Source organism: Amia ocellicauda, chromosome 2, assembly GCF_036373705.1.
Source record: "Amia ocellicauda isolate fAmiCal2 chromosome 2, fAmiCal2.hap1, whole genome shotgun sequence".
Taxonomy (NCBI): Eukaryota; Metazoa; Chordata; class Actinopteri; order Amiiformes; family Amiidae; genus Amia; species Amia ocellicauda.
In genome coordinates, this window is record NC_089851.1 from 9,658,865 (window position 1) to 9,729,588 (window position 70,724).

General features: G+C 37.3%; 1 protein-coding gene across 3 annotated transcripts; it reads right to left on the minus strand.

Annotated features, from left to right (window-relative positions):
• Positions 1-11,379: 11,379 nt before the first annotated feature.
• jcada (junctional cadherin 5 associated a) lies at positions 11,380-58,637 on the minus strand. 3 transcript variants are annotated; one of them, XM_066717798.1, is made up of 4 exons: positions 58,485-58,637; positions 26,801-27,186; positions 16,580-20,568; positions 11,380-14,384 (listed from the first exon to the last, which is right to left on the minus strand). In XM_066717798.1, the coding sequence occupies exons 2-4, from the start codon at positions 27,097-27,099 to the stop codon at positions 14,350-14,352; spliced, it is 4,323 nt and encodes a 1,440-aa protein (XP_066573895.1). In that variant the 5' UTR covers positions 27,100-27,186; positions 58,485-58,637; the 3' UTR covers positions 11,380-14,349. The 3 variants fall into 3 exon arrangements, with proteins under 3 accessions (XP_066573895.1, XP_066573894.1, XP_066573896.1); XM_066717797.1 differs by lacking the exon at positions 58,485-58,637 and adding an exon at positions 45,821-45,938; XM_066717799.1 differs by lacking the exons at positions 26,801-27,186; positions 58,485-58,637 and adding an exon at positions 45,821-45,940.
• Positions 58,638-70,724: the final 12,087 nt, after the last annotated feature.

Genomic DNA, 70,724 nt, shown 5'->3' on the forward strand with positions numbered 1-70,724 from the left:
GAGGCCTGGGGTGTTAAAAAACTAAATGAGATTACTGTCATGTTTTCCATTGACTTTTGAATTATTAATTATTCATAATAAACATAATTGTAATGCAGCTCTGTTTCTATGGAACCCATTCAGTGCCATCTCCAGTGACGGCAATAATTAAAAACACTACATTTCCAAAAAGATTGGTGGGCAAGTCAGACAAAGTCAGGCCACAAAGTACTCTCAAAGTCCAATTTATAATTGATTCACAGTTTTATTATGCTTCTCGCATTCTTGATTGTTTTCCTTCTGGCTCCCTTTCCCGTAGCCCTTGACTGTGACCCTACATCTTGACAGCACTTAGCTTTCACCATCCAGGATGTAGGAAGTCTCTTACTGTACTTGTGTAAATTGTAAATTGGAATTTGTAAAATGTATTATTCTGAATTGCTGTTTTAGCTAAATTGATTTTGTAATAATTGATGCCTTGTACTTCACTGTATTTTTACACTTATGTTGTAAGTCGCCCAGGATAAGGGAATCTGCCAAGAAATAATAATAATAATAATAATAATAATAATAATAATAATAATAATAATAATAATAATATATCCCTAACCCTGAGCCTTTTCTTTAACTCTTATCCAAAACTGACCTCAGTTAAGGGTAATGGTTAGATTACATTGAAAACTTCCATTGCATTTTGACTGGTTAAAAGATAAGAAGAGCGGATGATTAGACAGGTGCATATTTTAGTGTAGGTTTGGTTAGGGATTTGGCTGTTTTTAATGGTTAATAATCCACTAATAGCAAGATACTCCACCCTGGCCAAATTTGCACCCTACATTACAACAATAAGGTGGTCAGGGAGGACAAGTGCAAGTCCACCTTATATTTCAAACACCTATGTATGAAAGTACAGAGAACCTATTAAGAAAACACCTGGATTACAATTTAATATGCTTTGAGATTCCTAATCAGAACGATGTTTTCTCAGTGTGCTGGGGATAGTTACTCTGACTATCCTGTAGGGTTGCCCCCTCTAGTGGCTAGGGGGCAAAAGCCTTTCTTGGTAAAGCTGGCCACATCAGTCCTATGTCATACATTTTATTCTGTAATTATATTTGGAAGGTTACATTGGTGATGATCAGCTGATAACAGTTATATGCTAAACCCATTGATTGCTGAAGGTCTCTTGTGCATATAAAATCATACCAGCATCATCCATGTAAGTGTGGGGAGGGTGAGTCTAAGTCTTAAGCAGCAACAGTCACTGACACATTTCCTTGAAGACCTGAAACATGAGGTGATTTGCAGCTCCTGGGAAAGCCTTTTAATTGGCCATGAAGTGGTTTTACATTTAAACAACATGATTATGATAGTAGTAATTGCAGAATGGGGCCCATGGACTCGTTTCATCCAACAAACACAGTCTTGATTAAGTACAGAATAAATTACAAAGCAGAACAATAGCCAGTATTTTGTGCTACATAAGTGGTGATACATTAATGAAGCTACTTTTTAAACAAAAAAGGCTACATTAAATCAAGTCTTATTCTCTATTCTTTAATCATAACCAGATGGTGCTTTTTCACCAGCTAGTAAAACTTAAGTTTGTTTGTTGTTTCTTATTATGTTTCTGTGGACCAGAATTGTATTTGATTAAAATGTTTTTTTTTCTGATGAATTTTGTTCATAACAAAGAAATCCATTCTGTAGGTCAGGGTTCAGGAATTACTCTGAGAATAACATCATTAATATCTATCAAATGACCACTTGTATTGACTCTTGACCTCCTCTTTTATGCTGTGAAATGAAGTCTCCCTGCCAGATGAAAGAAGGAGGTTGAAAACTCAAGAAAAACAACAGCTGCTCTTGTGGTTGTCTCACCACTGAATGGAAACAGAGTATTGTACAGGGTGTACTGTAGTACTGTACCCACTTAGAGATATTAGTTTCCTGACTGATATGACACTAGAAGCAAACAACCTACACTGTCTGCTGCTATGTACTAATACAGTAATGTTTTATCTTGAAACTTTATTATGTAGGTCACAAAGTAATAGGATTGAGGAATCATGAAACTTGCTCTAAATTGTTTGCATTTTCATATTATTCTTCACCTAATTTTGACTTATTTTTAAATATGTGGGTGGAAAATCAGGTGCGGATTTTAATATTTGAGAGAGAGAGGAATTCAGGTAGAATAAACACAACATTCACAAAGACAAGAACTGCTACACTAGGTTACGGATAACTATTAACAAACAAATTCTTAACTAAAAAAACATATTAGCAGTTATTTATCCAATACTTTATTTTATTTTGTTCATCAGATTTGCAGGTATAACTGCAGGGGAACGACACAAGGAAGAGAACAATGGCATCTTAAGAGATAAACAAAATTAATCTTAAAGATACAATGCCCTAATATTTAAAAGGTTACCGCTCTCATAATACTATTCCTAACGTACTTACTGACAGCATATCTGATTGTATTTAGTCTCAAAATGTAGAAAGATATGCATCTCAAAGCCTTCTAGCAAAGAGATACATTTCCTAAATGAGACTACAACATCTGGTGCAGCAGAGCCATGACAAACCTATTTCCTCTGGACTCATCAATACACTGTTCTGATATTATGCTGTACTAGGTTTAATTGCCTGCTTATTATATATATATATATATATATATATATATATATATATATATATATATATATATATATATATATAATAAAAATGTAATGTCAATAGTTTATTCAATTAATTACAAGACAAGTATAATTACTCCCAAAATGACTAGTAAATAATGTCTATATTTTATTTAGCAAAACTGACATTCAGATACAAGGAGGTAAAAGCTTGTGAAAGCATATGGTAAAATTGCACTTATTTAGTAAGTGTTTCAAATGTTGCCTTCTTTGATCCAAGAGCTTCACACGGCTCATTGAGGCCATCAGCTGAGAAAATTATGTCTGTCATAGCAACCTTGCAATCTGTTTTTAAATGTTACCATATTACTTGTGGTTTCCAAACAAAGTGATTTCAATATATTGATATTTCTTTCCAGAACATTTTCTCAGTTATATAAATGGAAACTGGGGTTACAGTGAGTTTAAGAGCAGAGTGTTAAGCCCATTTGGTTGAAGTCGATGACTACACTTTTATTTTCTGTTCTAGGTTAGGGGTAGATGAAGAATAAAACCTTATTGTGTTTTGTAATATAATTTACAGTCATTTGGATCAACAGGATTCCAGTCTTGTACTGTTTTTTCCACTTAATCTACAAAGTATGTGTTTAATATTTCGGTTTATGATGGACAATTCACTGCTGATGTCATGTTTGATGATTTATAGATCCTTGGGGCTGTGAATGATTTTTCAATATAAAAAGTGGGTTATTACTGGTGTTTATGTTTGGATAGATATTGTAGTAATGCTTTTGGCCACTGATGGTAGTGACACTGGTAGTGGGTTAAAGGTTGTTGTAAAACTGGGTTGAGGGATGGAATTCCCAGTATTATTATCAGAGTAATGAATGAAGCAAGAATGACACTGATGACACATTAACGCAGTGCTATAATTAGCTCAATGCATATGAAAGGTTTTAGGGTAAGGATTATGGCTGGTTAGGTTTAATATAAGGATTTTGGTGATAATGTAATTAAGGTATGGAGGTCAACCAACTGTTAGGATTACATTAAGCATAAGGATTAATCATAGTTTTAACTGTTACATAATCCTCATTTTAATTCTAGGTTAATTTTACAGCTAGAATGACAATACAGGGAATCACTGTTCACTGGCACATTTACAGAAACTGGGTAACATAAAACACAAAACAATATATAGGCAGCAGGTCATTGCTCAGCAATATTTTATTGTAATAACTTTGTAATCCTTGCCATATTTTACTGCCCATGTAACATTTACAGAGAGCAAAACAAAACACGAAAAGCACTCCTATTATTTTTGACGACTTGGAATAGTTCTGAGGCAAATGTATTACAGTTTTATTGCTCAGCTGGAGGTCAATTAGAAAACCACATTGGTATGAACTATTAAAGTCACCATAATTCTCTAGATTTCCCCTTTCACATGACAGTGATGTGCACATTTAACCTTCCAGGGAGAAAACAGCTATCTAGATTGAGCTGGGTTTACAGTTTATGGCATTGACCTATATTCCCCCTTTGTGAGACACTGGGACCGGACTGTGTCTCTATGTGCCAGATAAGTTGAGCATGAAAATCAGGTCTGAGCTAGATGGAGCTCTCAGTTGTGAATGATTAGGATTTTACATCTAGCGTGATTGGGCATCCTTTCGTTTCACTGGCCTGATATAAATGCACTTTCTGGCCTTTCTGAGTTCTCATCACAGGCAGTAAACATTTACACAACTGTGAGAGGCAAAAGGTCTCAATGTAAATCAAATCAAATTAATTGTTTACCCAGAATAAACAGTTCATTTTTTCCATTACTTGTGTAGTGCCCTTCCAATGTGTTTCTGATTTACATACCAATTCAAAATGACTTGAGTTTGTGCGATTGTGTTTCCAATTCATAATTAGTTTGCCCATAATGGATTTTAAAGAAAAATACTGGTATTTGTTTTTTAAGTAAAATTCAGTACCGCCAACAAATACAATACAAAAAAACAATGGTTTCAGTTTTAGTTTTTTCAGTTATATAAAATATATATCATTTGTATGTGGGTTTGGGTTTTGTTAATCTTTCATTTGACTTGTATTTTTTCTGCTGCTCATTTAAAGTAAATGGCTGACTGACTGCCACATTAACTTCACATGAAAAAAATATGAATTTGGGAGATTAGATTTTGGTAATACTTTAGAATAATGGGTATTAATTCTCATGAATTCTGATAGTGTGTGAAGACATGATGTATATATATGATCTACTTCATTTATTAAAAATGAATTCCATATGAATAAGAGCTTTTAATTCATTACGAATTCACATACTTTTAATTTCATCTGAGTTCACAAGAATTAGATAATGTATTCATGTGTTTTTCCTGTGTTGTACTATCGGAATTCATGAGGAATTAATGCACATTATAGTAAAGTCTTACCAAAATGTATATATCTTTAGATCTTGTTCTGAGACATACTGAGATTATAAAACATATTTGAATACAGGATACCAGTGAGATTGAAGATCTATCTACTGTATATATCTATCTATCTATACTGTATATATCAAGGTATTAACAAGCAGACATTCCAAGTCAAACCTCTTGCATTGACTTTGTGAAATTTCATGGAAAGGAAGATTGCTTGTATCCAAAACTGAGTTAATCTTATTAATCTTTTTAATGCTATGTGTTGGCAGTCCTGAATCATCAAAAACAGATGAACAGGATTTATTGTTTTTAATTCAATTTGTTTAAAGATAAGGGGTTTTGTAATTACATGTTAATATAATAGATTTTTGTAGTACATTCTATCTTAGAGAGGAAGGCTAATATGGACCATTTTGTTTGCAAGGATTAATACAATATTATGAGCTTGAAAGTGTGAACACCTCTTAAGGAAGGATCATGAAATGAAACAGAAACATGATCATAGTCACCTTACTTAATGTGTGGATATTTATTGGCTTTGGGACCTTTGAGATGAAAAATGTTTGGCCAATACATTTGATAAAACAACAACATCCTGTTCAACACATGGAGAAAAACTGAAAAGAAAAGAAAATGGGAAATATTGAACCCACACTTCATTATGACAGAAAATCTTTTTAGTTCACTTGAATGAATCTGATAATACTGATGTCAGAATCACAGTGCGATATTAAAGCACTGTCTCACTGTAACACTCTCCGGCTAAGTAAACTGGGTTTCCTCCGGAGGCTGTTAACAATCTTCCCATTGGCTGGAGTTCAAAGCCATGTTTACACTGTCAGGCCAGAACAAAGACGCTTTTTGTATTTTTCCCTGAAACATCTGTAAGTGCAGCAGAAAGGGACAGAAAACCCATCTCCCAGGTCTCGAATGGTGAATGAGCATTTTGCATTCTAGAAATGTTTTTGCCAGATAAGATGTCCTTGTAGTGTAATGAAATTAGATATTTTACTGTCACATGAAATAAAAGTAACATATTTTTTTGATTTTATTTTGACCTATCCTCTACTTATCCTTGCTGTGCGGCCATCATAAAAGAAGACGTTAGTCTGATCCAAGACATACGCCATGTTCTTTACTGTGTGAGTCCTGCCAATTGAGAGTAAAAATCTCCCTCTTCATTGTAGCTGCAGCTATCATTTTGGGTATAAAATAATATTTTAAACTTTTAAAGAAAAGTGTATTTTAGCTTCTATTTTGCTTTCTAGTGGGAACACTTTCAATAGAAAGGGTTTTCTTTTTGTAAGTAGGTTCGACAAAAGCGGCATAATACAAAAGTCTGGCTAATGGATGACAAGCTGCTGACACTGAATGGAACAACTTTAGGCACAGATGTGAGTGAGAACAAGAGGAAAGCGAATTCAGCCAATCATTAATCAAATGTCAATGCGCAATGTGTACTGTGGTACCCTGGCATGAGTGAACCCCACAAGAATAGCGTAACCACCTGGCATCACAATATATTCAATAATGGGTGAACAAAAACATCCAGATAAAAATGTATCTACTATTACAGTGAATACAATTAAGATAAGAGAAAATATTAACATTGTCTACAGGTGTAATCAGAACAGAGGTGTCTTCAGGAGGTGTCAAAGGTGGCAAAGATAAGGTCAGGGCACTTCGAACGCTCAAGGGCAATGGTGCAGTGGAGGAGAAAGAGCCGGCCCAGGCGACTGATCCCAATGAAGGTGTGACTAATGGAACTGGAGAAGAGGAATGCAGAAGGAGGGAAGGGATATAAGGAGAGACAAGAGACCGGAGGTAGGAAGGAGCAGCATGGTGAAGAGACATGTAAGGACTAGAGACTTGTATTTAATACAGGCACTTATGGGTAGTTATTCTAGAATATGAACTCAAGGAGAAGCACATGAGCAGAAGGGATATAGAAGAGGTTTAGATTTGGAGAGGCATTTGAGAAAGCAAAGTGTGTTGGATATGGAATTGAGAATATGGAGAAAAAGGATTCCCGTGTGAATTCGATCATGCCAAAAAATATTTACACAAGCAGGTAGATGAGAGACATATATCAGAATAAAAATAAGCAGACAGTGGTGAACTACTCTGATATAGCCACCTCATAAGTGTACAGTTTTTAACAGCTGTGTCATAAACAGTTTTCAGGCCTGGACAAAATCTTACATGAGTCCAATTGAGCAAAAATCTTCAGTAATTAATTTAGGGAAGGAAAAAGTATAGAAACAGAAACCTTCGAGTCCCCAGGCACCCCGGACCCTTGACCCACGGTCACAGATGTTCTGGAGTCATTAAAGCCATTTCCCAAGTGCAGTGCACAATCAAATCCAATTCCTATGACATAAATGCATGGTTGGCTGTAATAATGTTTGTGTTCACTGCACGAACACTTGGAATAATACATTTAGCCATAAACCTTTCCCATTTTTTTGGAAATGCAAAGGAAAGCTTCAGTTGCATCACGTCATTTATTTTGACATGTACATAAAGCTGACACATAATTTCATTATTTAATTTTCTTGAATTACATTTCATTTGGCATGGAAAGTTTAGAAAAATTAATCCTGACAGCTCAATATATACGTAATTAGATACATTGCTCAGCTCTCAGTTTACACTGTGTTTCTGGATAATACCTTCATTATTCATAAAGTGACTCATTTTGCGATTACCATTTTTATCCATTGCAAAGTCGATTCAACAAACACAGCCCCCAATGAACAGAAGAAAATCGTCGATCTTGAGCACATTGACAAACTTTCATTGAGCTTTCGAAATATGTGGTAATGTATACACTGATCAGCCATAACATTATGACCTCCTGCCTAATATTGTGTAGGTCCCCCTTTTGGTGGCAAAACAGCCCTGACCCGTCGAGACATGGACTCCACTAGACCTCTGAAGGTGTGCTGTGGTATCTGGCACCAAGACGTTAGCAGCAGATCCTTTAAGTCCTGTAAGTTGCGAGGTGGGGCCTCCATGGATCGGACTTGTTTGTCCAGCACATCCCACAGATGCTCGATTGGATTGAGATCTGGGGAATTTGGAGGCCAAGTCAACACCTTGAACTCGTGATTCATCAGACCAGGCCACCTTCTTCCATTGCTCCGTGGTCCAGTTCTGATGCTCACGTGCCCATTGTAGGCACTTTCGACAGTGGACAGGGGTCAGTATGGGCACCCTGACTGGTCTGCGGCTACGCAGCCCCATACGCAACAAACTGCGATGCGCTGTGTGTTCTGACACCTTTCTATCAGAACCAGCATTCACTTTTTCAGCAATTTGAGCTACAGTAGCTCAACTGTTGGATCAGACCACACGGGCCAGCCTTCGCTCCCCACGTGCATCAATGAACCTTGGCCGCCCATGACCCTGTCGCCGGTTCACCGCTTTTCCTTCCTTAGACCACTTTTGATCGGTACTGACCACTGCAGACCGGGAACACCCCACAAGAGCTGCAGTTTTGGAGATGCTCTGACCCAGTAGTCTAGCCATCACAATTTGGCCCTTGTCAAAGTCACTCAGATCCTTACGCTGCCCATTTTTCCTGCTTCTAACACATCAACTTTGAGGACAAAATGTTCACTTGCTGCCTAATATATCCCACCCACTGACAGGTGCCATGATAACGAGATTATCAGTGTTATTCACTTCACCTGTCAGTGCTCATAATGTTATGGCTGATCGGTGTATGCCAGTTCATGCATCACAGCTAGTTTAAGTAGATCAATAAGATTGATAATATCCATAAACATGAATCTTTTACAATTTTTACATAACCTTTAGCAGTTTCAGTTATCAGTTGCAGTACTACTTAAAATCCCTGCAATACTAAAATAATCTTTACAATATGTATTATTCGCTGCTCTGAACAACTGTTTATTTCTCGCTAATGACAGAATGAAATATGATTTGTTACTAATTACACATCATAGACAATACATTGCACCAGTTTAGATGAATACATGACACCAATACAAACTACTCATTAGAATTTTTGGGGGGATTAATCATTGTATTCAGAGTGAAACTGAACTTGTTCATTTCCCCGTAGAACTGTGAATTTATTCATCAGCAAGAAGAGTAGTCCATCATCCTTGAAACAGACACGTTATAATGCCAGTGAAATGTTTTGTTTCTGTGTAGACCCTAACTCTGTTAAAATATGATCTCTAATCACAAAGCATTAATTACCTTTATACTCTTCATTTAAATGCATTGATGTATTTATTTATTCATTTTGCTCGATAGCACATTTTATCATTTTAAATGTCCTTAGTTGCATAGCATGAGGCCTATCTGGTAACCTAGCTAACAAACTACATATGTTAAAGAAAAAAGGCAAGAGGTATTCTTTTAACTGCCTGCATTGTATTTTTCCACCCAAGGACAATCTTTTTGATTAATTGTTTATTTGTTTATGTATTCATTTGAAAACTAGCACAATTCTGTAGATCTTTTTGCATGTCTGTTTCATGTCCTGCAGGCCATTTTTTTATTTAGCTGACAAAATCAGGCACCCAGCGGGGGTAATCAAACTTCTGCTGCCTTTTATTGTTTCTTGAAATCTGACAGTTTTGTAAAGTAACAATTAAGAAGAACATAAGAAAGTTTACAAACGAGATGAGGCCATTCGCCCCATCATGCTCTTTTGTTGTCCATTAATAACTAAGTGATCCAAGGATCCTATCCAGTCTATTTTTAAGTAGAACAGCGTACTGTAAGTTGTAACACTAAACAACTGGGGTAATCATTGCACAAGACTGAGGAATTTTAATTGGGGCTTTTAATTCCTGAAAGTATAGTATAAAGTATATTTCTAGTAGTAATCTCATTTGAATTTTGTTACTTGCAATCAGATTTATATTTGAAGCAATCTACCATGAGATGAGAAGAGAATGGCTTGTAATCTAGAAAGGTTGAATGCATGGGTTATAAACTGTGTATTTTTAATATTGGTTTTCTTTTGTGTGGATGAAGAATATGCATACATATTTTTTGTAATTCAAAGACAAGAGCATTGTGGGTACCTTAATTCATAGGATTTTAAATGTCCTTAATATAAAATCACCTTGTAATGAAATTAATGTAGTAACAAGTAATCCTTTTCAAGCCATGTCCGTTCTTATGAGAAAAATGTTGTCTATTAGACTTCCTTCAGCCAAGGTCTGCACTTCGTCAGATTTGTATACAGAACGCTAGGACAAAAGGTCTTATATAGGAGTCAAAAGGGCCCTTTGATATTTTTTTTTGTTTTTTTGCTTGATTAAATGTATTAGGGGCGTAGATTTCATTTCAGAATTGGGGGGACAGGTCCCCTACGCCTATGGAGCCAGGCATACATTATTGGGGGGGACAAGTTAACGTTCTCTCAACATTTGTCCCTCCCTAAACCTACGCCTATGATTACAGAATCATTAAGTTACATACTTCATTCTAGAGCAGGGGTTTTCAAACCGGTCCCCTGCCCTGCTGGTTTTTGTTCCAACCTAGGTCTTAATTACTTAATTGAATGGTATATTGCTTTGTTAGGTCAATTAAGGATTCAATTAAGCAATTAAGACCTTGGTTGGAACAAAAACCAGCAGGGCAGGGGGTACTCCAGGACCGGTTTGAAAACCACTGTTCTAGAAAATTGCTTTAAAAATCTTTGGTGCTATTGTAAGGACTACAAACTAATCTTACCTAAGGTATGGAATCATTAACCTTAATTAAAGTAGATGTGCAGATTTTCTTGAAAAAAAATAATAATTACAATTACCCTGGGAAAATGTTCTTGATCTCACCGATATGAGCCCGTCCACTGAAAAGACATATTAATGAGACTCAATCTTTGGGAAAGCTGCAGTATTTAAAATGTTTTGGGCGAAACTGAGAATTTTTAGAAATCCTCTTATTATTTAACACAAATAAATGATTTGTTATGACCAGCATTAGTGTAATTTAATAATAATAAAATGTGCTACATTCAGAGCCTTGCCATATTAATATTAGCACTATAACAAAAGACCAAGCATAAAATGGAGCAGAGAAAGTCTTGTGCATGTTTGGCAGGACTTGATGCAGATGGCAATGTGAAAGACTCATATAAATATCACGGTCACTGAGTACTGTGAAGAAGTGGATTACTGTGAAGAAGAAATGATCTCAGTTGTTTGGGTGCTCATTTTAACACATCGTATTTGTATTAATATAAATAAATCTGCCATGTGCAAAGTCATCTTTTTCTTCTGATATATTCAAATCGTTTCCTTTTTCATTGGAAATAAAAAGAACACAGTCAAGACTTTCATGCAAATAGTTTATTTATGAATAGTTTGCCTTATTATACAACAGTAGCACACTCATATGGCGATATATTATGTACATTTTATGTTCATAAATACAAAGGTATCGATGTGCCACAAAGAAAAATAAATGAGTTCCCTTTGAAAATACTCTAAAAATAGCCTGGTTGCTTCTCAATTTAAATACTTGGCATAGTTTTTGTAAATAAAAAATATGCTATATGAAAGATAATGGTTGCTTATTGGGTAGACTTGAGTACCAAATGCAAATTTTAATTTCCATTTTCATGCAAGCAAGAAAAACCAATAGCTGTGTGTACAAAAAAGCACTTCAATTTCGTATGAAAATAGAAAATATTACAACAGAATGTGCACAATTATGTTGCACATAACTGGCAATATAAAATATTAATGACACCTAAATACAACAGTCTGCTTGACATGCCAAGGTACAAAAAGAATACAATAGACAACTCTGAGAGGTCAAGTTCCCTCCAATCTTATAAGGATGATCGAGGAGGTTGTACTATTTGAATGGATCCATGACTTACAGTTTGAGATGCACCAGTCATAACCAGTGTCCTCCAAGCCAGTACAGTTCTGGAGTTAGAAACGAACTGGATACAAAAGATGCAAACATTCCTTCGCCGTCAAGTAATGTAAGTGTTCCGGTATCAACATAACTTGAATGAAAAAGTACTGTAAGATTCCCCATTTGTTACTTCTATAATGTATTTCAAGGTGGCAAAAGTCTACATAATGACTTCAATTTTTCATTTTTGCTGCACCATAAAATGTCTTATCTCTGTAATAGTTTACAATGCGATTATAAGAAGTTTACGAAATAGTTATATGTGGCAAACAAATGCATGTTAGTGACGTGCACGGGACTTGGATGTAATATCCATTACTATTTTACTATAATATTAGTAATACTAGTAATAATATTAAGGGTTATGTATTCAGAAATTGTTGGAACCCATAATCAGCATTTTGAACAAATGGTTTTGCAAACAGTTGAGTAAAATATCTGACAGATTATGATAGACAGACAGCTGCAATAGAATACTGTTTAAAGTGATTGCAAAGATTATAAACAAAGAACAACCTAATAAAAACTGTATTATCTTCAATACAAGGAACTGTAATGCTGTTCTTAATTATCATCGTATTTTCTGCACACTGTATATTACCAGAAAGCTTATATCAGAAAACTTTAGATTTGAAAAGCAACATATGCATCTTAAACAGAAATAAGGATTAATAAATCTCTAAAACAAAATACTATTTCTGCCATTGTAATATATATTGTAGTATTATTGCCAGGCTGACTGAATTTTAGAGTGGAATGCTTATACAATTATCCACATACTCTACAAAATAAATAAATGTAAAATATATAACATAGCACAATGCTGCATAATAATCAAATTGTTATGAGTTTTGATATTGTAAGATTGTAAGTATATTGTTCTCCTTGACAAAACTGAACGTTAATGAAACCTTGGGAGACATTATTATTATTCTATAAGATAAAACTGCTTGTATCCTACAATACTTGCCATTGTATGCTGTTTTACAATGAAATAAATATTTTGTCCAAGAAAGTCACATATATTTGTTTGAACTTTCAGAAATAAGCAGAAAAAGTAACAATGTATTATGAAACACAACTGTGAAAAGAGTAGAATTTGTAAGGGTTTCTTATTCTTCAATGTGGAGAGGGTACATCTAAAACTGTTAATCACTGCCTTGGGTATTTGTTCAACCTATAGGTTCAGTATATTAGAATAAAGGTGTATTCAGATCAACTGGATTATTTTATCACACATCCTTTGAGAAACAATATATATGTTTTTAAATGTTATGTTCATATTACCATAGTATTATAGGTATATAAGATAATTCAAGGCTTAATTGGGGAAATAAAATTATATGGTTAAATACAAAATATCTCTTGAAATATAGTTAAAATATATTTTATTTTTTACATCATGTAGACTGAATAACATTTTGATGAAATAACAGAAAAATAAATATTTGGTGAAGGAAAGTGTAATATATGTGGATGATGTTGCTCGTAATGCAAAAACACATACAAGCACACGCTCTCAGACGTGCGCTTTGTCAGTCACGCAGTTTTTAAGCAAGGACGTTTTCAAGGTCAATCCTGATGCTGGCTATGAGTTGCAGAAAGCAACAGAATTAGCACTATACAACAAATATTGCTCTGTCTAATACTATTTAATGAACCACAGTGTTTTTAAATCGATGCTGTCGGCTAATTTTCCACCTATAAACATGAATTCCAAAAGTACAGAATTCGAATAGAGAAGTTCAGTACAGCTTTACTGACATAAAGCACAGCATTATGCTTTAAGTCGCGTTCAGTGGTTACTGAATCCTGTGAAAATAATCCGTGCTTTGGCCCAAAGTCCTAATCAAGTGGACTTTAATGAGTGTCCAAGCATCTTTCAAACTTTACATTTGGTGACGTTAATACTGATTGTAATACAACGGTTCATATGACCCTTTATATTCTGTGTCTATTTCACTTTGAAAACAACAGCACTTACATTCAGATTGCAGCAACATCCATATCTAAAGACAAACACGTGAGTCATGGCTTTGCCATTGTTATAAAATAGGTTAAAATAGTTTGTTTACATTACGGAATTGCATAATGTTGGTCAACAGAAAAGCAGTTTTGAAAATGGAAACCGAAAAAACTAAACAAAATAAATGATTTCTCACAGCAAGGAAACAGGCCCCCTGAGAGCCATTTCCCATTGGCAGTGAAACAGCACTTTCATCACAAAATGAGATGACAGTGTAAACAATGCTTGTGTCGAAGAAGGCAATTTTCATTAGATTAGGATGAAATGAAGGCATTATAGTGGGCAGCCAGGTCACAGTGTTTTAACTGGATCTCAGATGTAGATGATGCTCAGAGCTTCAGTTGCCATTTCTTTAAACTCTTTCAACTCTGCTGGGGTCGTAAGAATCTGCAAAAAGCAAAAACAAAACAAAGAAACAAAAAAACATAAAATAAGTGTTAAATGAAAGAAAACGTTTTTTAATGTAAGGTCAGAAGTTATTCACATGTGATGTTAAATTTTTTAAACGGTTAGAAACACCACGGCAGTTTTTATTCTTTTCAACAAATCTGACTTCAAGCAGGCTGTTTTCCATGCTTTAACAACAATTTCTCTTCACTCTTGGACCTCATCAAGTATGTTTTGAAGGATCCTATTGAATCAGGGTCTAAACAATGATTTGGTCGTTTGTTTCATACATATTGTATTGCTAAGGAGGGGTCTCTCATTCTCAGTGTGAACTCTGGTCTTGGCTTTTGTGGTGAGTCTGAAAGATTGGGGTTTGTTATATTAATCCTCATTTCCTTTCCAGGATTTTTAATCAAATTTCCCTAATTTGTCCTATGACCTAAGTGAATATTAACTTGGTATTAAGCCCTGTGAGATTTGTTACTTGATTAATAAAAAAAAAACTGAAAAGAAAACATAAGCAGGTTTGAACTTCCTCCTATTTACACAGCTGATTTTCTCTTCACTTTGCCAATAATCATATAGAGTAGACAGGCGCCCCCTCTTGTGGCAGAGAGTTGACATCCCACATTTGTAGCACAATATACCAGATTCAATTTAGAGTTTCAAACAACATTATTTTAACAGGAAAATATATAGATTCAGTGAGAGTCATTTATTATTATTAACGTATTCCTCTTCCCCACTGTTAGTGTTTGGTGTGGAAAAATAAAGAATATCCTGTAGAGGAAATAAAAGATCTAACGATTATCCCAACTGAAGTATAACTGTATAATCAATATTAAAGAACAAACTAATTATAAAAAATAAAAATAAACACATCAACTGTAGAACTATCTCACTGCTTTGCTCCGTGAAGAAAGCCAGCACCAAGCACCTTGGTTTACAGCAGCGAATTGGAAATGTTTAAATATTCCTGTCCATCAGCCATCATGCTCGTAACTCTTTAATACTTAAACACAGCAACAGAAAGGGGCTCAATGGAAATCAGCCCCACTACACTGTGAGAGACACAACTTCACTGGAAAGAGCTATTAAAAGGATACAAAAGTAAACAAAGAAAGCAATTTCACGATTAGCAAAAACATAATTGTCTTGAAGACTCAACTAATCATATTTTTAAAAATTCTGTTGAAAGAACTTTAAGGAAATCTTTAAAAACACTGAATGTTAAAGCTCCTGAACATCATCCTTTAGCCTGTTGTCACAGTCTATTATGCTTATTTATTATTATTAACATTTTTGTAATCACTGCAAAATGTTTACTTTACATCCAAGTGGCTTTATACAAACAGTAAAAATAGTTCAGTAACCTCAAAAGACCTCGCTACACAACAAAGGCATGTAAATGTCTACTGACATTTGATTACAAATGCAAAGGCAGATAGACTGGCCATAAACAGAAGAAACAATCCACAGTATACTTACATTTCACAGTATAATTTTTAAATTGATAATTCATCAGGGGCCGTCCACGTGAACTACACTAAAAGCATGCAGGAAGTGTGTGTTACGCCACGAGATTAAAGTTTTACACTCTTCAATTTCTTCCACAACCAGAAGCTGTTTGGGATACCTTTAAGGACGTAGTTAGGAGCCATAGCCTCTTACACATACGGTATCTTACCTGTACATTTGCATTTTGTTTGCTCAGAGTTTTAATGCAGTCAGTGTAAAGTGTTGACAGGGAGCTGGAGGGATTATTATACCAGGCAGTCCAAGGAATCCCAACAATGCTGATATGGTATGCATTTTAAAAGGCTTTTGGCTTAAATAACATATTTAATCCATATGATATGCATTCACTTGGTCTTAGGTAGCTATTTATCTGTCTGTTAATATCATCATTTGATATAACAGTAACCAGCTTAAATTATTTTGTTTTTAAAACTTCGATTAACATTTGAATAAATAAACTGCCATGACATTGGTTAAGATTCGGAAATAACATTAAAAAAATCATCTGTAGGAACAGTGAGAGAGAACCATTGTACTGGCTGGCTCTCTTGCAGGCCTGAAAAGACTGACGTGCTAATTGATCGCCTGTGGCCAACCTTTCACAATGCTGCTTCCTGTGAACACGATGTCCAGACACAGAGGACAACCTTTCTCAAAATATGTATCTCTATGCTTACCTGAAAAGGACAAGACTTCTACGTCTTGCAGTGCCATCCCCTTTGAGGAAACCCGGAGATCTTGGGCCAGAGTTATTTCTCTTTTGGTAACAGCTCCACTGCGTGTCTCCTGCCGAGTGGTATGGATCTCCTCGGCATCCTGCCATGGTCTAGTCATCCTTTCTGCCTCGGCCTCGTCCCCTGAGTCCGAGCTCTTAATGCTGAGGCGTCTCATGCGCGACACAGAGTCCACCTCTTTCATCCGGACAATGCGCTCCATGACTGTGCGGCTGGGGGAGGAAGCCAGCTTGTCCTGCAGGGCTTCGATCATTCTCGAGGTGCTTCTGCTCTTTTTATCAGAACCAAGGGGCTGGCCCATCTTTTCTTCAGCACTAACAGGCAGCAGGTTCCCAGGTAGCAGCCCCTGCACACTCAGATCATTCTTCTTTTCCACACAATTGTTTTCCAGCAGATTGCCCGTGCTTGTCTCTCTCCTTGTCTCTGTTAGCTCTTTTTCCCTGTCTTGCCTCCTGACCAGCCTGGGCTTTGCACTCTGTTCTTGATACTGTCTTCTCATGTGCAACACATCACCATTGGCACTATGTTCCAGTGCTTCCCCGCTAAATGCATTCCCCTGCATCAAAGGTTGGATTTCTGTAGCTCCTTTCTGTTCCGCCACGTGTTTGCTTCCGTTGTGCTCCGCCACACCTAGAGATTCAGCTGGTACATCTATTCCTAATATCCTAGCCGCCCTCTGCTCAAAGGATTCATTTTCGGGAATCCCATCTGCACTCTTTATTTCAAAAAGGTTGTTCAGGTCTTCACCCTGTAGGCCTCTCGCCTTCTCATTCACCTGCAGGGTTTCCAAATGCAGTTCTGTTAAGGAAGGCTGTTTCATCCAACTACACGTTTCAGCATCGTCATCGGTCATGAACAATCCTCCGTTCGTATCTCTGTCTTCCGATGACTTGTCATTAACAGAGTTATGAAGACCTCCGCTGCAATGGAACTTGTTGTTTGGACCTTTCAAGTTAACAATATTGGGACTGTTCTCCGCACTGCCCTTGGGAACTAGGTTCTCTTTCTTTATCTTCCTGTCAGGCTCTGTTTTGAAGCAGAGGCCCTCCTGCTTTTGTCTACTGAAGCCAACAGTTTGAACAGAAGTCTGAGACACAGATTTAAAGTCTACAGACTTCGGCTCTGTTGGAATATGGTCATCGTGTTTAGCTGCTCTGTTGATCCCCATGGATTCCCGTGATAGCTGCAAAGCATAACATATGTCCTCATAGTCGGGAGGGTTTGTATGGGTCGAGGCATCTTGCATCATCTGCCTAGGGACACCCAGTGCTTCGGCAGAAGAGGATTGAAAAGCAGAACTCACACCCCCACGTGGCTCTTTCGGACGAGACATGTCCTGCTTGAAGATTCTGCGGTCACACACTGTTTTCTGTGACAGCATGGGCACCTCTTCTTTTGCTGGCCTGGCGAAACTTACTGTCTTCGGTGGAGGGCGTGAAAAAGCACTAATGTCTCTGTATTCAAGATCAACTGCAGCAGTCCAGTTTTCAAAAGCAGTTTTAAGTTTGTTTGTTTGACAGTGGGGTGCTTCAGCCAAACTTGGCCTTCCCTGGATTTGGTCAGAAATGTGTGTCTTAGCATTTTCAGCTCCAGGGCCAGCCATGTTGAAGTCCAGAATATCTCTGTAATCCGTGTCTATGTCGTCCACAGAGTTGTCAACACTGGGCTGTTTGCCAAACTGCTCCTGAAGCTCCTTGTTGAAGGATTCCAGTTCTTCAATTGCATCCCATGGGCGCCGGCTGACGGGCTTCAATAGAAACTGACCAAAGACTTCCTTACCATTACTGGCTGACGATTTACTTTCACACGTCCTTGTTGAAATATGATTCTTCTCCTCTAGGTTTCCTGAGGGTTGAATTTGCTGAGCTGTGCTCTTATTTACTTGATTAGAAAACGTGGTTGTCCTTGAAAAAGCACTGTTGCTGGAAGGGTTAAGGTACTTCTGCCCCTTCATGGGGTACCCATATCTGTTATTGCAATCAGCACCTAGATTCACTTCTGCCGTGTTGTCAGGGGCAGGGTGGCTCTGGCTTTGTGCTTGGTTGTTTGGAAAACCCTGAGGGGCACCTTTGGAAGGCTCTGGAAAGCTGGTTTGTGTCTCCTGATCTCTGTACTGATCTCCAGGCCAAGACCCAGAGTACTGTAGTTCTTTGTGTTTATTTGGTTGGAGAGGCCTCAGCTCATCTTGGTCTTTCCTCGGGTGCATTTTCTTCACTCCTTTGTTGTTCATCATGCCACCAGTAAGAGCTTGTAACTCTAAATCTGTAGAGGATGTGCTTAGGAGACTTTGGTGTTGCAGATTTCCAACATTTTTATCAATGGAACCTTCTGCAGCGCTAGGAATCTTCTCGTTATTATTCTGATCTGAACTCTCACCGTTTGGCTGCAAGTGAACTGGAACGGAAACTAAGCAGAAGATGGTCTCGTTCAGTTTTCTTTTTGAGTTTCTTTTGCTCTCCGCTTCAGTACCAGGTTCAAATTTCTTCACTTGGGTTACAGTTTCAGAGAGACCTTGGTCAAGCTTTGAGTTTTGCCTAGATGTTCTGAATTGATAAGCCATGTGAGATTGGTCTTTCTGATACTTAATACAGCTTTGGTCAGATGCTATGGAGTTATCACTCCCTTTGTGCAAACCACTATACCATCTACTGCCATTGTCATGTTCATGAAGAGATCTTTTGCTTGCATCCATATCAAAGGATAGGCCCTGTGGGGGGGAAAAGGCACTGTCATGTGTAGATTGTTCTAATGCTGTAGCACTGGGCATCTCTTTACTGATGTTTTTTAGTTTGTCAGAGTCAGTCAGGGATTTTCCGCACGGATCTCCTTGGATGTGTTTCACACGTGGATCATCAAAGGGTATGTACTGAACACATCCCAGATGGTCACCAATGTATCCCGGATACATCTGTTTCCTGCAGGGTACACCTCTGCCCTTCTGGTATTCAACCCAAGAGCTTCCTGTCTGTCTGGAGAACCACTTCCCTGTATCCGTACTTTCTGGCACCTGCTGAACCTCCCTCTTGAACTTATATTTAGTCACTTCATTAAAGCCCCGTTCACTTACTTTTTGAAGCTGGGGTTTTTTGTAAGATGGAGGAGGTATGTAAACTGGAGGCTCCAAATTTGACCCTGCAGGTTCATATGCAAAAATGTCCTGTCTTGTTTCCCCACTCTTGGCAAAATACGATATTTTGTCTTTTGATTTAGGCTCTTGAACTCCAGCTATCATTTCCGAACTGCCCCTTGTCTGCTGGTGAGCTTCATACGATGGAGGCTTCAGCGGCCGGCTAAACCTAGGCTTTGGTAAAAGTGCAGGGTGACCACCTGGCCTGACGATTTCAGGACACAGTTCTTTGCCAGATGTCTCCTCATGATATTTATTGTAAGGTCCTTGAGATATTTTGCCATTCATCCTCTGGCTACTGTACATGTCTTGACTGGATAAAGGCATTTCAACATACTGCAGACTCTCTGGTGACAGAACTCTTGGAAGAGACTGTGACTTCCCTTTTGCTTTTTGGTGAACTGACACACCTTCTCCGGGTTTCAGGCAGCGCTGATTGTGCGCCCAGTTGTCCCCGTCTCCATCTGACAGCTGCCGTCCTAAACCAACGGCAGGTTTCCACTCCTCCGTACCGAGGCTTTGCCACTTCCGATCACCCGCTATCCTCCATTTCTCCTGCATCACGCCTCTCTCTTTCAAGCACGTACTTTCTTCCCACCACGCTCCTTCATGTTGTCTGTCTTTTGTCGGCATCTCGTGCCCTTTTCTCATCCCCTCTGGTTTTGCAAAGCTACTTCCCCTTGGCTCTCTGCTGTCTGCGTAATCCAGTAAGACGCTGAAATCCTGCCCCCGTCTCCTCCAGTAGGACACGTCTCTCTCGTTCCTCTGTTGAACAGGATACATCCCTCTCGATCCATCACAGAACCTTTGAGGAAGGAAATAGAGCAGACGTGTTAGAAGGGTTTAGGCAAAGGCATCGCAATAAAGAAGAATTCAATTTCTAATTGTGCTGTGATTGTTAACAGTCCAGTTTATATGTGTAATATATAAATATGTGTAATAAATACAAAATATATACTTCACAAATATGTAAATGTGTAATCTTATTAAACCTTATTCTCTTATTTCACATTTGCAATAACTCTTTTTTGTTTAAAAGATAACTTTAATGTTTTAGACACAATTACAGAGATATTTTGCTGAGCACAAAAGGAATTCCTGTAACTGATGCAGGAAGGATAGCACCGCTCTTAAACATAAGCTGAGCACATGTAACAGTGCAAGCAAAACCTCACTTACTGCCCTGATACCAGTTAAAAAAGAGGAGAAATTATAGATTAAAAATACAGATAATTTTTTTCTGTTATGTGGAACCATCAGAGAATGCAAAATATAACTAATTAACAGCAAGCTCAGTCATACAAACGGCTCGACGCATTAATAAATAGTTTGTATGAATGAACATTTGATTTAGAATAATAAACCCATATATCTATGTATATTATACTACACATATCATTCTGCTCATAGCATTTCCCTTATCACACCATATCCTGAAATACAGTAGTTCTGTATTCCATAAATCTGCTGGTCTCAGGTTTAGGGTCTATACATTTTGATTGTATAGCTAATAGAATTTACATCAATTACAATTAAAACTGTGACAATACAGTATCACATCTTTCTGTACAAATGTGCACACTTACATTAAAAGTGAAAACTTCATTAAAAAGAAAAAGAAAATCTACCTAGTTCAGCCAACTTTTTTAACCTATTCTCTGCATAAAATGTAAAACATTCTCACATTAGCAAGCACTTTAGAAAGTTAAAGCATATGTTCACCCTTTCCCAACTGCCCAATAATTTTCAGTTCTTCAGCTTGAATATGTACAATACCTCCTCACTTGTCAGAATTTGTTTGGAGTCAAGTAGAGTTCAGTTAATAAAGCAATTTGTGTTAAAGCGGGTTGAAGTACAAGACTTCTACTATATTTTCATATTCATTAAACTACCTCTCCCCCAGGTATTCTGTGACTTTTTTCTAGCATTATTTGGGTGAATAAAGAGCTGTCTACACTAGTCATGATAATTCAGTTCTAACACATGCCGCCATTCTTTAGTTATTTTCATTACAAGCATTGAGGTAAATACATTGTGAGGTAACGTCCTGTTTACATGTACATGCAGTTCAAATCTTATTATATACAAAGATCACACATTTATCTTTTCAGTTTCCGTTAGTACTCATTGTGAATGAAGCAGAGTATAAAATAAGAACATGCAAGTCCTCTGAACTTATTCTGACCCGACATATTCAGGAAATTTAGCAGACGTGTTACTTTATATCTGTGTCTGAAATACTGCGCACTTATACATTTCTGAAAATAATTCAAAGTATGCGGTACAGAAATATTTATGTTTTATAATGTAGTGAAGACTTTCATCTCCCTGCATAAATTGAAAGGATCAACGTAAATATCTCAACATAAGCACTGAGCAAGCACAGATTCAGATAGATTTTCTATACATTAAAAGATTAATGACTGACAGAGGGTAAAGGCAGAACACACCTCTCTGCAGACATATATGTAAGAAAAGATATATAGTCTGCAAATGTTACATGGATACAGGCCATGGTGCTCCTTACTTAGACTGCAATTAGCACATATCCACTTCTTTGTCAGTGCTTTGTATGGTTTCTGCATGTGAGTTTACTGAGACTGTCTCCCTAACACTCCCAGAGGGGAGCGCGTACACGTCTGAGAGAACTGCTTGAGTCAGCTCTCTGACTCTCTTGAAGATACTGTGAAATCGCGTGGCTGCGGCAATATGATCTGCATATAAAACAACCTTGACCTTAATTCACGGGAAGCCAGTAATGTAATGCATTAAAATATCAACTCTTAATTCTCAGCTATGAATTAATTTTCCCTTACAGATGAACTATATCACCATAGCACCTTTAACACGTGGATAGACTTGCTCTGGTGTGTCTGTGCTGCACTATACTCCCCTGTCCCATGTTTCAGGAAAACTGACATGACCGGGGAGAGAGACTAACAAATTAAGGGCCTCAACGTATGTGATCTGAGCGTCTCGCTGCCAAGTATCAGAATGCCATACTGGCATTACAATCGCAGGAAGTGAGCTCACACAGCGGCTCCACGTAGCCATTTTGGGTTGAGCCTGGCTAGGACACATAGCCAGGCCACCAGGCGCCTGTCGGTTGAACACCACCCCCAAGCCGGCCTCCAGGTGTAGTTCTCTTGTGTTTCGTCTAAACCATCATGGGGGTCATAGGGTAGATCAATTTCTGTCTGTGACATCGCCAAGAGAGACCCTACCAGGGGCTCCAGACAACCTTAGCTCTAGGGTCCATGGGAACATGCCAGCGCCTCCGCCACAGCAAGTGATAAGGTGACACTACTCCGTGATAGCGTAAGGGGCAGGCAATCCACGAGAGCCACGTTGCTACTTCTCCAGGTCGAGAGTGAGGTGGTTCGGGCACCTGATAAGGATGCCAACTGGGAGGCTTGGGGAGAGGCTAGGGGCCGACCCAGGACACGCTGGATGGATTTTACCACTCAGCTGGCCTAGTAGTGTCTGGAATCTGTTGTGGAGAAAAAAGGATGTCTGGTCATTCCTACCTGACCTGCTGCGGCTTCACCAAGAGAAGCAGATTGTAAGCAGATGGATGGATGGATAGATGGATACAACTGAGACCCCCGCCCCCGGTTATATAAAACAACTACCCGTGAAACATTTTAAGTGATAAGAAATACGTCAAGATCTTCAATAAAGTAGGTAAATGTCAATATGTTTGTTGCCATGCCTCTGCAGACTACAAGAAGACTACAGAATAGCAGCTACTACTGACACCACCGGTCATTTACCTGCACCCATTGCAACTGCAGTGAAATTAAATGAATAATGAAAAAGGACAACAACAACATCAGCAATGACAACAAAACACTGAAAAAACATGAGTGTCTTTCCTGGAAAACCCTACATTTGGAGGGCACAATAAAACCAATTGTAAAGTAGATCTGTTTTTCTGTAGTAATAGTACTGATCCCTCACAGAACCCTGACTCCCAAACAATTTTAAAACAATACATCGGATTAGCTATACAAAACGTGCCTGTATAAATATATTGCATCATAACGCAAATATATGAATGTAAACCCATGTTTAATGATCCAAAATGTCACATTCAGCAGAGGCTCAATGCTTGTATCAGTCCAAACTGTTATTGAGAAATAATGTATAGTCATGATCCCTGGGTGCCTAGTTTTTCTGAGTTCATTTCCATCTCCATAATCGCATTTGACAGCTTTCTCCATAACTGACAATTTCCGCTGTGTATGTTTGTTTTCGTCCTCCCAAAATGCTCCTGCGCACCTCTTTTCATAAGAGTGCACAGACTGATGTAAGAAAATGACTAATGACAAGGGTGGCTGAACTTCAGGGGCAAAAAGTACATGTTGGTTAGGGATCTGGGGAGGATCTGTACATAACTGAATTGAACATGCTTTTGTATAAAAAAATAATAATTTAAAACTTGTCATGTTAACAGGGGGACAAAACTGGTTTAAAAGAACCACAGAGACTGGAAACAACAGAACCAAGTGGTTCCTATCGGGCTCTTTTGTAATTAAAATAGCTTTATCTTTAGTTAGGCTATGTTTTGGTGATGGCTGGGGACACAAATGATGGGGTACAAGTGTGTAATATGCAACTTGAGGTTTGGTATTAGTTTATTTTAGTCTGTTTAGATTTGTTTTAGACCTTAATCAATTTGAATTATACTACGAAGTAAGGTAGGTCTTCACTGTTCTTAATAACAGTTTCTTTTTCCAGTATTTTTTTCCAAGCTATGTTGTTTACATTCCCAGAACCTGTCTTTGTTTTCCAAGAAAGTATGACTAAAAATGTGGTAGTAGTAAGACTCTAGTGAAGTGAAAGTGGCCACATGAAACTGTTTTTATTTTTACCTTTTCCTGGTTGGTTACCTTTTTAAATGGTCTTACCCACAAATAGCAAAACCATAATAATTAACAATTAACAATTAACATGGAATTAACAAATGATTGTTACCAGGATTTACAGATATTAACTAGCAGAAAAGTTCACAGTCCATCGGCAGTATGGTGTTATATAGGTTGTTAGTCCCTTGACGAGAGTTGGGAACAGTAAGTCATGCACAGGAGTTATAACTAATTTAAAAAGTGAACTGATTAATTGAGGAGTGAACTGATTATTAATTTGTATCAATGTGTTAATCCCTTAATACATTGTTTATATGTATTTACTACATTATATTGCACTTTTTAATTAAAATGTAGCATTTGTGGCTTGTAATGGTGGTAAAAGTGGTCTTGCGGCCCAGGCAGATATTTGGCAGCTGGACTTGCTGCACACTGATTAATTTAGGTTGCTCACCACTGATTTAGCCCCACCAAACCATTAACTGCTTGCCGTAATAGACAGAGATTACAGTGAAGTATGTATCTTCTCCAGCATTTTATAACATCCCACAATCATCTGTATAAACAGGCCTGGATAGACTAGATGCCACTCCTGAAGTGAAAAGAAAGTTACAATAGTATTAAAATACCATTTATTTATATTAATGTTCAGGTTTATTATTGGTAATTGAATATTTTAAATTTAATCTAGTCTCTTGCTTGTATCTCTTCTATCTCTAATAATTTACTTCATGAACCATTCCAGAAAAAGCTTCCCCTTATTCCTACCTATAATAACGATTTACTTTATTGGACTGTAAATGTCTAATCAAAATAATAAAATAATAAAAAAAATAATAGACATTTTCGAAAGAAAGCTGAAAAAACACACATGTGGGCAGCTTGTAGGTAAACATTTCTACACAAGGAAACTGATCATGTGTACATACTGTTGCTTGTGACTGAAAAGCACAACCTCGCCAAGTCACTGTGGTGTCGTAGCTAAGTGTCTGTGTACATCAGGTGGCATTCTCTATGGTTGATACATATACCTGGAGCTGCTGTGTACCGTAGCTGTGTGAATCTGATCAAAACATCTTAGAGTCGTCACAGCAGCTGATAGCAAGAAGGAAACATCCAAGACTGCTGTACAAGCTTTACAGTGAACACAGCACCACCCGGAGGAGAAATGCAGTAACCTTAACAAGTATCATGCTTTTATTTAAATTCATAACAAAATATCTACCATTGCTGGCACATCTTTGATGTGTGGTTTCTATGTCTGCATGTGAAATTGTTTAAGACAGTCTTCCATATTTTGTAGTTTCTTTTTATTTACTGAAAAAGCTGCAGTGTGTGATAAAAATAAAACAAGAGATGTTCTTGGATGCACACAATTCATTGTAACTAATTCAAGACGAGCCAGTTCTCACTATGTTTTTGACATAAATGCCAACGCAGCACATAAACAGTATTCTGAAATACTGGTAAAGGCCATAAGAAATGCAGGTTCTTTGGAAAGAGATTTTACTTTACAGTTTTCATCTAAATAAAAGTAACAACAAACTATCACAGTACTGATACTTTTTCTGCACCTAGTAAATTATGAATTCTAATGGTTTGTGTTCCCAGTCAATGCATTTTTTAAACTGCATTTTATAGCATGACTTTAAATTATATAATTCCACATGTCTATAAATAGCTGTACTTTTATACTTTAGTCCCATATTCCTCTGGGCTCAGTACTTCTTAAAATCAATTACAATCTGTAATTCGATAATACCATTTTAATTTGCATTCTAGGTTGTAGTTTTCTAATCATAAACAAAAATATCCTCACAAAGGGCATAGCTGTGTGAACATTACAGACAGGTTCACATCTCTGTGATGTTGACTGTTTCAAACCTTCAATCTCATGTATCCGATTAGTGTCTTGAATGCATTATTTTGATTTGGGAATCTCTGGGCTTTACTGGGAAAAAAGGGAGCGCTAAATTTAAGTACCAATTCATTTTGTTATGCAAACTGTTCTACAGTGTATGAGTCCTTGACTGATTCGGTCTTTACATAATGCTCCTGAAATACACATAAGATACACAGTGTTTAGTAAAACAGAAAAGCCTGACAGACATAGGGGGTCAGATTTTCATGCAGAGCTAAGGGCCAGTAAAAGCAGAGTAAGGAACTTACCCAGTGTCTCTAGTAAGAAAATCACCCAAGGGCTGTGTGTCACCTTGGTTACCGCTGCCAGCTTTTCTCCTTTGGTTGCTTTCCCTGCATTCATTGTCACTGAAGTAGCCCTTTGCCGGTGCCTGCCTGCTGTAAACGTAGGCCCCTGTGTCTGTTTCATACCCGTTCACTGTTCCATGACCAGACCTGTTCTCTATGATTTCATGGTGGCAATCGGCAAAGCGGTTCTCGTAGGACGAAGGAGCGTTTTTGGGCAATTTGTATCCATGAGAAATCAGGAGATCTTCCACGCTGTACATGTTGTATTGTTATTCCTATTATTGCGAGTGTTATATCCTAGGCACAGCACTTCGAGCCGGAGCAAAACTGTGCAGCAGAAGCCATCACTGGGAAGACAGAAGGAGACAGAAGAAGGTAACATTAAAATGATTATTACCAATATCCTTTCTGGGGAGGACTGACGGGTTGGACGGCAAAAAAGAGAACAAAAAACCCCCCACAGAACCCCTGCAACGATCACAGAGCCAGGCTGCTCTCTCTCTGCCCATTCAGCCCCATGCAGACACAGTTTTGATCTGACTGATGCATTTATGATGCTAAACTGCTCACAAATGCTTGTAAAAATCCTATAAATATTTTTTGTACTTTTCTTTCAGATAATAACTCCCAGCTTTCGCAGCCCAGAGGCAGCTGCGGAGAGCCGCTGACTCAGTGGGTTTGGCATCAGTAGTTGGGATTTGGATGGTAGCTTTTAGATGTTTAACAGACAAGTCTTAACGCAGGCTCACGTGCACTCTCAAGGTTTTCTATCTAAATCCTAATCTCGAGCAAAAAATAATCACGCTGGACTATGAACTGCGGGATATTCGCTGGCAAATGCCTCCAACTCCTGTGTGGATTACATCCTACTCATTTTCCCACTTTCTCTAAGAATCATTATGGGAAATATTTACAGAAAAGCCTGTTATGTGCCTGGTTAACTGTGCCTCCCCCCTCTTAAAAATTAGCAAATATAAAAATAAACTACTTCAGTCAAGTTTTACCATGTGTCTGACTAAATCTGCACCAGGACAATAGTACCATATTTAAGACAACTGCCAATTCACATCTTTTCTGAGGAATAAAACCAACTAGCCTAAAAATGCAGTTTAGCAGGGATTTGTTTAAGGTTTAACTGAAATAAATCCGTGATCTGGTACCCAGATTAAAGCACTATGTTGCTGTGTATCATCCACAAATCGACAGATTTAAAATTAGGAACCTGCAACATTATTATATGATTATCTCAATAGGATTGAAACTCCTAACAAGTGTACAAGAATAAACAAAGAAACAAAAAATAATTGTATCTTATTGGTGATCATAATAAATTCTCTTCCCCTGTCATTATTTTTAACAGTATATAATTTAAAAGGAAAGAACACACAAGCTAGCTCTTGGTATGCATTCAAATAAACCTACAGTAATAAGCAGGATAACATTTAGCAAATATCTGTACAAGTGTACCTAACTAAACATCGTGCAAAGCACAAGTTACAGTTTTGTCTTTTTTGTTGGTTTCAAAGACAATTTTACTTTCATAGTAAACACAATGGACCCTGAAGTACCCAAAACACATTTACCAGATCAGAATGTCCTTTAATTGAGGTTCAAAAGCTGATTTAACAAAGCATACAGTTAGTGGATCCAGAGTCTGGACATTTTTCCCAAGTGTATGGGACTTTAATGTGATTATAGTTTATTTTAAATTATTATTATTTAAACCTTTAAACCTTTTGGTTTTGGAGGATTGACCTTTGACCTTTAGTCACAGTGCCCAATCTTTTGTGGTTTAATTTAATAGTTGCTTAGTTCTTTTTGTTGTTTCTTTGTGTGTTTATTTCACCTTTTATTTGATTCCATCCTGTCAGTTTATTGTATCCATTTGTTGTTCTTTTTAACACATTTTTTTTTCACAATTTGCATTGAAAGAGGTTTTTCTTGTTGTTATGACTATCTGGGCATATTTTAACTGCCTGGATTATACAGATATTGAACTTCCTATACAATCAAAAACTAGGTATGTGATGCCATATTTTATACTATTACTACTACAACAGCAACTATTATTAATGCATTAATTAATTAATGTATTTATTAATTCACTAAACCTCACCAAACTGTAAACTACACAGACAAATAATTACAATGAACATTTCTTACATGGACTTTGAATCCCAAAACACTAATTAAATGAAATGTAGAAAAATATAACAATTCTGAGTATGCAACCCCACACAAAATGACATCTTGTGCAACACAGTGCTGATTCAGTTCAATACAGTTAGTGTGGTTCAGGGTAGCGGCGTTTCCCCTGCCAGGTCACTTGCACTGACACATTCTCTAATGAGGTCTTTGCACTGCTTTTTTACATGTATGTGCTATTCATGTGGTGAGGACAAAATTAGTCATGACATGGACTGACAAGAGTAACCCACAACTGCAAATGCACATTGCTTTGAAATGAATTACCCAATACCACAATTTACTACCAAAATAGTAAAGTAGTGAAAGAACATATTGAAAGAAAATAATTCTGCAATCAGAAACATTTAACTGTTAAAAACTAAGCATTGGAAAAAGTTTAATTTGTATTAAAAAAACAAGAAAAAATACTGTGAGCAATATACTGATCATTAAACAGTCACAGATATGAATTGTATACATGAAACTACAAATCTTGCAGGTTTGCTTGTATACAGTTATACAGTTTTCTCAAAGCTAATATACAGAATCAATTATTGTTGTTTTTTGATCATTAATTAATTTATTTTCAAACAGGAAGCAACATGCAAATAAAAAAGAAAAAATATGTAAAACTACAGTTTTCTCTTGCCGTTTTGCTATAACCTACAATCTGTAATGTGTTTATTGGAAGTTTAATAAAATCATGGCTCCGACATTTCCAAAAGCTGCTGACAGTTACGTACCTTCTACTGTGGATAATAATAAGAAAAAAGGCTCTGAACCTTGACAACTTTGACCTATGGTGCATTTAAAACTATGATGTCATAACGGAGACTTCTATATCGCCCTCATACCATTCATTCCTCTGTAATTAGGACATTTATTAATAAGAATTTGTGATTTACATGTGATATTTAAGCTCTGTATCTCAAAGCATTAATGAATATACTGACCAGCTTTTATTTATCATAAATTGCAGTGATCATTTATAGTGTATGAGCTTCCGCTTTCCTACCATTCATGACCCCATTCCCCATTCATGGTTAATATCTCTTGCAACAAGCCCCATTTAAATACTCCTAAATCTGTTATGCAATGGTATTACAATTCTTTATATATAAAAAAAAAACACTACACCAACATCCTCCTTGAAGCAAGTAAACATGACAATGCTAGGATGTGGTTACTCACCAGAAGTAAGAACCAGTTTTGTTCCATATAGAATCATTTTAGCATTTGTGGTAAACCTGCCTTCTAATATGTGTTGACTTAAATCACATTTTGCAAGAATGAATTGTTAATCACCTCCTTAAATGGTGTTATGGTTACCCTATGGACAATAATTGTGATATTTATGTTTGTTTCAGACTTTTTTGGTTGTTTGTTTCTTTTGCAAACTGATTTATAAAGCACAAGTGCATTTGTCTCCAGAAGTGCAATAAGCGACTTCACCACTGTGAGGTATCAGTAGGCACCACATCTGGAATGATTGCTATTGCATATGTTCCACTCTAAGGCTCTCACTTATGCCTTGGAAATAAGATGCACTGTTTCTACAGCCCCCCTAAGGGTGTGTGCTTGTGTGCCGGGGTGCAAAACAAGCCGTGCTCACATCTCACCTGCACCTCACAGCAGCAGCAGCTTCACTGCAAACCATTCCTTACAGATCAGGACTCAAAAACGTTCAGTGGAAGGAAATACTGTGGCACATGTTCAGCCTTCCAAGTGATATTAGACTGAGTTAGTGATACTACTTAAGTGTTTTTTCCCCATTTTACAAAAAGCACAGAATTTAATTGCAGCCATACGAATTCTTCATGTAATTCTTGATTCATTCTTTCAGATTCTTGAGGGGAATTAAATTAAATCATGAATAGTTTCTTTAGAACCACCCACAGTTAAGCTACATTTGAATGCAGAAATATAACACAGATGTTTAAGAATAAAACAAAGCAAACAAAAAACTTAATAATACAGCGTTGAGGCCATTGTATGTACGGGAAATAGGTTTTTGTAACATGCATTGAGAAATGTATTTGGCAGAAATAATTACTAATAATTACAGAGAAGAGAAGTAAAATATCTTGGTCCCAGACTTGGGCTGGGATTAAATCAAAACTTTGACCCACCCGCTAATAGAAAACTACAGAACTGTACTCAGTTGCGGCTGCATTTTTATTAAGATGCCATTCTCTTCTAATCATAAATGTAACCGCTATGATGTACAGGTCTGTAGTTTTCTATTAGCGGGTGGGTCAAAGTTTTGATTTAATCCAGCCCATGGTCCAGATTTCCTAATCTGTGTGATTTCTATGTAAACACTACAATTCTGCATAAAAAATATATATAGTCCAGAATAGTCATGACAAATAGGAGAAACTCATATCACAGAACACTTAAAACAGAACAGAATTCTCTAATCCCAGAGATTTGTCAGATTTGAAATCATTTTCCATTCTTTTTATAATGGTGACAAGTTAGCCCATAGATTTGAGGCCAAGAGAGAAAGAAAAGGCTATGTTTTATGCAGAAATTCTGCAACAAACGTAAAACAAATCACTGCTTTTCCTCTTAGAGATTCCATCTGTTTTGCAGTGTGCGGCTTCCTGTAATTTTCACAAAATCGCTACTATGCCGCCAAAGAAGGTAAGAGCCAAAAGCTTCTAGAAATGTTCTGGTTAAACAAATATGCCCTCCAAGAGAAAACGCCTTGTTTATAAATAAATTACACACTTTCACATAACAATAAAGACATGTGGACACCAGCATTGGTGAAAGGATGCAAGAATGATGTCTGAAAATGCTGACAGTTCCCAGGTTGACATTTTGGTGTCAGCTTCTGATTTATAGACTAAGATGAGGACTGTCTGAAAAACATGTAAAAGGAGGCCGACTGCAGGCTGCATCTGGGGCCGGTTATGGAAAACATGCTGCAATATAGAAAAATGTTAATCAAACAAATAAATAAATAAAGATGGGTTAGTGCATGGAAGTAGTTTGTGATGTTTAGTTTTGTTTGTAGTGTGTATATGAAATGAAATAATTAATGTATTATGAAGGTGGAATGTGTATCTGTCCTGTTTACAACTCTTAGGTAATTCTTACATGTGGTCATAAGTATCCTGAAAAAGCAAATACAGTGAGGGAAAAAAGTATTTGATCCCCTGCTGATTTTGTACGTTTGCCCACTGACAAAGAAATGATCAGTCTATAATTTTAATGGTAGGTGTATTTTAACAGTGAGAGACAGAATAACAACAATAACATCCAGAAAAACGCATTTCAAAAAAGTTATAAATTGATTTGCATGTTAATGAGGGAAATAAGTATTTGACCCCTTCGACTTAGTACTTGGTAGCAAAACCCTTGTTGGCAATCACAGAGGTCAGACGTTTCTTGTAGTTGGCCACCAGCTTTGCACACATCTCAGGAGGGATGTTGTCCCACTCCTCTTTGCAGATCCTCTCCAAGTCATTAAGGTTTCGAGGCTGACGTTTGGCAACTCGAACCTTCAGCTCCCTCCGCAGATTTTCTATGGGATTAAGGTCTGGAGACTGGCTAGGCCACTCCAGGACCTTAATGTGCTTCTTCTTGAGCCACTCCTTTGTTGCCTTGGCTGTGTGTTTTGGGTCATTGTCATGCTGGAATACCCATCCACGACCCATTTTCAATGCCCTGGCTGAGGGAAGGAGGTTCTCACCCAAGATTTGACGGTACATGGCCCCGTCCATCGTCCCTTTGATGCGGTGCAGTTGTCCTGTCCCCTTAGCAGAAAAACACCCCCAAAGCATAATGTTTCCACCTCCATGTTTGACGGTGGGGATGGTGTTCTTGGGGTCATTCCTCCTCCTCCAAACACGGCGAGTTGAGTTGATGCCAAAGAGCTCGATTTTGGTCTCATCTGACCACAACACTTTCTCCCAGTTCTCCTCTGAATCATTCAGATGTTCATTGGCAAACTTCAGACGGGCCTGTACATGTGCTTTCTTGAGCAGGGGGACCTTGCGGGCGCTGCAGGATTTCAGTCGTTCACGGCGTAGTGTGTTACCAATTGTTTTCTTGGTGACTATGGTCCCAGCTGCCTTGAGATCATTAACAAGATCCTCCCGTGTAGTTCTGGGCTGATTCCTCACCGTTCTCATGATCATTGAAACTCCACGAGGTGAGATCTTGCATGGAGCCCCTGACCGAGGGAGACTGACAGTTATTTTGTGTTTCTTCCATTTGCGAATAATCGCACCAAGTGTTGTCACCTTCTCACCAAGCTGCTTGGCGATGGTCTTGTAGCCCATTCCAGCCTTGTGTAGGTCTACAATCTTGTCCCTGACATCCTTGGACAGCTCTTTGGTCTTGGCCATGGTGGAGAGTTTGGAATCTGATTGATTGATTGCTTCTGTGGACAAGTGTCTTTTATACAGGTAACGAGCTGAGATTAGGAGCAGTCCCTTTAAGAGAGTGCTCCTAATCTCAGCTCGTTACCTGTATAAAAGACGCCTGGGAGCCAGAAATCTTGCTGATTGATAGGGGATCAAATACTTATTTCCCTCATTAACATGCAAATCAATTTATAACTTTTTTGAATTAGTTTTTCTTGATTTTTTTGTTGTTATTCTGTCTCTCACTGTTAAAATACACCTACCATTAAAATTATAGACTGATCATTTCTTTGTCACTGGGCAAACGTACAAAATCAGCAGGGGATCAAATACTTTTTTCCCTCACTGTACATGTTTTCCTCCCATCTTTAAGGGTATGATACAGCTTTTGTGTTGCATGGTAAATAATATGTCTGTCTGGAAAAATATGAATTCATTTTTTGCCTTCTTTACTTAATTTTAATTATGTTCAGTGCTTCATGTGAATAAATTACGACAGAAGAAACAAAGCAACGGTTTCAAAGCAGCTGTTTAAAGATGGGAAATATAACTCTGAATATTATGTTGTGGCATTAAAGTGCATTTCCTTAAAAAAAATGAGATCAAATTCCAAGCCATTTCAGAGCTGGAATGTTTGGAAGGCTCCATCTCAGATATTCCAAATTGGCATTGTTGTGCAAAATGACTTACTGGTGAGTAACTAAATGGTAATAATTTGATTTTCCATTACTCCTGTGCAACTCTCTACCAAAAAGATGCGTCTTGTAATGCCCCGGGCTCTTCACATTGCCCACTAGAGGGCAGCCTTTTAATCTTGTACTGTATTACTGCCCCTTTCATGGTTTCTCAAAAACTTGGGAGGGAAGTCAAAACTACAAAGAGATTTTTGTGGTAAACCTTCATGTTTCAAAACACTTTCTTCTTCGGGGAATAATACAATTCGATATTGAACTATCATATTTAAGCACATTATGAGCACATATTAAAATAATTCCCAAATCAACAGCACACAAATGATTTTTTTAAACATCACTCTTCTTTGGTGTTGGTGTGGAAACTACTAACTAACTTACTAACCTAATGCACCAAGAACACATATTTAACACAAAGGTAATTATATCAGTGCAATACAATTACATTTAATTTGTGTCACTAATTTTGTTCCTTGGATATTATAGCAGGCTCTGAGCTGTATGATATCCTGTGATGCTGGTGGTATAAATGTCCTTCCCTTCCCCAAAGGTTCTCAGGTGAGTAGACACAGATCGGACCCTTCTCTAAACGACTACACACATGCATTTGCTTCCTTCCTCCGCAAGTGTGCGTCCTCAGTTGTTTGCTATTGCCCTCTGGATTCAGGTCATGTCCTTATAAGCGCTTTCTCTCTTACACGGAAGAAAGTAGAGGATGCTAGGATTTTAATACTGGCTTCAGTGTCTGCACAGTCACTTAAATTGACCGAAATAATACCCAATAAACTACACCACCCTAACGAATGAGGCCGTGTTCTTATCAAGGCTGTATAAACCTTGAGAGTACCGCATCAAGTAATACAGCCGTAAAGTAATACATCTAGCATATATAATAGGAGTGACTTAATATGTCCTACTCAGAGATAAACGTAATACAGATTACGTTTTCTGAAGTAAGAAGGTCACAGAAAGAAATGTCGATCGGGGATTCAAATTTCAATTTAGTGCAGACGGATGTGAATTAGAGACATCAATACGAGTGAGAGTTCAATCGTTCCTCGTTATAAACTAGCTGTATTGTCCCTTCTTGGCACATCAGAGAAGATTCCCTCGCAGCATCTAAGCTTTTCTGGACCATGTGCATCCTAAATCACATCCTTATTCTTGTTGCTAGGTGGAAATATACAGTATTATCTGCACATGATTACAGATAGTGCAGATTGATGTGCAAGAGGTCTCAAGGTCTTTCTATATGGTAAGCTCTCAATAAAGGTAATTGGTTGACTTCAGACATTCCTCTTTACAGCCAGGAAAAACATCCTAACTCTCTACGATATTAATTAAAACATCTGCTCCAGATGTAGTTGAAGTCCAGAGAAATTCCTCAGGTATTGCGCATGGAAAACGAATCAGATTAATGGGAATTATAACCTTTCACAGTTCAATCCCCCAGCTCATGTTGTTGATGTATGGCCCCAAAAGCCTTCAGAATGAAATGAATGCACTTAAAAAATAGTTTGAATAAAAACTGCCATGCACTCAGGACAAAAAAAGGAATGCTGTCACCAAATGGATACCTTTGGTTACCTTAAAATAACTCCATTATATTTTCCATTACTGGTGTTTTAAAGGGAAAGAAAAACAAAGATATTTCAAAATAATCTGAAGCAGACTGTGACCATTCACAGGTGATGGAGAAAATATTTTCTGAAATTATAATTAAATGAAAGATGGTGGGGGATATTAAAATAAAAGCTTACAAACAACTAGTTAAACATATCTAAAACTGATACTTATCTATTCCGGCCTTTATATTATAACAAAAATATGAATATAAACATACATTTCTAATATACAATAGTTATATGAACTATAAATTATGTAATCAACATGTAATATTATTTGTTAGTAGTAACTTATAAAGTCTTCAAATATTATCTTAATTAAAAACAAATCCATAATGCAACAGTCAACAATTAGGCCTATTTTTTTTTCTACTTTCTGGTATTCATTAGAGAAGTTGAATGTCTCAGTAATGGTTTCCACATAGATTTTGAAAGGTTCTTTATGTACAGCCTTGTAATAACCCCTGGTTTAGGTGATTGCTACACTTTTTTAATTTCAGACATTGATGTTGAAATCAAAATGATAAGCCTCATTGAGTGAATGCCTCATTGAAGGCAAGGAGTTTTTCTATGCGTATATGCTGAGAGGAAAGGAAAAAGGGTCTCTTTGTTCCTCAATACAGGAGTAAATTGAAAACTGAGAAAGATATTTATAAAATTCCCTTTCAAACACAACAGAAATTAAAATAATGTACAACTGTTTGCCTACAGTAGTACCCTTACATTCAATTAAAAGTTCCAAAATTACTTAAAGAAGGACAAGCTGGTACAAACCTCACACAACACACGATTGTGAAGGACTGGTATGACAACCAATAGGGTTCACTGATGTTGGCCCTCAGTGCAGATCTTTACAAACATTATTAGCTGCCTTATTTACCAAAAGTGTTTTAGTGGTTTACATTAACAAAAATAATACTAATAAGCCACCTGACTAGATAATTATAACATCTATAGATTTGAATTAACATTTTCATACTGGAGAAAGAGCCAATACGTATGTTTATATGCGATAAATATCATACCATTCTATATTATTCATGCTTCTACCAATTTTACAACTATGTTCCTCAGAACTATAGTATTATTTCGATTCGGCCTGCAGAGAGACTGTGGTTGTTAGGGACAGCTTTGTGTTTCTCAAATAAGGTTTTGTTTTGTCAATGACATCACCTAGTCAACTGCTTCCTCAGGATGTGTGTCACTCAAGGGACTTAGTTAAGCACAAATGTTTCAAATCAATGTGCAATTAACTGTTCGTTCTCTCAGAAACAGGGACGTAAGGCTTTGCTATGACAGACCTGAAAGGAACACAGACAAACAACTACACCATTAGATTGTCATTGTTCACCTTTGTCAACCCCAGAGCAGCAATTGTAAGCTCTGCTATTGGTCTTCAAGTGTAAACTGGAGTATTTAAAACAAAAAACAAAAGTTTCTCTTTTATAAAAAAAAGTTGTTCAACTTTGGTCTCTATGTCAAGCATTTTACAACTTTAAATTGAGAGAAACAATTGTATATTCTCGTATATAAACAGGGTATAGATAGGTTCATATTGGTTCACATCAACCAATCACAAAAAAAGTTATTTATTTTTTTGCTTTAAATTAAGTAACAATCGGAATGAGTGATTTTTTTCCTTGCTGATCACTGGGGATCTTTTCTGTAACTGGAAAAATGTAATTGACTGGTCCAGCTTCAAGGCTGGGACCACTCCTGACAAAGGCGCCCTTGTCCCTATCTGAGTAGAACACTGATGCTGTCTGTACTGTAATAACATTGTTATACCACTGCTGTTATCTATCATGAAAAGGAACAGAAGTAACAAATCGCAGTATCACACTTGCAGAACAATGACCACTGCTGTATTTAAAAAAAAAAAGGCAATGAAACACACTGTATTAAGACAAAATATACTATATCTACATTATATTGGCTCTCACTAACAAAAGCCAAACATAAGTGGAAATAAATTATATATAAAGGACAAATTGTTAGGAAATGTAAACCCTAAATTCCAGTTAACAGCAAAGAAGTGACTTTTTCAACATACTGCTCTAAATTAGTTTTTAAACCAATGGGGGGAAATGCTATAAAAAGCCATTAACTCCAGAGATTCATCTGTGCCACTTTTTAAAAGTAAAAAGACAACTCTTGGAACAAAAGGAATCAGGCACCTTAGTATTTCAATTGAAGGAGTGTGGGCTACCCGTGGTATTCAGCAACTTGTTCCCAGTTTTATATCACACACACACACACACACACACACACACACACATATATGTACAGTATATTCAGTAAAGATATTTATCTTATTATATAAATTAACCATACAAGAGAACAAATGGGATCTCTCAGGAGCAGATACTTCAACACCAAAAATAAATTAAGATCCCTCTAACTTGATTATAATGCGCTTTTTTAACTAATTTTGTTTTAACCAATGTGGAAATTCAAGGTATGTTGGTCACCAATTAATTAACAGTACAGGTACTGTGATGCACTAGAATTGCATTTCTCATCTGTGGGCAGTTCTTTGGAGGACAGACAGACAGACAGACAGAACTACCTAAGTCGTCTTTTTACTGATGTATGTGGTTTTCAGATGTCATGGATTGCTGAATAGCTACCAACACTGAAAAACACTTGCCAAACTACCAACAGTGCTTATACAGTGTTTACAGGATTAAAACGTCCCTGGCTGCCCATGCATGGCCAGTGCAACTTTATCTTCTGCAAGTCTAACTGCAGAACAATAGTACAGGATGCAAAATGGATTCTCTCAAACATCTATTAACCAAATGATAGTGATACTGAATAAAGATTATGGCCTGTATTGTCACTGAGAAGCATTACACATACTTCTGATTTTTAAAAAACTTTTGTGCAATCCCCCGCATTGCAAACAATAGTGCCATGCCAAATATTTTCTAAATTCAAGATGAAGGTCATCAAAAGCCTTCCTCATCAACCTCCCCATAGGCTATACCAAATCAGCACGTGCTATTGCTGTTGAACCCTGGGTATGGAGTTCTGCTTAGGTTGTTTGTCTGCCTTTCTGAATGTCTGTTCAGTGTAAGTCACTATGGCAAACCAGAACCATCTCATTACCCTGACTCCATGTATGAAGTGAGCTGAATGTTACATAAAGGCAAAGAGACAAATTTGTTTGTGAAGATATAGGCTACTGCATTACAGGAAATATCTTCAGGAAAGATGTACTTTTCAATGCATTAAATTGCAAACCTACTTTGCCAATATTCATACACAAATTCAAATTCAAAAGATGTACAAGTTAAAAAACAAAGATGTCAGCAGACAAGAAGGAAGGCTATGTTTTTACATGTCTGTTTCCTTCAGTGTAATTAGAAAGAAAATATATTTTTAAGCAGATTAAAGTTTGGACCTGGCACTACTGCACAGACAGCACTATTCCCACTTGTTTGTACAGGAGGTACATGCGGTTTTCAATGTGCGTATGTAGGATACTCACACCTTCAAATTATACTCCCTTTTTGGTTTAGTGATCAGCATTTTTACTTAATTTAAATGACATTTGAATCTCTGTAACGGGATTGATCAATGCATACTTTGTAGCATTGTGGACTTTTGGAATACTATCTCTTTTCAAGTATTTTTGCCAGCAGTAATGTAACACAATATAGGCTACTGTAAAAACATTTATAAGCACTAAACAAACTTCAATATAACATATCCATGTTCTCAATCATCTGGGTAAAAGATACGGAAGTGGTAACATCGGTATGCTTTTAATACCATACTGTGCTATAAAGAAAGCTAAAAGACATATCGGACTGCTGAAACACAGCTTAGTTAAACTATCCATTTAAAATCTGCACTGCCTTATGTTTTAAATTCCACATGCCGTACGACGGGAACAATTTATGTTTGAAAGTATCGCTGAGCAATGTTAAAATAGCAGAACCTATTTTTTTGTTTACTAGTGACCTGTATAGAAGACTACCAATCACCATGGCATCCTGTGAGTAACAGATATTCAAATCAGTTGATCTCTGCACAGTATTTGTTGATTACATCACAGAAGTTCATTTTGTACCTAAACAAATCTAAAGCTATGACCTGACTAGCACAACAAAATGTCAAATACAATTTCAAACCACACTGTCACTTTCATTCCTGAAATCTATTACTGTCCTGGCCTTTTCTGTCATTATGTTCTGAACACAAGATTTAAAGATACTAGATTTGTAATCTTACAGTCTGCTGTTTCCTTAAACTTTCTTTCATTACACATTTTAGACAGCAACTAAATTCCACAGTGGTATTTTCGGCATCCAATCAATACACGTTTGCATCATTTATAAAAGAAAATTAGTGAAAGGCTTTGGCCGAGGAGAGAAGAATCTGAGCCAAGGAAAACATCTGATAATATTTAGAGAAAAAAGAAAGCATTACAAAACGTATAAGATACAGGAAGGGCAAACAACTTAATAAATGCCTTTAGAAAACGCCTAAGAAAGGCAGTGCTTATTATTACTTTATTTTAAGTAATATCCCAGTGTAATGTTGTTTTTCTACCCAGTCTAATATTCATTAGGACCCATCACAGAGTTTGGCTGCCTTGAGATGACAGTGACATAGTTTATAAAGCAAGCACATTGTGATCAAAGGGATTACACACATTAGCATGATGCTGATCAGGTTCGGACTTGGCTAGCCTTTCGGTCTTCATTTCAGGAAAAAAAACATAACAAGACACACAAACACCTTCCCAGGAAATATTACATATGGGAAAATCTCAGAATTTTAACTCCAATGAAAATACAAACTAACTGGTAACTTTATGACAAGCTTATACTTGCAGGGAAAAAAATCCGGGTGTTGATCAGGCTATAACTGAATTTGTTTCCCAGGTCAAAGCATCATTACTAGACTAGGAGCATTGTACACAAAAATACTACAGAAGAAATCCTAAAAAGGTTTTCCTGAACCAAAGCAAAAAAGATTAAACTGCACAGAACACCTAAGTAAAGTGTTTCATTTACTAATAACATAGTAAAACTTTGGAAATAAAACCAATTTGCACTAAAATATAGTTAGTGATAGTATAGTATAGTAATATAGTAAGTGCAAAGAGGACTTACCGTAAAACTTCAATTAAACGACCCTGGCGTTTATTCCAAATAACTGCAAGAACCCCGGCGTCAATTGTAGGCCGGCGATTGTATTAAACATTCATAAATAAAAAGTCATCATGGACTCATGCAGGGTATGAAGAGCCTGAAACATTGCTTCATTGTTGAAGTAGGCTAATACGCCAGGCTTTTATTATTATTATTATTATTATTATTATTATTATTATTATTTCATAATTTGCTTTCCAAATATGCAAACAAATCACATTCAATATATGGTGAACTATACACTGGATTGAAAACAAGATACCGGTTATTCTGTTCTCAGTCTAAGATTCAATATACTGTAAACTCTCGCTAAATAAACAAAAAGCACTTCAACAAAACTGTGGAAATACGCTTTAAACCAAACCATCAACATTATACTTCATTCATACATTGTTTATGCTGCAACTGACAGTTAGAACAATCACTACAATTAACAGCAATACAAGTAATGTACATATCACTGCACTTCATATAAGTGGTATTTATTGGGTCATGTAAGCATATATCTGGTTGCATTATGTTAAATAGAAATACCTTAAAGCCCAGTATATGCACACATAAATTCCTTAACTCATTGCTATATATAGTGTCTATAGAAAGTCTACACCGACTTTAAGTTTTTGTTGTGTCAGTGCCTCAGAGTTTCATGCCGAAACCTCAAACAGGATGGGAATGTTGGGAACCAAATTTGGAAACAATCAAGAATGAAAAAATGTTGCCCAATTTTCTGGTTTTGTATAATTTGATTTGTCTGCATTTTTATACATTTTATCTCAAAATGTCAGTTTCTACATTTTCTGATACAACTCATGCAGGACAGTGCCCTGTCTAGATGCCAAACATATCGTATTGGCACCATTGTTGCAATAGGATTGTGTAACCCAAGTGTGAACTTCAGCTTTCTGCATTACTCTGGAGAGGCAAGGTGCAGTAGTTCTGTGTAGATGATTTTTAGAAAAACATTTTCATCCAAGGCCATATAGCAAACCAAAGACAAAAGAAGTCTGTAATAAAGTTTGGGGTACCTCACTGACGTCATGTAGTTGAGTAATCGTCTCTCTCTCTCTCTCTCTCTCTCTCTCTCTCTCTCTCTCTATATATATATATATATATATATATATATATATATATATATATATATATACACTATACACAATTGCCTTTGTAGATGTATATTATTTCTCTATACATTATTTTAATCTGTACATTCCAATTCCCTGCAAAATATATTTGTAGATTGTTTTATTTATTTGTTTACTTTGTTCCTCTATGTCGCCTGACAAGGAAGCATCGCAGAACACATCTTGCTGCTACTTCCATTATTGGTTTTCCAAATTGATTCTGCTCTACCACTTTCTCCTCTCTGACAAAAACAAATCAATTTTAACTTGCAAAGTATGTGCTCCTGTGTCCAACATGTGTTTGAGCTTTTATAAATGTTACATTTCTCTCACTATACTGTGAATTAATGTGCAGCACCACCTCTTACAGGGTTCGGTCTGGAAACCAAAAAGCTCTTAATGGTCAGATTAAGTCAATATGTGTTTGTTGTTTTTTCAGTCACAGAACCAACATTACTTACTGTACATTTATTAGAATGGCGGGCTAAAGTATATTATGTATCAGTAACATTGGTTATTTAATTGAGTCTAATTTCAATAGCTGTTACTACACCACAAATAATCAACTGATAATGCCAAATAATTCTGTTTACAAATACTTCTCCACCATTTTCAACACAACTTTCATAGTTGGGGAATGGTTACTTTTGAGGTAGTGCTAAGTTTTGACAATAATGTGGTTACTAAAATGTTCTCCATGTTATTACAGTGAAGAGTTTATTGATTAAGATATTCCTAATAGAGTTAATATCACTAGTGTATTAGTCAGTGTACATTTCACCCTCAACTGTACTGTATTCAAACAAAATTGATAATATGATGGAGAATGTTCTTTTTTTATCATAAGATGTTCATATATTATTAAAAGGATTTGGCTACACTTTGGCTAAGTTTGAGTGAATAAATGTGAGCAATTCAGCCCCCATCCTCCATATTTTTAACCATTTATTGTTGTCCACATATGACTGAGATAAAGCTATACTTAAACATATCATACAGAAGCCTGTACTTTTTCTTTAATTGTGAGATTCAGTTTAGATGAAATTGAGTCACTAAAGGGAAAAGTAAGTCGGTATGATCCCTGAAAATAATAGGAACGGTGTGCTGTAGCAGCCAGGGAAAAGCAGTACGTTGTCCTTGGATGAAACCCTTTCAAAAGGAATTTTAAACGTTATCACTAGCGCTTGGGATGCTTGCTGAAAGCTAGCTTGTGACTAATTTATATCAATCTAACGGCTCTGGAACGCTGACCAGCCCTGTCCTCGACTGCTGGAACTAATGAGCCACCTTCCTTTAAGCATCTATTATTGAGCAGCTCTCTGTAAAACAAAGCACACTGGCAGCAGGTTTCAAACTCGTTACAAAATCTACCACTCGAGAGGTGTCAAACAACATCCACTTCAAAACCAGACTAGTTGGAGAAAAGCACACCGTGTTTTGGGTCAGCAGCAGCTGGTTGAGCACCAATCTAAAGATAGAGTCCACAAACCCTTGGGGAAGTGCCTTGTCTACAAATCACAACAGAGGAAAACAATGGTTTCCTCCTGATTAAACTTCCTCCAACACTGAACAGGGTTACAAATCAGTAACAGCCCAAGACACAGTTTCAAGATTCGGGATTAACTCCATTTACGCCCTAAACTAATGCTGTAAACAAACTGAGATTAAAGTGTTTGTGTTATGTTGTTCAATGATCCATTTGGTTTATTTTAGCTTGCTGTGTTTATCTGTAAGGATATATTTGATGTCAAATGGATTTTCTTGTAATACATAAAAGTTACATTAAAAGTTATATGAAAAAAACAAAAGACAATTCATTGAATTACATTCGCAAATGAACATCCTATCCATTATACCCACAAAAAAATGGTTGATAAATATTTCAAATTTGTGGAGATGACGCCACAAAAAATATTTTTTTTAGTAATAGCCTATAAGCTATAGCTAATAAATTATGAAAAGTTAATAAAATATTACAGACTGCAAATATTTTCATTTGATTATAGTGACCTACAAGTAAGCTAATCTTTCCATTGGGTCAATACTTGGACTAAACCAAATCTCCAACTTCAGAGCTTTTCTCCTATTATAAAGAACCATACATTAATTTTCTATTGGCTCCTTCCTTCTGGAGTACCATACACAAATGACACCCTATGAAGTTATTCCTACAGAAAATAAATGACCTCATCCCCTGCTGGAGAAAGAGAGACATGATATAATACAAAAAACAAGCTGAAGACAATATTATATTTTTTTTGCCAAACAAAACTAATCTGATTGAAAGAGTTATTAGTCATTAATTCCACAAGGCATGACTTGGAAAAAAAGATGGAAAGAACGAAACAAACAAAACCATCTAAAAAAAAAGAAAACATTCACTGACATCAGTTTCTGTACAACAGATGTAAGACTTCCTACAAGGAAATAATACAATTCTTGATGCTAAGGTTGACCTTCACGACCCCTCTTTCTGATACTTTGGTGGAAATGAAAGAAAGTCAAAACCAATGAATAGATTGGCTCTAGCGAGTGGAAACTGACATGCGTGGAAGAGGATAGCAAATGCATCTGCTGCTCCAGTCAGGAAGGTAACTGACCAGAACAGAAACAAACAAGCTCTGAGGAGAAATGGCAGCACCCAGATCACAGAAACGAAGCGGCCCCTGTGCAAGGTTATTCAGAGCAAGGCGACAGAAATTTAGGAAGAGGTTTTTAGAGGCTGCACACCTATACTGATTCACTGCAGAGTAACACTGGAGCTCCTGAAACCACCTAAGAGCTCCCAGTTGTTGACCTCACACTTCTTGATTTCTGTCCACGTATTTTGTGGTGTTCCTTGTATGGCCCCTGCAGTTTTGGCTCTTAAGTACAGTGTTGGCTCTTCCTGACAGACTCTATATCACAGCCCAAGTGCCTTTATAGATCCCTGTTGTTGAGGGCAGTGTATACAAGCGAGAATGACTTCTGTACCCAAGTGAATGTTATTGTTGCACGGGAAATTGCATGTATCTAACAGCATTAATGTAGCCTTTAACTACCAATGAACTACTTGCAGCAGCATGCAATTTTCCCAGTGTCGTTTTCACTCCAGCTGCTGCTGCTCCCGAGTACACACTGCGGTACAAATCAGAAGAAAAAGTTGCTCTAGCATGGAGCAGCAACCCGCTGATACATAGCTCTGCTGTGATTGGTTCTGGTATTTTTACCACGATGGCAAAACTATATATATATTTATTTATTTTTTTTTATTTTTTTTTTCTCCATGCAAGGGACCTTAAAGGTGATTTTGATCAAAGCACTGCACTCCACAAGAAAACACTGTCATTACAGCCTGAATGCAGATGCGGCCGCAGATACAGTTGCATGTAGTTTTCCACACGGGAACTTCCAAATAAATTAGCGAGAGGTCATTCTCTCCAACACACATGTACGATGCATGCTGCAATGTAACACAGCCCCATCACACCGGATACACCACAACAGCGCGCACACGCACTCACAAAGAAACACAGGCATGTATCCTCTGTACATGTTACGCGATCAAAGTATGCACATACATCGGAAATGCTGCTCAATAGGCTCCGCCGTTATTTAAGCATTTGCAGATGCGTTTTTTTTTTTTTTGCAACTGCCAGTGTTTACAACTAGTACTCACTGTCCTGGATTACTGTCTGTACATCATGCAGACCTCCAGGCAACTATAATGCATTAACGAATACAAACACACACACACACACACACACACATATATATATTGATATCTACTAATTGGTGGCAGTATTTCGTAGGCGTAATGAAGGAGGCGCACATACCCGGTGATGTTGCGCTGCCGTCCTGCAGCTCCTGCGCTCAGCCTGGCTGTGCGGCGCCTCTGCTGAGCATGCCTACTGAAGAGGCAGAGAGGGGCTGGGGGAGTGAGTTTGGGCACTGGCTAGCATCAGCCAGACACACACTATCAAAGACTTCTTTCAAAACGTGACTGAGAGAGTGTCGAATATCTAAAGGCATGCAAAGTAGCATGGCTTCATTTGAATATCATCTTTAAATCATCCCCTTTCCTTCTTGCGGGAGATGTCATTGGCCCACTGCAACTATTCAAAATGAATGGGATATGTGACTGTCGCCTGTGGTTTGGTGTAGTTGCAGTGGTTGTGTTGTGACCTTTAAATCCTCACCTCTGCAGGAAAGCTTTTGAAGGCTAACTGGTGCATGCTCAAGTAATATTAAGATGTGTTATCACTTAAACTCAGAGGATTCCCGACCAAATAGGTTAAGATGTGTAAAACTATCAGCAATGTTGTTTCCAGACATTAAAGAAACGCACAACTGTTAACATATTACTTTAAAAAGTCTGACACACACACAATAGCTGGGTGTTTTTACTACCAAATGTTCACAGATGTAATATTTCTCTATTTTTCTAATCATAGAACAAGAGGGTATCATGTATGTTGATACAGATGTTCAGCACACACACACACACACAACTTACAAGAAATGATGCTGCCGATGTGTAAATATGTGTATTCCCATGTGTATATGTTGTCACTGACTGACTTGCTTGTCAGTTTTATAATTTATTTATTTTAAGTACTTTTTTTGACAGCTGTTACCATACTATGTCCAGTTACTGTTCACGCTCTTGTATAATTATGTAATTGGAATTAATTTTAGATTAACTAATTAGTATTGATCCCTTTCTTGGAAATTATGTTGTGTCTGCGGTACTGTTTACAGACATAAAAATGTGTAGTGGGCTTTAACCACCGGGAGATGCAGAACATAAGAGAGTTGCTGTGCAGAATAGATCGCATGAGATTGTAGAATGAAATCTACATTTTCTATTATAGGTGTCTGTGCCCTGGAAAATGGGTCTCACCTGGTATACCTGACAGTGATCGAAATCTATAAATACAAACCTATGTACTGTCTATGCCTATGACTGCCTTGCAAGTGTCCTATAACCTTTGAGGCCATCACATATCTTACTTTCTGTAATTATCTTTAGTTATCATATAACACACTTTTCCCTCAGTGGTTGTATCTGCTGCACATTTTGTTTTGGTAAGAATCCATGGTGGTGTGTACATGGGAAGTAACATTAACCTTTGACATTTATTTATTTTTATTTCTCTCCTAGGATCTTCAGAAGAACCTAGTTTGCAGGGGAACTTGATCTTGCTCTGAAGAATACAAAAGCTCCTTCACTATAAAGACATGGCTCAGTTTTTAACAAAACAAATACATCACCTGGGCCTTTAAGTCAGGGCCCAGACAAAAGAACAAAACAAAAGAAGCTTGGCAGCCTGAAACAGACCACAAATGAAGGGCTTTCGAAAGCCAATAAGGAAGCATTGTTAGCTACAGGAGCTCCTTAACTCTTACTAACACAGTCTGCAGCACAACGTTGAAAGTGTTTTGTTTTTGTCCTTAAAATCCCTTTGTATATTATCACACTTTTTGTATTCAAGGAACTCTTTGGTTGTCTTCCTAATGTCTGATTGCAGTAATAACAAATGTCTTTGAATTTTCACCCTTAGGGAACTATGGGGCCACAGACCTTTTAGCAAATCTGTACCCTACAACACATGTATTCATTTTCACCCTCAGAACATGAAAAATACAATTCTAGGGTGAAACGAGTAATGATTTATTGTGATTGAGTAAATATATATATAATATAATATATCAATAGAAGCTTTTCATTCCATCATAAAGATCCCAAGGTATTTTTAATAATAATCCTAAGCAGCACATTCTTTGTGTGAAACATGCTGCCCATACTTTTCCACGGAATGGAAGACAAGCACTTTGGCACAACTTAAAATTAACTTAAATCTGTTTTGAGAGTACTCAGTCAACTAATGCGGCCTTGATGATGTAACGCAGAAAGGGAAAAACAGAAATTACACCTTAAAGACAACACTCCACGTATTCTATTGCTTCCTGTCAACACGGCATTCCTGTAACAACATTTACAATAGGATGACTTAGCTGAATGACAGATGAGGCAGCTGATTAAAGTAGCAATAACAGAGTAAACATCATCTCTCTTTGATTTGGAGAAGCACAGTGTTTTGGACGTGATGTACAATGAGACACCTGCACAATATTCACACAGAGCCTTCACATTCATTAAGACACCCAGATCACAAAACCCCTAAAAAAATATACAAATAAAACTGAAGTTTATAGATGAAAAAAACATACAGTATGTATAATGGCTTCTTTGTTCATGTGTCCCAACAATAATAACACAACAGTGGGTCTGAAGTACAAATGTCATTGACAACGTTGGTAGAAAGCAGCAAGAATTCTGAAAAGACACAAACGGGCACCGCAAACATCGATAACATGAGAACCAGAAAACCAGCTGGGTTTACCTCTAACAGTATACCTCTAACTTTCCAGCTTTGATGGGGAGATTTAAATGTGTACCCTTTCAAATGAGCAGCATATTTAAGATTATGACCAAAGCTGATATTGTTGAGGTGAATTCTACGTTGTATGTTTATTTATTTATCTGTTTGTTTGTTTATTTGTTCAATCTTGTCAACATTACTTACTAGTAGAAATCCATAGATTAAGAGAGAAAAAGGATTTCAACCACCTAAATGCTTGAAGATATAGTGAAAGCAACTTTGGATTTTAACACAAAGTGATCGAGAATGCGGAGTCAATCATAGTCACCTCCTTGAAGTTTAGCAGAGTTGGGTTTGAGCAGACTCTAGTTGGATTAAAAAGAAAATATAAATCACCACATAAACTAATTTAAAATCTGTCTAACGGTATTCACTGCAGAGCTGAGGTGAGTTTTAATGTACTGGATTTTCTTTTTTCAAGTGTTGTAGTTCTGTGTGATCAAGGTTTTTTAACTGAAACAGAAGAGAATGGTATGAATTATGCTGACATTAATCTGATTTATGTTTAAAAAAAAACATTTATTAATTTATAATTTTAAGAACTATTGGTAGTAGTTGAATTGTAATAATTCATATTTGTTCTGCCAATAAAGTGTGCAGTCCTTTTATCTGCAGTACATATAGACATGTGCTTACTCTGTTGCACATCTTAACCAATCATTTAGAATTTAGGCTCTATAATTTGTTGCGACTATTTCAGGATTTTCAGACTGGTCTTTGGATTCTTAATGCATACAAGCTATCATATCGTACCACAGGATGTCAATAATAAAATGCAATGGGGTTTACAATGGGAAAGCCTCAGTAAGATATGGTGAGTTTCAAGTGTTTACAATGCCAATCGATTTGGCTGCAACAGAGTTTTTGGAGCATGCAGTAAAATATCTGAACATATTTTTTCCACATACTGTAACAAGCTCTCATATTTTGGCCTTATTCACACAAGTTAATGAAACTAAGTTGATCATAAAAATTAATGGAAGTGGTTTCACGTGGTATATATTAATTTATTTGTTTTACACCATTTAAAAAAAAAAAATCTGAATTGGGAAAGTAAAACAAATTGTGTTTGTGTTCGAGATATCACTAAGCACCAGTAGGCAGCTCTGTCCTCCGAAGGATGTTCCTCCACTTTGAAGCTCAGCTCAGGAGAGCAGATTTTGACATCCCAGGCAGTTGAGTGAAATATGAAAGGATGTGGTTTTGGAACGGGGTCGCTGAGACACAAGCCTCCAGTCTTAAGCTGCAGTGACACAGTGTCACAGCTCATCAGTTAATACACGCCAGTCCACTTGTGTCTTAATTTGTATCATGATCATTCTCATTCAGGGCAATATGAATAGTTGGATATCAATTTTGATAAGAAAGGGGAAATATTGTTACCACCCTGTTTCCTGAAATGGGTAAAAACACACACATATAAATAGACCAACCATTTTGAAGTATGTGTCTATGTATATTTATATCAAGGGCATATACATGGGGTGGAGATGGAACTACACTAAACTGTAGTTCTATTTACAAATGCAGACCACATGATGCAATTATCAATACCTCAGACACCCAGTCAGAACATAGCAGTAATAGTGATAAGCTGACCTCTGAAAGGAGTGTATTGAAAGGGTTTCCTTGTCTAAGTATATGGAATGTGTAAATACCAAAATGTCATTCACAGCCATTCCACTTGCAATTATCTAATCTACTCAGTTTTTCCTCAGGAAGGTCAATTCGGGAGTTTCTCTTACTGTTTTCTTTACTATAAAATCACGTTTTCCATTTTTTCTTGCTTGTGAATTTGCTGTAATCTTGATTTTTACGACTTACTTCATTTCCTGTCACATTCAATTTTTGTTCAGTGTGTGAAAAAGTAAAGAAAAGACATTGCTTAGATGTCTGATGAGAATATAAACAACAACTGAACAGTTTTAAAAGAAACCTCTTTATATTGGCATTTGTATAGTGTGTGTAAAAACAAAACCAGGTACAGTGGTACTGGGATGTTCTTAGATATATCATTGTGATGTGAACACCTGGAATTTAAGTAATACACTTTTAGAGGACTTAATATTAGAATAGAAATTCAGTTCGTTCTTGTAGTCCTGCAGACGTGCCTTTGAGCTACTATGAGTTCATCTATATCTCCATCACTGCCTTAAGGCCTAACTTGAAATGAGACCTGAAAATGTTTTTCCTATCCAGAATAAATTCTAAATGACTGAGTTTGACAGACTAAGCACTTTCCATAACAAGTTACAGATGTAGACCCGTATGTGGTCTGGTTGTGTTGTAATACCATTGAAAAGGCCTAACCATAGAGATTATGAGGCTAGTCTTTGTCTTTAGATCAGCTGTGGAGTTTGATTATTTTTGGAAAGTAAAAAAAAAAAAAAAAAATGCAGTGTGGCATCTGAAAAGAAAAAGTGAATTATATTCTTCACCTTCATTTTAATAAAATACTAAATAAAAACTTAATCTGCCTTAGTAGGGAATAATATATAAGGAAGAATGAGCAAAAATGAGGCCACAGAGTAATCAAATGTCCAGATCACTTGTTTTCAACACAGACTGTGTGTGTGGAAGAAAAGGAGGGATTAAATGAAAAAAGAAAGTAGCGCATGACTTTGTTTTTGAGTATCAAGTAATGCTCAGGCTGGTTATTAATGATCTCATCCCACACTGGTGGTATCAGGCATAGCTCAACTGCGGGGAGGGGAGAACAGCAAAGCAAGTCCTCGAGAGGCATTGAAATGTGATGAGATAATACACATCTGGAGCCGAACAGTTCCTGCGCTGCACTAGATACCAGGTCAATCTGCTGTATTAATTGCACTCACGTCTGTGGATAAAAGGCAGATTTCACGAGAACGCGCGAGCCAAACCGTGGTCGGCGACACAACTTCTCTAAGGCACCTTCCCGTGTTCCTCATTACTACACAGAGTCTGTGCAGAGAGCTATGGTGTCTCAGAATGGGAATTTTTGAACATACTTCAAACGCTACTGAACTAGATGACTTACAGGACAGACAGAGATGTCAATGCATAATTTATACGAAGGGAAAAAAGTATCTGGAAAAGTGAGGCTTGAAGTGAGAGATTTGAAATAGATTAACTATAGGTATACCTTTACACATTTGATATCAGAGTGGTCTATTGTGATTAACAATAGTAAAATAATGTTTTAATATTCAACATTAACATCCTTGGTGCATATACAGAGACGTGTCAGTCCAGGCAATGTGTTTTTTCTAGAAGTGCTCTTCTAAATGCCAATTTACGGATCTTCTCAGTTGAGTTTGAAAATGGACAGCAGAGGTGAAAATACCATTAAGATGTGTTAAAGTACAACAATTTTGTTGAAAAGCTAAATTCATATAAAGCCACATCAGGGAATCATGTTGTTTTCATATTGATAGGAACAAGCAGCAACCGTGAGATTTAAATACTCACTTTCAAACTGGAAAGTTTTCTTCTCCCACTTAACTTCATTTTGGCCTATTCTGTCCCCAGAAGTCCTACCATCCAATCAAAATTATAGCTATTTTTTACTTGACAGAAAATGTGAGCAGGGTCTGGCACATACCATAGCAATGCACAACATCAAATCTTCTGCTATACTATAAAATAAAATCTGGATAGTTTAAAAATATGCTCTGGGCATTAATCTTTTACTTGCCACTGCTGTATATCTCCTTATGGTCTTGTTCTTAGAACTATTTGGAGATTTAGATGGGAGTGAAAGAATGGTTTTTAAAATGTCATGTGGTTAAAGAATGACATGCAAAAGAAGAATTGCACAGAAAAGTGGGGCCTTTTTCTTTAAGTGATGACAACACAATCTCTGTCCTTGGAGCTCTCAGCTCCATCCTTGTCTTCAATACCCAATCAGATTACAGCTGCCAGTCCTGAATACTAACCTTGTATACTGTATCACATTCTTCCTCCCCTTACTACACTGACAGCATACAAAGGGCCAGTGCCTAACAAACTTTATGGTTTTAAAAACAACTGGCTCCTGGGCAAAACACTGCACCATTCCTCTTTGAAAAGAAGACATGAATAAAACAAGACAAATGTGTAAGATTAAATGATAGAATCTCAGGCATAGCTAGGTGATGTATATTTGTATGCATATCGATATCCATCTCTGTGTTCCACATTTCTTCATAATAGAACACAATTACATTTTTGTATCTGCCAAAACTTTCCCATTATAACATTTTGCCTACACTTAAGGTTATTTAATACAAATGCACTTCTACAATATATACTGTCTGATTTAGCATTTACCCACTGTACATAAGATTCAAGTCTTTTTAGAACAAGATATAAGATATAGATACATCCGTAAAGTCTATTTGTTGTGGCTTCCTGATGAGGTATAATGGATATGAATATCTCAAAACATGTGGCATATGGACTTCCTCAAACTGTATGTGTTTAATTACACTCTTGATGGTTTACTTCCTGGTTTGCTCCATATGGCATCATTTGATCTAGACACGTTTGCTGTAAATCTACCTCTTCAACCAGCACTGCTCTCTATTCAGTTTTGTTGAGGTTTTGCAAAATGGAGAGTCTCACCAAGCTGTGAATTATGCCAGTCTTTTGTTGTTGACACATACTAAAGGATGTGGTGCCATTATCCAGGTCTACATCTGGGCACACATGAATGAAGTCACTGATTAAGGACCCAGGCCTGGCCGGCTCTCACCCTTACAGTCAGTACACTGCACTCCCAATACACACTGTGAAGCAGCAGCGCGGTGCCAGATTATACATTAATAAGGGAAGCTGGAACATTATCACTTTTAGCATTGCATAAACACTATTCACTCGCACACAAAACCTGATATCAGTAATCCGTGCAGTGCTTATCCTATCTGCTATATGTAAAAGGGCATTATTTTTTGCATCTTATGCCATGTGTGTGACATGAGGATGATTTGCCTGGGGGTGATATTTTTATATGTCAGCAGGTTTTTATAGGCAGAGAAGTTTCAAATGAAAAGCAAGGTATTTAAATTGTGTTGATTGCATGAAGTCATTTCCTGCTCTTCCATTAGATTAAATCAGTAAGTGTATTCCAAATGTCAGAAGAGGTATGCATCGTATTAATGTACACAAATATATGCAATGAAAGACAGTTTTATGAATGGTTCAAGATAGATTTTAGTCACAAAACACATACTATAAGATTGCAATGGGATCCATGTGCATACCTACATAACAACAACCCACGCAGCACCCATTACAAACTACACTTTATTGGATCAGCCACTTTCTAAATGCAACAGATTCTTATTTTAAAATAAAGTAAAATAAAATAACATCTTTCTGTCCTATAAAGTGATAACCAGTAACTGTTAGCATTAACAGATGAAAGGGAACATTTGTAAGTGAATGTTACTCAGAGAAAATAATTGGGATCGTCCTCCCAAAATTCCTCAGCAAATCACACTCTGAGTTTGACTACTTAGTACTTATAAAAGATTATCCACAGCTGTGCTTTCCTCTCACATTCATTAAGCAAGGCTGTTGTGTAAATAGTGGTATTAGACAAGTAGGCCACTATGTTGGAAAACCAAACAAAACAAAAACATTTATCAAAGTAGTTTAAATTTGCCTGAGAAAAATATAGAAGGAAAATAGTTCAAGCTGAACTTCCATGTGTTTTTAGAGTAAATGTTTCAAACAATTAAACTGGCTTCGCGAAGGAGGATTCTGTTTTTTTACATTACCAATCACAATGGAATCTATTTTCTTTAACACAACACAGCCATGATGGATTTTGGCACGGTATTCTAAACTTGTGGTACAGATTACAAAACAACATTGCAGCGAACCTGAACACTTAAATCGGATGACAATAAGATATACAGAAGGAGTTTGAGGTTTTCTTCATGTGGAAATCTAATTGTATTTTCTGCTCCACCCTCCTGTTAGCTCAAGGTTTCATGAAGTCATGGTTTGGGTGAAGTTAAGCCAGGATAGTGCATGCAGACCGAATCAAAGACGCGGAGAGCTACTCTATTCCAAGTCAAGGAAAACAAGGTCAATAACATCTCATAGCACTCTCTCTTGTTTTGGAGTCAGACTAAACTCAGCAGTTTGCCAGCTTGTCGATGGTATGGTCATCTCCTGTCCATTTAATCGAGTGTTTGAATACATTTGAAGGCCATGATATGCATGTTTCAACTGAAAAATTGAAACATCTGTTTGGATGCAACAAAAGATAAAGTAGAGAAATATGTTGCCTGTAGAAAATCATAATGGACAAATGGATACTTTTGCACAGCCTTTTTGAGTTTCCTGTACATTAAAGGATTTGTTCTTCCTTCTTCCTGTGAAGTGGTACAGTTAGGAGGTCATGAGGACTGTTCACTATTCGTTGTACTTTTAACAAATTGCTAAGCCCAAATTGGACCCAAATTGTCTGGGATGTATCCTAAAGAATCAGATTCCCAGGCCTTTGAGAAGTCAGTGAGAATGTATACATGACAAGGCTGTGTATATTAGAGACAAAATTGTAGAATAAATAAAACAAGCCATCAAACAACAAACTGCCTTAATATCGATACTGCTGGTAAATGCCGGTGTTGTCGAACTCTGTCCTACCTGATTAAATAAGGCTGTTTAGTAGCCTGCAAGCTATGAAAACTATTCATAATACTGCCTTGGCACTTGCTCCTTTTAAAGGTTCAGATTAAAATAACTTATGATCAAAAGCCAGACCCACCACCTCCTTTTTCCTTTGTAAACATGCCTAATCTGCAACCCAGCTGTGTCTTGTAAAGGGTGAGATATTATTACTCACTGGAGTGCAGCTTTGCTTATTGTTTTTTGCGAAATAAACTACTAATCATGTCTCTCTTTGTATTCCACTCTCTGTCCCATAGTTTTTATTTTATTTTATTATTTGTTGACTAAGCAGGACAGGCTACCATTTTTTACAATTTGATCATAAAAAATCTCGGAACACAAAAAAAGCAGGCCGGAAAACTTCAACAAGGGAACTGCTCATATAGTCAACTTTCTAGAAATGAATCCTGTTTTTCAAGGGAAGTGACTAAACATATTTTAGAGACACTACAATTATTTTGCCACAAATTTAGTGTACTGTGTTGCATAAAGATTATGATTTGCCGGCATAGCAGTTCTTTAAAACACTGAGTGACATATGTGAGAAACTCAGTCTGACATTTTACCTGAATTGCAATGTTACCTTTCCCTGTTTGTTTTGGGTTGTAGGAATATCCTTTTTCTAAGTGGTCATTATGATGTCACCCAGCACTATACTAATTTAGAGTACGCGCATCAGACCGGAGTCTACACATGTTCTGTTATCAGTCGGCTTAGTGTAAACACAGCATTAGAACACACTTCTATTAAAGCTTGCACGCATTATATGATGTATAAATGGACAAATACACTTCATATTGTAGCTATAAAGAAAACAGTTGTGCCTCACAATGAGTATTACTAACTTAAATATTATGAGCAAGCAATTGACAAGCTGAGGGGCTTGCTGTATTCTGACACTTCAAAACTGAGGAATACCATCCATGGAGAGGATTGATCCAATTTAGACAGCAATTAAATGCTATGGAACAAAATTGGTGCAGTATTGTATACACCTATGGTCAAAGTTGATCAAAAACATTTCTGCAATTCTTTAATCTTGTAAAAATAGTAAGCTCTCCAAATATGTTCAATGCCTCTTCAGTGTAAATAACAGCAAGACAAACATACCTCTTAGTTAGATAGTAGGTGTCAGGTCACAGCATGATTTAGGCAAAGACAGACTTAGTTGAGTGACAAACTCCAGAGCCAACACACTTATCATTGACTTTGTCACTGTTTGAATGCAATTTGTTTTGAAATCCTTGAGTGTGACTATCTTAGCATAGATGTATATCGTAAACTCTGTAACAGGAAAGAACATTGTAACATCTTGAAATAAGTTAATTAATTTTGCTTTGGGGCTTTTTTGCATGCCCTGGTCCTGGTGGCCTTGATTAAAGGGACAGATGGATTTCAAAATATATTTTAGCCAAAACCCTGGAGCACCCCCATCAATAATCGCATGAGGTGCTAGGATTCAGCTCCATCCTTTGTGGGAAAGAGACCAGAAATATCAAGAAAGAAAACACTGATACAAAACAGAGAGCATGCCACTAAAGTCTCGAAGTTGTGCTCAGTTGTCCAGATTCTCTAAAAGGATCCAGATGCACAGGATTTAAATGTGCTCTGAGTTTATAACTCCCAATATAAAACGTTTATGAACTGATTTATTTAAATTTTAGCATTTGAATGTTATACTTGGTGATTTCCATTAGCTTTGTTCGTAGTAGTGAAGTGAACATTTACATGAATGGAGATTTTAAAACCAAACTAAATAAAAACAAACAAATTAATTTTACGGACACCTGTTAGTTTTTAACATCCACCCTTCTTTATTAAAGTGTTTTTTGCACTCATCTCAGATAAAAAAACATAATATTGATCCTTACTTAATGCGGATTCTGAAGAGATGAAGATAACACAGACCAGCCCACTGCCAGTCCATCGGCTTATTTGTTTCAGTGATTCTGGACACATCCCTTGTTGATAGCACCAGTCCTGTCATAAAGTAAAAAGCCCCTGCCAGCTCACTCCATCTCCTCCAGCCCCACGGCACTCTGCTACTGGGAGATCTGGACCACACTTGGAGAAAAATAGCTGCTTTTGTGGCTATAAAAATTGTTCTAACACAAAATCATATTGTGGTGGTGGTTCAAAACAAATAACTTAACTACCTAAAGTAGGCTATAACGTTGAGGTAACATCTACATTCATAAAAATAAGAAAGTAAGGACCAAAATAAACCAAGAATGTGGAGCAGATCCTGTGAATCCAGACACAACTGAAACATACTATTTGTTTTCCCTTTTATGTAAGGATGCCAGTCAAAAGCTCTCAATTGGCTAACTGACTGTCCAATACTGGAACACAGTACATACAAGAGGTCAACTCAATTTTCAAGGCAGAGCACCCTCAGTTACACTACATTTATTGAACCGGATTTACACTACACATTATTGTTGTACAAGAAATAATGATCCAAAATATCTTTAAAAAACTAAGATGCAATGCTGGTGTCTTCCTTAAATATGAAGAAATCCAAAATTATGATTAGAAATGAAAAAGATGACACTTAATCAATTTTGGAATGCAATGCATGAAACACAGACACTTTCTGGTTTAAATGCAACTGAATCTAGAAAACGTCCCACATAGCAATGCAATTATGTTAACTTTTTGTATATTGTGTTATGTTCTTGCATACCTACACAGCAGCCACAATATAAAAGACCACTCAGAATTATTATTTCAACTCAGAGAGACTTATGTTTTCCCCACTCATCTCCTGAAGTTTTTGTAGCCACTTCAAAAACTTCACGATTAGTTCACAATTAAGGCTTTTCTTTAAACAAAAGGTGCCAAATCTGAACCTGGGACAACCACAGGCCATAGGGGGGAATAGTTTACTGATACCAGATCACTTTCAGGAACCCAATTATTATAAATATACTGTGCACACAGGCAGCGATTTGCAGGAAGAATATAGAGAGGAGTGTTGCAGGATTTGGATGAATCAGTGTTCTAAATAATCCTTAGCTTAATAATTAATACAATAACTCTTGTTTGAGTGGTTCCCAGGGAGCTATCAAAAGCTTGTTTACCCACAACAGCATCAGGGTGTCTGCAGTGTGAGGAATCCCTTCATTAAAAAGAATGGAATAAATCAGCAGTACAATATTCACTTGGCCCAATCCCAACCGGGAGCACCAGGCTGCTATTTCTATCCACACACTGCTAGAGACTGTTGTCCTTAAACAAGGCCTTTTTTTGAATGCAGGCACACTACAGGAAATCTTAGAGGTTTACCCACACCGTCACAGTTCTTTCGAAGTCCTTTACAGTGAGACACATAGCACATGGCTACAACACAGCATCTACACACATTTCTTCATCTCGCACATTTTCCAGTACAGTGAAAAAAGGAAAAGCTTACCTCAGATGCAAACTGAGGAGACATTGTTCTCTCTTAGAAAAATATATATATATATATATATAGAGAGAGAGAGAGAGAGAGAGAGATTGACAACCTTATCTGGTGTGCATCCTCTAAATCCCAAGTCTGTCTCTCCCCGTGCAGCTCATACTTTGTACTCTGTATGAGCGCTCTGTTATTTTATCCAATAGGGCTGCCAAAGAAGGGGAGGTCCTGGATAAGGTAAATTTCAATCTTCACTTCAACAAATCTCTCTCTCTCTCTCTCTTTGAATGCTGCTTTCTTTCTTTCTCTCTCTCTCTTTTTTACAGTATCCTCTAGCAAATATGCAGGATAGTGTTCTAATGCACAGAGAGCCTTCACATGCTCATTTAATTTTCACACAATCGTTACCCCTTTCCTTAATTACATCTGGGCTCACAGTGGAAGTAACGGTGGAAAATTCCAGAGGAATAAGATAACTTGCTCCTGAGCTCCCTCTCTAAATTAAAGGCATGTGTGGAATTTCATGCCAGATACTGACAGGGAAAGGGGGCGGGGGGTGGGAGAAGGGTACTATCTAAAAATGGAGAACATGTGCTTTCGCTTTCCCTCTCCATCACCACCCCCCACCCCCAACACGAGGAGAATAAACTCATTATGATATTTAACCAAAGAGCACAGGCCCCGATTTCCATTTTTATCAAACGGAAATTAACCTCCGTAAGTTCAAATCATAATACCACCGCAAGACAACTTGTCACATTCCTTAATATTGGAAATGCTGTCTGCAAGAGTTTAAGCAACAAAGCTTCTGGCTTTTGTCTGGCCCTCCCCCCCCCACCTCATGAAACAGGCCTAAAATACATTACACACCCGCATTAGAGAAAGTGACTCCATTAAAGGCGGAAATACATGTAAACACAAAACGAGCAGCGAATCTGGGGGTGAAAAGAGGGATAACATATGTTAAGATAATAAAAGACACTGCTTAACTTGTGAGGTACAAAATAAGCCAAAAGGATGGCAATCTGCTGTACATCCGTTGGCAGATTTTCTTAACAACTGTACATCCTATAAGGGATATATTTTCAAAAAGTTTGTGTAAATTGTCACTGCTTTCACTACTACTATATTTGCAAGAAGACAACAATATCTACTGATGTCATTAGATTTAGCACTTTAATCACATGCATGACCACTCATTTAACCACATGCATGACCTTTTACATTGTTGACATGTTTTACTACATGTCTACTGGATTGTTCTTCTCCTAGACTCAGGTGGCCAGGGGCACCCATTGTGAGCCTCATTGCTGGTTTTCGAAATTGTAAGAGATTAACTGGACCTGGATGAAGGTCTGGATTGCTGTAGCTTCCCTGAACTTCTTTGGATGTTTCTTCTGTTTAGACGAAGCAAAGCCAACATGAAACTTTGTGGCTGAAGATTTGTAGATACAAGTGTCCAATAAGAAATAGTAAACATGTAATTAAAATATCCTATCTTCTCACCCATCAAAGGGAATTTGTTTTTGTTTGGGTTTATGTGTATTGTCCCTAAAGATAGATTTTTTTAAATGTAATTTTGACATTGTAAAATCAAAAATAGACTGAAAAAGCAGAAGGTATGGCTGAGGGTGAGTGAAAACCAGCCGAACAAAATTATACTTGTGAAATAATAGGGTATGTTTCTTTAATTACCTAACATTTTGTGCTCCCTGTAGTTTATGGACTGTATTTTCTACGTTGCTCAGTAATTGTGCTGCAGTTCATGTCTCTGAGAATCACGTTTTTACAGTGATGTATACTATGATATCGAATTACAGGACATGTAGTTATATTGTGTAATCTACACATGTTGCCACAATCTTATTACAGGTCCCGTATAATTTCTAAGATACAATTCTTTGGTTTGTTTGAACAAGACACAGAAAACAGAGACACCAGTGCGTTCTGGAAAGCTAGATAGGTGTGTGCTTCGAAGACGTAGACCACCAGATGGGTGTGTTGGTCTCAGAATCAGTCCAGACATCCCTAATCTTGCAGCTGAGCTTCAACAAGAGTTTGAGTCATTCAATTCCCAATTCTGGACTACAGCACTTTCTAAGATTTATCAAGTGTGATCCAGACTGAAATTATCATTGTATAACAATGGATATGTTAACACGTTATTTCTTTTTAGGACTACACAGTAATATTGTCTAGCTTTGTTATTTAATTATGTACATTCTTTAATAAGGCCATTCAGAAACAAAAAAAGCATCCACTTTAGTGGCATAAAGATAAGATAACTTTCAAATAAAATAATGTTTTCAGTCTGGCAAAGTCATTATTAGCAAACACAACACTTAGCATAAAAGAATGAGTCTTTTCAGTCGAGAAAGTACACAAAGTCCACAACATAATCAATTGACATCAAGCTTTTGTTAATGTTTAATTAGGTAAGGCATTGATTAAACAGATTTGTGAAGTCATAAAAAAGTCAAATCTGTGGGGAAGTGCAAAGAAAATCCATTCAGAAATAGTGGATTTTTACTATTAAAACACCTTGTTGTTGTTTAACCCTTCTATAATTTTCCACAGGCAAAATAAGTTTCATAAAGGGATCTATTAGACAAAGTGGAATTGAAGAAGAAAATAATGGAGATAATGTCTCTCAAACGAAGCACGGTCTTCTACTGAACATTTGGAAAGAAAAGAAAGGTCTTCCAATATCTGCTGTAAACATGTCTTAAATTAAAGCATAAAGATGTTTAAAGACCTCCATTAAGCACTTTATTTTGTATGTGTGTCACATGATTACTTGAGTGTTGACCTTTCGGCCACTCTGAGAGTGACCTCTCAAGTCGAAATGCCAAAAGAAAAGCCTAGAATGTTATTTTGCCTTTGAAACCAATGTTAGTTCAACTAATGCTCTCAGTATTTAAGTAACCCTGAGAACTTGGTGCATTCCAAGTACTTAATGAGACTTTGTCGAGTAGTACAACCTGACAAATGTTTCCTCAACTGCCATTAGAGTCACCACCTGGCCCTACGGCAATGCTGTGAAATGAGAAATGGTCGGGGTTATTGGTAAAAAGAAACAAAGCAAAACATTTTATGAATCAACACGGGAGTATGTGAAGCTGAGAGAAATACATTAAATTAGCCATATGTGTGGAGTATTTTATTTATATTGTATTTGAAATCCTTTGGTGGTAATAAAAAACTGATGTTCATTTTGAAAGTTTTTTCCTATATAGATTTATGCTTTAATGTCTGATGCAGTGGGCCGATATTAACTGAAAAATGATCCCAATCAATAGTGAATCCAAGGAGAAAACTCATGACTTTCATATCCAGTCACATCCGGTCACCGTAATATGTACACACTAAACAAGCTACAAAAACACTTTTAAAAGACTAAAGTAACCCCTAAACAACTACTGCAGCGTAATACACAGTTAGTTTAAGCCATATTAATGAATTGGCAACCGTCAAATGACATCAAAAAAACTTTCGAAGTGTAGGAAACATAAAATGTACTGTGTATCAAACTTTTTCCTTTATTTTTTTTAGATCCAAAGTGGTATCCCTGACACTTCTCCTTTGCCATAGTTATTATAGAACGCATAAGCACGGAGGAATCTTATCGTACTGTTGGGAATATCGCAGTGCACTGTAGGATTTGCCATTGGTTTCTGTGGCAATTTGAAACTTTGAGTATTTGAAACCTCATGACTGCACTGCATATTGAGATATGTAACAACGTAAAAAGAGAATAAAAAGCAGCATACTCCTTTAACTATGACGGCCTGAGCTTGGGAGTACAATTGTCTCGGCAGGATAGGAAAAACTGAACCATCTGACCCCTACTACACAGGAAGGTCATGTTATAAAATCTCCATCACCTTGGTTTCCATAGCTGGCAAAAGGGTATATTTTAAGATGTATTGGGATCAAAATACTCACTGGTGATATCCGAGGAGATTCATCAATATTCAGTCTCCATTTCTCAAGTGTGGGTTGAAGATATTTTAAACGCCAATTCCTCGCTCAGGATTGTTTTGAGAGTGATATTGAGCAAGGTCACTAAAGGAGGTAAAAATGTAACGAGTCAAGAGTTTAACACCAACTCAAACACAAGCATGTCTTCGTATCTTATCTTCCCAACTAAACAGCTACATACTTTGAGGTTTAGAACACAACACAATCACGGCACACAAGCATCAGCCCCATTTCATCTCTGTTTCCTCAGTGTCTGGTGCAACAAACTGGAACCTCATGCCACTCACCCCCAGATCATTCCCTGTCGTTGTACTACCTGAGCTGAGATTCAAATGACAACTAGACTGTGCTGCCATAACATCGGGATAGACAGCATGTTATACCTTCTTTATACTGAAAACGAAAGCTTTGAAACGAGGCCGATGGAGGCTGACACGACTTGTGCAGAGTAAGAGATGGGCTTCAGTCAGTCAAAAACAGCTGAGTTCAGCAGGATAGTGGCTCATGCTACAAGGATAGGATTGTCCAGGAATGGTTCCGGAAACATGACAGTGAATTCATTTCACTATAGTGACCTCCCCAGTTACCAATCTCAATCCAATTGAGCCTCTGTGGGATGAGATGGGATGAGCTATTTGGAGTAGAGATCCACCATCAGCCAATTTGCAACAACTATGAGAAGCAATGGAGTCGACATGATTAGCCAGCATGTGGTGCACTTTTGACAGCTTATTGAATCCATGCCCCAACAAATTCATGCAGTTCTGAAGGCAAAAGGGGGAGCAACTCGAGATTACCTCAGTGTACCTAATAAAGTGATCACTCAGTGTATTCCAGTTAATCTGACTTAATTTAGCATTTTGGCTTCTTTTTAAGCTGCTACTGACAGCTTTTTATCAATACATTAACAGGAGACGAGTTCATGCATTCAAAATAATATCTTAGATAATTATGAAAATGTAAATTGCTGGGATATTATATCAATGTAAATATGACATAAAAAAACAAGAATACCTTTGTTTTAAGAAACAATCACGGTTACACATCCATGAAAGGAACAGCAGTAAACATCGTCCAGGGGATAATAGCTTAACTTTTAATGATATGTTAGCTGATAGCTAAAGATATATTAGCATAATTTAAAAGATTGGTATGTTTCACTCTTTCTCCATGTCATCCGCAGTACAACAGTAGGAAAGAATTTTCCCGAATGTAATTAATAATATATATATATATACATATACATATATATATATATATATATATATATATATATATATATACACTCACCCAAAGGATTATTAGGAACACCTGTTCAATTTCTCATTAATGCAATTATCTAACCAACCAATCACATGGCAGTTGCTTCAATGCATTTAGGGGTGTGGTCCTGGTCAAGACAATCTCCTGAACTCCAAACTGAATGTCTGAATGGGAAAGAAAGGTGATTTAAGCAATTTTGAGCGTGGCATGGTTGTTGGTGCCAGACGGGCCGGTCTGAGTATTTCACAATCTGCTCAGTTACTGGGATTTTCACGCACAACCATTTCTAGGGTTTACAAAGAATGGTGTGAAAAGGGAAAAACATCCAGTATGCGGCAGTCCTGTGGGCGAAAATGCCTTGTTGATGCTAGAGGTCAGAGGAGAATGGGCCGACTGATTCAAGCTGATAGAAGAGCAACTTTGACTGAAATAACCACTCGTTACAACCGAGGTATGCAGCCAAGCATTTGTGAAGCCACAACACGTACAACCTTGAGGCGGATGGGCTACAACAGCAGAAGACCCCACCGGGTACCACTCATCTCCACTACAAATAGGAAAAAGAGGCTACAATTTGCACAAGCTCACCAAAATTGGACAGTTGAAGACTGGAAAAATGTTGCCTGGTCTGATGAGTCTCGATTTCTGTTGAGACATTCAGATGGTAGAGTCAGAATTTGGCGTAAACAGAATGAGAACATGGATCCATCATGCCTTGTTACCACTGTGCAGGCTGGTGGTGGTGGTGTAATGGTGTGGGGGATGTTTTCTTGGCACACTTTAGGCCCCTTAGTGCCAATTGGGCATCGTTTAAATGCCACGGCCTACCTGAGCATTGTTTCTGACCATGTCCATCCCTTTATGACCACCATGTACCCATCCTCTGATGGCTACTTCCAGCAGGATAATGCACCATGTCACAAAGGTCGAATCATTTCAAATTGGTTTCTTGAACATGACAATGAGTTCACTGTACTAAACTGGCCCCCACAGTCACCAGATCTCAACCCAATAGAGCATCTTTGGGATGTGGTGGAACGGGAGCTTCGTGCCCTGGATGTGCATCCCACAAATCTCCACCAACTGCAAGATGCTCTCCTATCAATATGGGCCAACATTTCTAAAGAATGCTTTCAGCACCTTGTTGAATCAATGCCACGTAGAATTAAGGCAGTTCTGAAGGTGAAAGGGGGTCAAACACAGTATTAGTATGGTGTTCCTAATAATCCTTTAGGTGAGTGTATATATATATATATATATATACATATACATATACATATACATATATACATATACATATACATATACATATATATATATATATATACATATACATATATATAACAAAAAACATCTGGACAGATGTGTTAATCTCTTCTATGTTATACTGAGAGATTGTAAATCCATATAACTATCAGTATGGGGTTTTAAAACCAAGCAAATTCACTCAGCTCTATAGAAGTAATTGTTTCCATCATTAATAAGACACCCAACATGTTTGGGGGAACTGCCATTGTACTGGCAACCAACCTGTACATGTAGAATGGAGATCAATTAATTAAGACAAAATTGTAAAACTCACATTCTGTGAGAATGTCCTACTCAGAGAGACTGAAGAACTGAACCTTTTCACCCTGGAACAGAGGAGACTATGTGGGGACTTGATTCAAGTCTTCAAAATCATGAAAGGCATCGACCACATCAAACCAGAGGAGCTATTCCAGATCAGCAGGGACACACGCACCCGGGAAAACAAATGGAAATTGGGATTCAAAGCATTCAAAACGGAAAACAGGAGACACTTCTTTACACAGAGAGGCGTCACAATCTGAACAAACTCCCCAGCGATGTGGTTGAAGTGACAATTTGGGAACATTCAAAAATAGACTGGATAGGATCCTTGGATCACTTACACTACCGGTCAAAAGTTTTAGAACTGCATTATTTGGCAGTGTTACGCGCAGCTCCTGTGCATAGAAGTTACACTGTATTCCTACAATGCACACATCATTTCAAAGCTTATTCTCTTGGCTACCAGTGCATTTCATTCTCAAACACATCCGATTTACAGTTTCTGTGTCGCCCGCAATGATTCAGAGCCCGGGGGGTAAATGCGCAGTCTGCTCGAGGTAGGGGGGGTCAGCTGAGTCTCAGCTTTCATGGGATACCAAACACTTGGCAAACAACACAACAGTGAAGAGTACACATGGGATTAAAGAGAACCACATGGATTTGGTACAATTTTAAGGGTACCAGAGGGGTTTGTCAGCTTAAGGAGTTACATTTTGTTAAAACGATTTCATGATTTCCTTTTTATCTGCAATTGTTTATTTGTTCTATGCTTTCAGAGTACATTGAGGTATTAAACTGCATACATTTTAATAAAAACTGGACAAATGGAGGTGTTCTAAAATGTAGTGTAGTGTAGTTATTAATGGACACCAAACGAGCACGATGGTCAAATGGCCTCCTCTCGTTTGTAAACTTTCTTATGTTCTTTTATGTTCTTATTCAATATCAGAGACAATTTGGTGGACATTAAACTGAAGATGTCCATGTTCTGACAATCTCTTTACATTATAATGACCAAGGAGTTGTCTTAATTCTTTTTCAAATGTGTCATTCTGATGGTAATTCCAGATGAGCAGATTTCCCAAAAATCTATCTCATTACATATGTATCTGCAAGCACTTATGCAATCTGAGCTGGCTGGAACAGTGTGTACAGATGAATTTAAATTCAGTTGCAGATCTGAGAGTAATTGAAGGAGGATGCACAGTGGCCGTCTCGCACCCGATCCAGAGCAGAGACAAGCAGGGCGGACGTGCGTGCAGTCAGCTGCATGGTGTGGGGGTGAGAGGATTGTCTGGATTGTTACTGTTCATAGATTAAGCTGTTGAAGACCCACAGATTCACGGGAAGTCTAGGTTTCAGCTCCCAAGGACAGTAGTCGACTGATGAAGCTGCTGGCCTACAGCCAACCAGTGAGACAGTACAATAGGTCCCTTTGCACCAGTCAAACACTCACATGTTCTACTCAATTATATCCCGGCCCAGAGATGTAGGGACGGCCTAGACAATTGTATTTCACCACTGAGATCATGTCCAACTAGTCCACCCCTTTTTAATTTGTCAAATGCAAAATTCAGCTGCAATGAAATCACAAGGATTCAGTTATAAGATGGGAATGATATTGCACCAGAACAATCTAAGATGAGAAATGAGAAAACTCCTCATATAAATTAGATGTAACCACCCTGAATTAATCGGAGAATATCATATACTGAATTTCACTGCACTTTGAACTAGGAGCACTTCACACACAATAAAAGAGTCACTGTCCTTTACAATTTAGAATGGACTGTGTGTGAATATGTTTATTTACTTATTTGGTCTTTTAACTTCTTAAGTGTCCATTGATGCTTTCATGATTGCTATTGCTATTAAAAAACAGTAGTTAACTTCAACTGGCCGGTCCTGTCGTATAATATAATAAATTAATGAATAAATGTCAGCATTAATGCTAAACATAAATACATGCTGACTCCATTAATACTGTTGAACATAGACTGCAGCTTAAGGTTTAAGATATATATATTTTTCATGTTATTTCATAATGTGGGTATATCCACATTAAACAGATATTCAGTGAAGGTATTAAAAGATCATAAAAAATATCCCTGTACTAAGAACTGAGCTGACCACTATCACAGGCGAGATCGGTAACCCCCACGGCACATGAAATCCAATAAAAATAAAAACCAGGAGGGTGTGTGTTTTCTTTTCTTTCTCGTTGTCAAGAGGCACTATGGTAAGATCCCACAGGAAATATTTTTGACTGATAAGGCAATGATATTTTCAATTATGGAATATTTTAACAAGATCAAACATTTCACATAGAAGAAGAAGAAAAAAAAGACTTGATGGGGACTATGAGTAAAAAGAGAAGCTGTTCAATATTATTACTGATGACATACACTCACCTAAAGGATTATTAGGAACACCATACTAATACTGTGTTTGACCCCCTTTCGCCTTCAGAACTGCCTTAATTCTACGTGGCATTGATTCAACAAGGTGCTGAAAGCATTCTTTAGAAATGTTGGCCCATATTGATAGGATAGCATCTTGCAGTTGATGGAGATTTGTGGGATGCACATCCAGGGCACGAAGCTCCCGTTCCACCACATCCCAAAGATGCTCTATTGGGTTGAGATCTGGTGACTGTGGGGGCCAGTTTAGTACAGTGAACTCATTGTCATGTTCAAGAAACCAATTTGAAATGATTCGACCTTTGTGACATGGTGCATTATCCTGCTGGAAGTAGCCATCAGAGGATGGGTACATGGTGGTCATAAAGGGATGGACATGGTCAGAAACAATGCTCAGGTAGGCCGTGGCATTTAAACGATGCCCAATTGGCACTAAGGGGCCTAAAGTGTGCCAAGAAAACATCCCCCACACCATTACACCACCACCACCAGCCTGCACAGTGGTAACAAGGCATGATGGATCCATGTTCTCATTCTGTTTACGCCAAATTCTGACTCTACCATCTGAATGTCTCAACAGAAATCGAGACTCATCAGACCAGGCAACATTTTTCCAGTCTTCAACTGTCCAATTTTGGTGAGCTTGTGCAAATTGTAGCCTCTTTTTCCTATTTGTAGTGGAGATGAGTGGTACCCGGTGGGGTCTTCTGCTGTTGTAGCCCATCTGCCTCAAGGTTGTACGTGTTGTGGCTTCACAAATGCTTTGCTGCATACCTCGGTTGTAACGAGTGGTTATTTCAGTCAAAGTTGCTCTTCTATCAGCTTGAATCAGTCGGCCCATTCTCCTCTGACCTCTAGCATCAACAAGGCATTTTCGCCCACAGGACTGCCGCATACTGGATGTTTTTCCCTTTTCACACCATTCTTTGTAAACCCTAGAAATGGTTGTGTGTGAAAATCCCAGTAACTGAGCAGATTGTGAAATACTCAGACCGGCCCGTCTGGCACCAACAACCATGCCACGCTCAAAATTGCTTAAATCACCTTTCTTTCCCATTCAGACATTCAGTTTGGAGTTCAGGAGATTGTCTTGGCCAGGACCACACCCCTAAATGCATTGAAGCAACTGCCATGTGATTGGTTGCTTAGATAATTGCATTAATGAGAAATTGAACAGGTGTTCCTAATAATCCTTTAGGTGAGTGTATACTGGGCTATAAAGTCACTGCGATGCAAATGGTTATCATATGCTAGCAAATAACTACTTTGTTAGATCTTTATTGTAAAAATCAAAACAAAAAACACACCCATCTTGGAGCTCAGGCTGATGTTGTTTAGATGCAAGAACTAAAGCCATCGGTACAGTGTTTGAACACATTTTTCCACCGTGAGTCACCATTGCCCTTTACAGAGCTGTAAACTGGCACCGTTCCTAATGCCAGGGCTCTGTCCACGGCTACCATGGACACAACAACAACACAGATACAAACTCATTCTACAGATATTCCCAGCAATGATAAATGTCTCAATAATAAAGGAGTAACATTTTGCAAAACATACAGTATATATGATGTTTGAATTAATTTGTTTTAATAGCCCCTACTGCATGATTTAATGTATTGCAAAGTCAATTTCTGACAATATTTCGTCCTTCCCATTTTCAATAAATGACACGCAATGAGAAAATGCCAATCTTGTATGAATTGCAAATAAAAACATCACGTCTTAGTTTTTCTTTGGCGTAACACAGTAAGTCAACTGTTGCCTTCCCACATTGGCTGTTTATTGGCATTGGAGTAGTTAGCTTTCCAGGCTTCAATTCAAAATTTTGGTGTGTTTGTTGCCACTTTTATCGCACAGCTACTACTCTGAAGGACCAAAGGTTGTTAATAAAAACAAAAGGTTGAATTCTGAATTCCTACGAAAAGCCTCAAAGCATACAGATCGCCCATAAAGGCTGAAAGTATTCTTTAGTGTGAAAGACGTGTTCTTAAAAAACATATTATTCTTCAATCGCTGCTTGAAGGATACTTCAGTTAACAAAGGAAAATTACTTGAAGAAACCAAACTGTCCGCTTTATACGGAGGAAGTTAAACTCCACGATTTACACAATGCCGCAAAAACAATTCATGGAACTCTGAAAAGGAAGTGAATGCAGATTGCTTTAACAAACGCACAAGCCTTTGTTTTAGTCACACTGTTGAGAAACGGAATGACTATATCCCAGTGCATAATAAAAAAATAAACAATATCTAATAGAAAGATAAGAACTGCCAAGATACATTTATGAACTTCATAATCATGATACTTTTTCCCCCTTTTCACCCAAAACACTTTCAGAAAAAGCAATTTTCTCCAGTATCTTTCATAATCAGAATCATTGCAATAACAAGGAGGTGTTAGGAGCAAGAGCATTTTACTTTTTTATTTTTACATGTCTTTACAATATACACTCTCCAGTTGAAGGGCTTTGCTAGTAAGGGTAAGACATGTGTGACTGCCATTGCATGTGAGAGACAACTAGTTGAGCAGCGTGTATTGAACATGTGGAAGAAGTCAATTATCTGTTCGGAAATTAGAATTTTTATGTTTATTAATGTTGATTTTTGTTTTTTACTTTCAAAGTTTTGCCCTTTGGTATACATACCATTGACCAAAACAATTGCCCACAACAAATTTAGATCCCAAATTCACATTTTCCTTTCTGCATCGTCACACTTTTCAAATAATGCCATAATGAAAATGTTTATGTTGATTGTTTAGGTTTATTTTTTATCACAAAAAGAAATCTGTATTTTAAAAAAATTGACCATAGAATAAAAAAATCTGATCAACATGCATTTTATGATCATTGGTCAACCGTCTTTGTACATTAAATCAAAAGGAAATTATGAAGTATTTGCCTCATCGTAAAGATGGGTTTCTAATTTTCTTAATTTGAAAAACTGAGAGTCTACTTTTTGCAGTTGATTTCCTCTTTGTAATAATATGCATGAAATAGTGCCTTGGGGTAAATAG

Bases quoted from the DNA above. Each gene is read 5' to 3' on its own strand.
- jcada (XM_066717798.1), bottom strand. From the start codon at position 27,099: ATGTACAGCGTGGAAGATCTCCTGATTTCTCATGGATACAAATTGCCC. The intron at 20,569-26,800 runs GTAAGTTCCTTA...CCTTCCTCAAAG, and splicing joins TTTCTTACTAGAGACACTGG to GTTCTGTGATGGATCGAGAG. The intron at 14,385-16,579 runs GTAAGCATAGAG...TGCTTTTTGCAG, and splicing joins AGAAGTCTTGTCCTTTTCAG to ATTCTTACGACCCCAGCAGA.